We start from the raw sequence: 58,499 nt of genomic DNA on the forward strand, positions 1-58,499 counted from the left end.
CAGCAACTCACAAGACATCATGTGTAATGCCAAGTGTCAGTTAGAGGGGTATAAGCCCCCAGCACTGGGCTGGGAAGCAGTGGAACTGCGTTTTCTGGAGTGATGGAGCTCCATCCAGTACCTATAGGTTGAGTTGGAGGGATCCAGAACTGATCATCCAACATCAGCACCTGACCTCTCTAATGCTTTTGTGGCTGAATACAAGCAAATCCTCACAGCAATGTTCCAACACCTTTTGTGAGGCCTTCCCAAAACAGTAGAGCAGTAAAGGGGGATAAACTTCCTGTTAAAGGGCCCACATCATGAAAAACAGACTTTTCCTTGCTTTTTTAAAATAAGACTTTGATGTAGTAATGTAAACACTGATAAAGTATCAAAACATACCATTCATTTCTTAGTCCATATATATACGAATACTAAGCGGCAAAAATGGCCTGTTTTGAATTCATTGTTTTTGTGATGGCACAAAAATGAACACATTTACATACTTCCGCCTTTTTGGACTACAGCAGTTTAGCTCCACCCATTCATGCAGAAGTTACAACAAATGTTTCAGCTCAGACTGCTTTTTTTAAGAGGCACAATACAGGGCAGCCAATCAGAACAGAGCCCATTTACATACATGAGCCTTAAAAGCTCAATAACAAAAAAAAAGTCTGTTTAATTTTAACAGAGAGGCTGGAAAATAATGTAAAAATGAATTCTGACTGAACACAAACTTATATAAGTGGACTTCAGAGGAAAATGTAAAAACCAGATATGGGCCCTTTAATACTCTTGATTTCACCATAACTTTAGATGAGTAGGTGTCTACAAACTTTTGGACATATACTGTACACAGAATGTGCAAAAGGCAACAGCTGTTGAAAACGAATTGCCTTCTTTTGTTTTCTTTTTTTAAATCACGCTCAGCATTAATACTTAAATATTCAGTTTCCCAGTGCATTCTGTGGCTCGCCTCAGGTTCTGCCAGGTATTTAGCATTTTGATCCATCAGCCTTGTCTGAATCCTTCGCTTTCTTCAGCTCTTCTCTGCCCTTTTCAGTCTGGTAATAGTCTGACTCAATCCACCCGGGAACTTCAGACAGCGTCACAAAGATGTTCCCATCCACCTCAGTCACCTTGTGCACTCGCTGCTTTATGCCTTTGGAAAACCAGCGAGGCTGCTGGTTTTTTTTCTTTAGGATTACAGGCCTTGTACAGCCCCTCCCCCTCCTCCAGACTGATCTTGTACTTGTGCTTTGGACACACAGATACACAGCTTGCTGTTAAATTCCTGCAAAAAATAAAAATCAAAGAAAAGGGTGTAAACAAAGATATTTTGTAAGTGCTCAGTTCAGCTGTGGTATTATGCATCAATCAATATCACTGCTTTTTGCAAAGTGCCTTCTTGGGTTATTAGAACCCAGGATGGTTTTAAGGCTCAGCTAGAATGATTCATCTTTATATTCCATTTGGCTGACTGATGCTAAACATCATACTTGGAAAGTCACAAAATGAAATCATGTTGTTCTTGTGTTAAAGGGGTGGGCAATAAGACGATATGCTATTGTTACTGTGATCTTTTCAGAATATATTATCGGTATCATCAGTAGTTCTAGATCACCTTAAAGTGCTCATATCTTATCACTCTGAATTTTCCCCACATTTTTAAAACTAAAGATGTAGCACACAGCATGTAAACAATATTAAAGTTTCAGAATGTTGCATCCATTCAGCAGCCCATACAGCCCATTTATGGAAACTAAGCTAAAAAAAAAATGTCACAAAAACCAGCACAGTTATCCACCTATACCAGTTCAGTCTCAGCTGCTCAGGCTGAAGTTATAAGGAGTGTTTCAGTCTGGGACACTTTTTGAATAAAAAGTAATACAGGTCAGCCAATCAGACTATTCTCACTCCATTCGTTTTGGCATTTAAAGGCAATAAATGGTGCTCACCTCAATATCGCCATTTAACAATGATCCACCTGCATCTGTTGAAAATAGACTTGTATTAGTACATGAGTGCCATTTTTGTTCTTCAGGCTCATTTTTGATTGCTGACATGCCTGATGCACTAGTCTCACACAGCAAGACACTCTGCATCTCCTCCAGAGCCTCCCAGCATCTGACATTCTTTACCTAAAAGCTGCACATCTTGCACAGAGTCACACAGCTTTACTCAAATATGCAAATCCAGGGGCTTTGGATGAATCCTGTTTCCCACCTAGTTCTGAGACCTGAGCCTCACAGTGTGATCCACAAGTTCAACCATTAGTCAGTATAATGAAAAAATGACACACTGGCCATCTGAATAGCTGGACTTATCATTTATTTAGATTCCTGAGCTTGATGGGCTTTCACTGAAAGAGAGTCCTTGAGAGGGACGCTGCTGATACACCAGCTTACAAACATCTCAGCTCAAGCAAAATCATATGGAAGACTAGAGCTTTGTCTCCATCTGTTGGTGAAACTGAATTACAGGATAAAAGTAGAGAAAATGAGAGCAATCCAATTCATCACTTAATCCAAAATATAAACCCCAAAACTTCACAGGTTACTCACGATAGCAGTGCTGGTCCATTGCGTAAAAGGTCCCCTGGTGATGAATGACGATAAGGTCCCTATCCCCCGCAGTGATGTTGGTACGTTTGGCCTCAATGAGGTCCGTCTTCTTCCCCACAAGGAAAGACCTGTCGGATACTCCGTTTTCTTCTGTGGCCATGGTGAGTCTGTCACAGCACATGTTAGGAACATTTAGCTCAGTTTATCATGAAATGACATGCTAAGGTACATTTGGCTTAATTAATAAATGCAGTTGGCCACTGCTCTCACTGAATCATCCTCAGAAATGCAATTCATTCTTTTTTTTGGCTCCTTTCTGGATTCCATTTCATTTTTTTCATTTGCATTAACGGTTGTCAGGTTATACTTACCTATATATATATATATATATATATATATATATATATATACAGTGGGGTGCGAAAGTTTGGGCAGCCTTGTTAATTTTCCTGATTTACCTTTATAAATCATTGATTGTTTGGATAAAAAAATTCTGTGAAATATATCATATAGGGGACAAACACAGTGATATTTGAGAAGTGAAATGAAGTTTATATGATTTACAGAAAGTGTGCAATAATTGGTCAAACAAAAGTAGGCAGGTGCATAAATTTGGGCACTGTTGTCATTTTATTGATTTCAAAACCTTTAGAACTAATTATTGGAACTCAAATTTGGTTTGGTAAGTTCAGTGACCCTTGACCTCCATACACAGGTGACTCCAATTATGAGAAAGGGTATTTAAGGGGGGCAATTGTAAGTTTTTCTCCTCTTTGCATCTTCTCTGAAGAGTCGCAGCATGGGAGTCTCAAAACAACTTTCAAATGACCTGAAAACAAAGATTGTTCACCGTCATAGTTTAGGGGAAGGATACAGAAAGCTATCTCAGAGATTTCAGCTTTCAGTCTGCACTGTGAGAAACATTGTGAGAAAATGGAAGACCACAGGCACAGTTCAAGTCAAGGCTCGAAGTGGCAGACCAAGAAAAATCTCGAATAAACAGAAGCGAAGGATGTTGAGAACAGTCAGAGTCAACCCACAGACCAGCACCAAAGACCTACAACATGATCTTGCTGCTGATGGAGTCACTGTGCATCGTTCAACTATTCGGCGCACTTTACACAAGGAGATGCTGTATGGAAGAGTGATGCAGAGGCCTTTTCTCCGCCCACATCACAAACAGAGCCGCTTGAGGTATGCTAAAGCACATTTGGACAAGCCAGCTTCATTTTGGAATAAGGTGCTGTGGACTGATGAAACTAAAATAGAGTTATTTGGGCATAATAAGGGTCGTTATGCATGGAGGAAAAAGAACACAGCACTCCAAGAAAAACACCTGCTACCTACAGTAAAATTTGGTGGTGGTTCCATCATGCTGTGGGGCTGTGTGGCCAGTACAGGGACTGGGAATCTTGTTAAAGTTAAGGGGGGGAAGGATTCCAATCAATATCAGCAGATTCTGGAGATCAATGTCCAGGAATCAGTGACAAAGCTGAAGCTGCGCCGGGGCTGGATCTTCCAACAAGACAACGACCCTAAACACTGCTCAAAATCTACTAAGGTATTCATGCAGAGGAACAAGTACAACGTTCTGGAATGGCCATCTCAGTCCCCAGACCTGAATATTATTGAAAATCTGTGGTGTCACTTAAAGAGAGCTGTCCATGCTCGGAAACCATCAAACCTGAATGAACTAGAGATGTTTTGTGAAGAAGAATGGTCTAAAATACCTTCAGCCACAATCCAGACTCTCATTAGAAGCTATAGGAAGCGTTTAGAGGCTGTTATTTCTGCGAAAGGAGGATCTACTAAATATTGAGTTAAGGTTTTTTTTTGGTGCCCAAATTTATGCACCTGCCTAATTTTGTTTAGACAATTATTGCACACTTTCTGTAATTCATATAAACTTCATTTCACTTCTCAAGTATCACTGTGTTTGTCCCCTATATGATATATTTAACGGAATTTTTTTATCCAAACAATCAATGATTTATAAAGGTAAATCAGGAAAATTAACAAGGCTGCCCAAACTTTCGCACCCCACTGTATATATATATATATATATATATATATATATATATATATATATATATATATATATATATATATATATATATATGTATAAGCCTTACAGTGAACGGGTTCAAAGTGTGATTTAACAGAGAAATAGCAGAGCGTAATTGTACTTAATTTTAAATTTAAATGAAACACCAATTAAAAGCTCAAGAAAGTTGAAGCTCATTACAAGTTGAAAGCAGTTACTTATTTATCAGAATATTTTACAGGTAATTAGGGGTTATAAATGGATAATGACATCAGTGAGTCAGTATTAGGTGATGACATCAGTGATGACATCACGATGACATCAGTGAGTTATCATAATGACATCAGTATTAGGCTGCACGTCAGTTATTAAAAATCAGAAGGTACTACTGTAACTGTTCATTACTGCATACAGTATCCAAATAGTGGACATTTTACACAATAAAATTCATCCACTGTAGCATTTGAAAAAAAGAACGTTTAAGATTAGCCACACTTCTTCCCAGTATTAATCTTACCAGAGTAGTTTTAGGTCTTAGGCTTTTATTTGAGAACAAAGCATGGAGAAATAGACTATTTATTCTTTCAAAAATCCATTTTAACCCATTCACGACCTGAAGGTAAATTTAGTATGATGATGAAGAAAATGCTACAGAACTTATTCTGGTTGATCTAAAGGGTCAATATTTGGATGGAAATCTAACATTAGCCATTTGAATTTGAATTTACAGTCAAAATTTGATTTTCTATTGTTTTGTTAAAACATCAGTAGTCCCATGTGATCAAAAGACTAAACTTCTTATGATAAATTAAGCAATCAAAACTTTGATTGAAAAAATTTTTAGCCATATAATTTGACATTTTTCTTCAGATATATGAGCCAAGAGAAATTATACACTTCATAAATGGACACTGATGGGTTAATTAGACAAAAGTAATACAGTTTCTTGTTATCTTTGAATAGGCAGCAGTCTGTCCTCAGCTTGTTACCAGAGCCTGATCAGTTTAAGTGGATCCTCTGTGAGTGGCCTTTTATGTGAGTCTACTATAACAGAGGTGCATTAAATATATTTAAAAACAAATCATCTTAACATTCCTGTCCAACAAATTACGTTTAATATGACCAGAAAAAATGCTACAGAACTTGTTCAGATCAATCAAAAGTGACACATTTGGTTTATCTAATAAAATAATTGGATTATCTAATCTCCTATCTAATGATACGGTATGTAAATTTGAATTTGAATTCACAATCAGAGTTGGATTTTCTATAGTTTAGTCAGTAGCCCTACGTGACCAAAAGACTAAACTTAAAGGGGAATTCCACCACTTTGTCAAAATTTCAGAGTATGTCAGTCCTTGAGATGTAAACAGAATCATTAAGAGCGGTTTGATGTAAAGTGGCGCACTGTAGATAAACTTACAAACTCAGATTTCGTTATACTGCTGGTGATAGGAACCAAGGGTCATGATGTCTACAACACAAATATAGCCATTTATTTACTATTCAAAACCACCAGGGAACCTACACTTCTTGTGTAGGTTTTCTGAGTTTTCTTCTGAGTTTATATACGTAATATTGATCATGGTAAATAGTCATAAATCTTAAAAAAATAAGTTTTCGTTGGCTTACCACATCCTGCATGTACCCCTCCACCATTAGTAGATTAAAATAAATGGATTAAAATACATTTTAGGCCAAAGAGTCATCGTAAAACAATGTGTTAGACATCAGGCAGCATATATCTAACCATTTTATGTGAAAGCTTTCTGTGAGGGAGCTTCTAGAGCTGTTCAACTCTTCAGACGTCTGGTTCCCATCACCACCACTGTGAACAGTTCTGACTGTAATTTTCCCTAGAATGGAGCATTTCACACCAAACCACTCTGAATGACTGTCAACCATTTAATCATTTAGACTTGTGGAAAACTTGGTGGAGATCCCCTTTATGTCATCGGTTATGCGATAAAGACAACATATGACTCCAATAAAAAAAAAAACGTAGCATTTCAGATATGGGCATCAAAGTATTAACTAGACGAGGTTAACATAGGTTTTTACCTCTGAATAGGCAGCAGTCCGTCCTCAGCCTGTTGCTCTAGGGCCTGGTGAGTGAAAGTGGGCCCTCAGGAGGTTCAGTGGTCTTTTATCTGCGCTGCAGGCTGCAGAGCGGTTGCTCCTATCAGCCCTGCGGATCGGGCTCTGACGTTATCTCACCTCAACACTCAGAAACAACTAATTCAGCAACTTCAGACAACCTAACCGCCGCTTCCCCATCTCTCCACGTACTTATCGCACATCAGTAAACCCAGTTTCCTCCTAGTTTTTCTATTTCTCTTCTGCCGCTGAATTTAATTTCATTCAATTCACCGATTTGTTAAAAAAAATGCATTTCAATGCAGCGGCGCTGACGTCACGACCCCCGTCAACCAACCGGAACGCGGCTCTCCAGGCGCTCTCGCTGCGGCTGCGCAGTGCGCGTTTCAGAAGCCGGAACTCTTGGGCGGAGGTAAACGTGCAAAATCTAGCCGAGATATTTTTCATCTTTTCCAAAAACAAATACATTAGTCGGCAGTTACTTGTTCAATTTTGACGTAAGTAGATCATTTTCTTTGCAAACCAGCCGGGAAACTGCATGATAAAAAGGATTAAACTCGTTTTGCTACCAAAATAGTAACTGATAGACCCTGCGATGCGTCCCGAATAGGAGTCGTGCAGAAATATCGGCGCTGATTTTCCCAGCAGACATTTTAAGGATATTTGCGGATAATCGATGAGAAGCGCCCTTTAAAACAGCGCCTCTGTGCGCTGTACTGAAAGTTGCCAGGTGTTTATGAGGGGCCAGATCACTCAGCCCGCAGCCAGCCTGTCAGTAGGGCTTGACTTTCGAGTGGTTCGTTAGGATTTAAAGGGGAACTCCATCGATTTTTCAAAAGTTCCACATAATTAAATGGTTGAGATGTAAACAGAGTCATGCAGAGTGGTTTGGTGTGAAATGCTCCGCCCTAGAGAAACTTGCAGAGTCAGAATTGTTCACAGTGGTGGTGATAGGAACCAGACGTCTTAAGAGTTTAATGACTCTGAAAGCTCCCTTACAGAAAACTATTAGATGAATTGGTTAGAAATATGCAGCCTGATGTCTGACACATAGTTTTATGATGACGTTTTGGCTTAAAATGTCTTTTAGTCCTTTTAACCCATTCATGCCGGAGGGGCACATGCAGGGCGTTGTAAGGCAAAATAGTCCCGAAGGAAAACTTTTCAGATTTTAAGACTATTTTACCATCATCAACATTGAATATAAAACTCAGAAGGCATGTGTAGGTTTACTGGTGGCTTTGGATATTGAGTAAAATTGCTATGTTTGTGTTGTAAACATTGGACCTCATTCACCAACCGTTCTTAAAAAGAAATTTCTTCTTAAAACCCACTGACACAGTTTTCATGAAGATTCTGACATTCACCAATGTTTTCTTATTTGGGATTTGTTCTTAGGGAAGAACAGAATCTACACACACTCAAGAGCACAGGTACAGGAAATTCTGCTGTTTAAGAACACGTCATGAAATCTGACGTGGACTTTTTCGTAGGACCTTCCTCAAGAACAAATTTAAGAAAAAACTTAGGAAGATACTGGTGAATGAGGCCCAATGTGACCCCTCGTTCCTATCGCCACCACTGTAAAAAATCTCTAGTCTAGTCTCTATGATGAACCATTTCACATGAAATCACTCAATGTTTACATCCCAAGGCCTGAATAGACATTTTAAAAAATTGGTGGAATTCCCCTTTAACCCTTTAAAATGTTTATTAAAATGTATTAGTATACCTTTGTAAAATGTATTAGTAGATGTCAAATGTAGATCCCCAGTGACTGTACCGATATAAATATGTGCACTTTGTTTGCCCAAACCAGACTGCACTATAAAATGGAGACACAGTCATACTTTGCCATATTTGTTTATATGGCTTAAGAAGGACAGATGTGCTGATATCCCACCCAAATATATGTAAACATATTGTTCTTATGTTTTTAGTGATGTATCTCATAAGAGAATGAATTATTAATCTCAGGTTTGTGCTCAGGCAGGTGGACTTAAAAGGGGACCCTTTAAGCCTAATCCAGACTTTATCTTTCCTGTCCTTTAGTTTTACTTATTAAATAAATCACATGATAAAAATAAATTAAGCACAGAAACCATTAAGTCTGGACTAAGCTTAAAAGAGCCAGTGTAAGCCCAGCAGCCTGTGTTCCTAATAAGACCAGCTGCTGTTTTATTTCAGAGAAATGGTTATTTTTAAGAACTTACAACAGAACATGTCTGTAAAGTTTTGCCACTTTGTAGGTTTAGTACTTTTTAAGCCTACTATCTAAATAATTTCTAATATAAACACAGAAAGAATAGTTTATATGATGTTTAAATAAACATAGAACTATAATGCTTTTTAATGCTGTTTTATGACGAGTATTTCAGTGTTTCTTTTTATTTATTGCCCAAAATATCCAGTCTGCTTTTGGCTGTGTGACCTCTAACTTTAGCCACTAGCTCAGAAAACATACCTTTTCAAATGGGAAGTAAGATCTAAGTCTTAAGCAACATTTAAGTAACAAATTTACTGATTACTTAATTACTTTATAGGATCTCAAAGTAAATACATGATTGTTTTGGCTCAAAAATCACAGTATCAGACGCAAGTGTGTTTATTGGATGAGGCCTGTGGTATTTTTTGAGGACTCCATATTTTAAAAATATTCCACAATAAAAGTGCAAATAGGCCTATAGTGTATGTAGGCTTATTAGTGTTATGATTTGTTCTCAAGTTGAAAGATTTTGTGTTGTAAAACATGCAGTTTTCATACTCAAAAGAACTTATATATTATATATTACACCTGTATTAACAGGGACTGACAGTACAGTGATGATAAATAAATGTATGACAATGTGATGAGTGTAATGCTGCATTGTTTTCTCCAGATAATGGCATTGCGAGCATGTGGATTTATAATATTCCGGCGTCTGGCACAGCGTTCTCTTCCTGGCGGCATTGAATATCTTCTCTTGCAAACCTCCTATGGAGAACATCATTGGACTCCTCCCAAAGGTGCAGCTCAACCCCTGCTCTCTGTTGTCTGTGTCATGTTAACTAGTCTTTGTGCCAAGCCAACTGCATGGCTGTCTTACTGTTCTCTGTCTGCCCTTTAGGTCATGTTGACCCTGGTGAGGATGACCTGACCACAGCATGGAGGGAGACGCAGGAGGAGGCTGGTTTGGGTAAAGAGCACCTGCGTTTAGTTGATGGGTTTCTGCAGAGACTGCATTATGAAGTGCGGGGTAGGGAGAAGGAGGTCCTCTACTGGCTGGCTGAGCTGCGTGATCCCAGTACAAACGTCACCCTGTCAGATGAGCATCAAGACTACCGCTGGGCCAAACTTGAGGAAGCATGCAGGCTTGCAAAGTACAAAGATCTACAGGACACTCTTAAAGGTGTACAGCACTTTCTGGAGAAAGGAGAAGGGAAACAGTGAAGCTGGGTCCACATTTTACTGTATTAAAATATGATATATAATGATAGGCAATCTAGCTGTGGGAAATTTTACACACTGGACTGTCTTTGCCCTCCATTAGGGTAATGGGGAAAAGAAGAAACTCCCATACCACATGAATTTTGTCACTATTTTATTGTTATGAGCCATCATGACGATTTTAGAGTAGTTTGGGAAAATGGCCAACTGTCATTTGGGACATTCTCAATCTGTCATTTGCATGTTGATATAGAAGTGTGGAACTAAACAGGTGGTGTAATGTGGTCATATGGTGTAATGTTAACGGGACCTTAATGGGAATTCCACTGATTTTTCAATATTTCAGCATAATTAAATCATTCAGATGTAAACAACATAATTTAGAGAGGTTTAATCTGTAATGTTACATGGTAGAGATGCACACTGACCAATTTTTTACAGTGGTAGCTAAAGGAACTCAAGAGCCACAGTTCTACAGCACAAATGTAGGCGTTTTATTTACTATCCAAAACGACCAATGAGCTACACCATTTGGAACGTTAATAAGAGTTTTCTTTGGGGACTAATTTGCCTTGTAATAGTATTATAGTACAACAGTCCCCCATGAATAGTCAGTCATGAATGTATTTTAAAAATACATTTTAGACCAAAAGCTTATCTCAGAAGTATTGTCGAACAATTGCTTCCTTGAGGTAGCCTATCATCACCACTTTAAACAAATTTCGGTTTCTCTGTTTATATTTTAACAACTTAATTCTGCAGAAATGTTGGCAGAATTCCCTTTTAAGACCATACGGGTGATTCTTCTATGGGCACAACACTACTATATATATATATATATATATATACACTGTATTTTTTGGATTATGTTGGTGGTATTGTGGCAGAAAGAGTGTATATATCAAAGGGCATGTAACAGTCATTAACATCTCACTTTCATCTACTTAGCACCGACAAATCAAAGTGGAGGCAGCCAGTAATAATCTCTCCTAAAGTGGTTTCCTGGAGCTTTCCTGTACTGAATAATATACTGTTAATAAACGCAACGCATATCTATTCATGACTTACACACTGAACTGTGAAATTCACACAGGGTCTCAAATTTACAAATTTAGAAAAACACAATGCACAAAACTGTATAAATTGAGCTGTTAGCTTATGGTGTTCTAAAGGCATCGCAGCAGTTTGTAATGTTAAGTGTTTTTCGTGGATTCTCAGCCTAATTTTTTGCTAGTCTCAACTGAGATAGTTGTTGACAGATTTAAAAGAAGAAAAAAGCAAAGTTACCACTTTACAATAAGATTATCCTTATAAAGCATTTATGAATAGTTTAAATTGAGTTTATTAATGTTATTAATTTGGTCATAAACTCATAAAATCATTAATAAGCAATTATAACAAATAATAACCAAGGGCAAACATGATCCGTAATACCTGATGAATAGGAATATCTGATGACGCTGACAGGTCTAATGCTGACTGCTGGAGAAGACCAAGATAAGTACCCACCAGTTTCTGAGCTTGAACAGTATAGATACATATTTTGCAAGCAACAGGTCACTGTTGCCCTTTTATTTGTGTGTTGTAAGTGCTTATTAAGATGTTTACGACCTAACTAATAACCATTAATAAACTAATTTAAACCATTCTTAAATGCTTTATAAGGGTAGTCTTATTGTAAAGTGGCACCCAAATGAATAATGGAAGCCATAATGAAAATGAGTAGCCTAATGATTTAATTGCAGAGGAGGATATGCTATCACTCACACAGAAATGTACTGTAGTGTGATCAAACAAGCACTGTCTTAAATGACCATGCTGGGCAGTCTTCACATTAAAATGCACTCCTATAATAATATAGATCCTTTTCGCAGTGATTTTTCTTGCTTAAGTGAATATTTTTAATGTGATTCTGTCTGTTACAACACTACAAGAGAAATGAAAGGAAATTAAAGCAAACAATGACCGAATCATTTAGCATCCACCTTAAAACCATAAGGCATGGTAAAGAATCGCAAGTTCGTGTCCCTATTGTGTGGCATAAGAGATCCTTAAAACGGTGATGAAAATTTCCAAAACACCCAGGACACACAAATAGTAATATCCTCCGAGACAATCCACGGCTGGTCAGAGTCACGAGAGTTTTCGGGAGGTATCAGAAGTCTTTTCCATGATTTGCTGCGTACAGGGATGTATTTCATTGTCTGGGAAAGGAAGGATCATAAGAAATGCAGAGGATTACTGAGTTTTTTTGTTTTTAAGTGCTGTCCATACGCAGTGTCTCCAGTCACTTCCCAGTGTTTGAACATCCCATTGCGAATGTGAGAGTCCTTTTATACCTTTTCTTTCCAAGAGCATCTGTTCAGAATTGAAATGTTGTTCATTAGCTCCAACTTGCATTAGCAGAGTGCTGTGCGTTGTCCTTCGTGCACATCTCTTTTTTTCAGGGTTTTTATGAACAGGAACGTATGTCAGCATCCTTGGCTGATTTTGCTGGGATACAGTAAGGGTATACCTGAGACCCCATGTGCATCAAAGACCACATCCCACCCCTGTTAGTGAGGGCACAGCTCTGTGCCTCAACTCAATAAATGACACATCATATAAAACACATTTAAAACAAACACACGTGCATGCTCTTGAAAGCTGCAGGCTTTGCTGGGGCCTGTGGACAGAGCAAAATTTAAGGTAGGGGATGAGCCAAACGTCCTCAGCAGTCTGTAATCTTAAACCCCATACCTCAACAGCTCATAAAATCAAGTTCATAGCCAAACTACTGGAACAAAGTCAGCTGTGTTACAAAATCAAAAGGAGGAGAAAACAAGACAGTGATGGTTAGGTTCAGCCACTCCACGGTGCAACAAACAGCTTGTACCAGATACCTACACCATGTGCACACTTGAAAGTGAAGCACACTTACATTACCATCAGCCATAATCACAGAATCTAAAATCAGGGGCAAAAGTGGGGTATAGTCATCGCGTCTAAACTTAGCAAGTCTCTCTTAGCAAGTCTGTTCACCATAGTTTCTAAGTCAGCGATACATAGCAACTTAAAGGCTTTATGTTACATTTGTAGCTGAGTGTAGTTCTGACATTGGTGTCCATGTTGATGCTGCAATTGTTTTGAGTGTATACTGCAGTAGCACCTGAAAGCACCTTCATTGCCATGTAGTCTGATGTTACAATTTGATGGCTCAAAAACTCATCAAAGGTGTTTGGGGTCTAAAAGGTAAGAGCTGCGTGTGACAGCTCACATGCATTGAGTTTTGACTGTTATGACATTTTTTTTCTTTACATATTCCCAAAGCCTCTTTTTATCTCAAATACTTACCTGGCAAACTACACAACAGTAGAGAAATCAGTCATAAACAGGTGGTGGGGGAAAAAAACAAAGCACTTAAAAGCCCTAGCTTGTTAAGAGGTGGAGGCAAAAGAGGTGTGCAAGATAAAAAACAGAGGAAAGCATTCACTCACTGGACAGACAGTGCCATCTGTTACCACTAAAGGACATGTGAGCTGTGTGGGTGGTTAAAAGGTACAAAGACACAGAAGGAAAGGGAAGTAAACAGAAAAGAAGGTGAGGCATTGGAGGAGACGATGCTAGAGAATTTCGATGAACTGACAAAGACAGAAAGAAAAGAAAAAAGGAAAAACGATTCCCTGCTGAAAAAAATGTGTTATGTATTCTAAAATGAATTCCATCGTAGCCAAGAGCACACTTTGAAATCATTGAGTTGTTAAGGGTGGATTTAGAGCCGTGAGTATCCAAAAGCCCTGAGGTCTCGAGGCAGGCAGGGGAGGATGAATGCCAGAGTGACAAGGACAGGTCTATGGTTACTATTATGACCGAGTCTTATCTTAAAGCCCCAATCAGGAATCAATGAAACACCATCACTGCATCACTAGAACTGTCCAGTTTACATACAAACAGAGCGGTAAATGTATGGTGTAACAGCATTGCTGTTGCTTAAAAGCCTTTATTGTTGCAGTGATTCCTTCTTGGGGCTCTAAAAACTCAGAGCATGGTAATGGCTTACACAGAGGACTCTATTACAAGGAGATGCAGTAGGGAAAGAACTCAAGGTCAGAGGTTTTAGGACAGATAGTGAAACATCAGCAGCCTAAACAGAAACTCAAGGACACACAGTGGGGCAGACAGACAGAAACATGAGTATCGGTGAGAGAGTATGGTGGAGGGGGAGGGGTCAACGTCACGGTAAAAGTGGAGATAGGTCAAGACTCCTCATTGCCGGAGTCGTCCTCATCACCAAAGCAGTCTCCGCTCATTTCACCTGCCGGGCCGCCAGCATCAACTTCATCGTCATCGTCGTCCTCTTCTTCAATGTTGTCATCGTACAGGTCATCGTAGAGCAGGTCAGAACTGCTGTCGTGAGAAGGCACTTTGGTTTGGATGCAGTACTCAGCCAGTGTGGTGGGCACCTTCACCCCGTCCCGCTCTGCGTCCGCCTTTGTGGACAACACCTGCTTCCTGTACACAAAACAACCCAAAGACTGATCATGTCACATATCACTGTCAGTACTGCATATGAGGTCTCCAAATGCCTGAGAGAGGTGGATGTCGCTAGCTCATCTGCGTCCCGTCTGTTTTGCACTGAGCATGCGCAACGCTGTCACGCATTGAAACGCTGCCTAATCTGTATCCCACATGTCTATCTATCTTTTTACAATGCAGTGTTAGCGGGTTAGCTTGGGGATACATTTCATCAGATTTATTTCATTATCAGCAAATCATGAAAATGCACCAGCCAGTGTTTTAATGCAGAATCCATGAAATAAGTAGCCATTTTTGGACGCGAGGAGGTGCAGTAATGTTGACATACTAGTGAAAATGCTATCATATTCTGTGGAAAAGAAGTTTCTTAAGTATTCAAGCACTCAAAGAAGCATTTACTTGTGTTTCTCTGTGGCTAAAACCAAGCTGATATGTAACTTTACTGTCTCACCTCACACGTACAACTCAGAATATGTAAAAATGAAAAAAAAGTTTGATTTCATACTTTATACAGATTTTATTTGCTATGAATTCCCAGGCTAATGGCGATGCTAATGAAACAGTGCATTCACTTTAGCAGGGCTGCTGGAACCAAGAGGCAAGCAGGGATTTGACTCACCACTTTTCACAGTACTGGGGCGGAGTTGAGTTCAGGATGCTTACATCATAAAGAAATTAAAACTACGCAGAACGCTGACCAATACACATAAACAGAGAGTGAGTCAAACTCACTGGCACAACCAACTAAAATCTTTATTTCAGCCGGGAGACGGGACATTTCCCAAACATTAAAGGCTTCATGAGTTGGTGATCAGTGAGAGGAGCTGCAACTCACTAATTAGGTAAAAATGTTTTTGCCTGCAACACATTAAGTAATGCACTGGGCCACCATTTGAATTTACTAAATGTCAGTTTGGATATTTCTTACTGCTACCTAGCCATACTAAGGTGACTGTCATACCTATTTTGTTTGGTGTGGACCAAATGTTTTTTTAGTTCTGTCCATTTTCATGTGTCAACACTCCACCCATTTTCAGGTTGGCGCCAAACGGCAGCTAAAGTGGACCGGTGACCCCTGCTTGAGCATTTTTACGACGGACCACATCAAGCGAGAGAATTCAACACCATAGGCTACTTTTCTCAGTGCACATCAGCATTGTACTGTCCACAAAATCTGTCCATTTTAACATTTTACTCTTTTCAGACTGTTATATACGTCTTGCATCACGAGATGCTGTTAGTAACAGCAGACAAGCAGTAAAATAACAGCAAAGTTACACTTTTAATTTTGGCACCTGGATCACAGAATGTATTTTTGGTCAAGTATCAGCAACCTGACCTAAAAACTGGTAAACCAATCATAAAGAAGCAGCTGTTATCGCTTTGTTTTGTAATACGGATAGACGTCAAGCATCTCTATTTACTATTAATATTTTTATATTCTCATGGTGGTAAACACCCCATGTGCAATTTGGTCCACTGTAGCTGAAGTCTGAAAACAACTGAACCAAATTAAAAAGATATGTCACAAAAACTCTAATGAAAAGGTTTATAAAGACTTCTTACTAGCAAGACATGAAAGGTAGTTTTAGTTAGTCAGTCAGTGGCCTGGTAGCATTTTGTCACTCTGTTTTGCCCCACCATTTTTGGAAGTGTGGTGCCAGCCCTGCACTTATGACAGCAAGACAGATAGTAAGGGTAAACAGCTAAATTAAATGTTTTAACATATTTTCTTTTCTCTGTTTTCATAAATCGAGTAGCCCCACCCATCTCTGTAATACCGAGATTTATTTTCCTGTGTGAATAAACATTACAGACATCCTGTGGCAAACTGCCATTACCCCACCTCTCCACAGAAAACTAAGCCAGTCCAAAACCAGCTTTATTCCCTTTCCTAGTTTACTACCACTTGGTGTTAATTTTCAACTTCTCTACGGGCAAAAACATTCAGGTTAGAGCACACGGAGGCGAGAGATATGGAAAAAACCTGCTGTTACCATCAGTTTGATTTCACATGAGAGCAAATCAATGGCTGATTCTCAAATCGCTCCTTACTCTTTACATAGTGCACCACATAAATCATGCAACTTTGATTTCTATGTCCAAATGGTTCACTAAATGTTAGACAGGATGTTCTGCAGCTTCGACTGAGTACATACGGCTTTCATTTAGACATATAATACATTGTTGATGTTTATGTGTGTGCACTGCATAGGGAATAGGAAGCCATTTGAGACTGAGCCTATATTTTGCCGAGCATTGTTGATGCTATTGTTACTGTAGCATCCATACAAGCTAAGAATGCTATCTTACTCAAAGCCAAACCACTCAGGTAGATAATCACAACTTAAAGCTCTGTGTTTTCACTGATAAACAAGTAGAACAGCATGACAGTCAAGCAGGGAAGAGTGAGAAATACACGTTATTACTACTGGGGAATATAACTGTATTGTTATGGCTCAATTACTGCCGTAAAATGTTTACATACGCGTCATCCAAATGAGGTGATGTCGGTAAAAGTAATGTCCTCTGCACATGTGTGACAGTGAACAGTCTACCAAGGCTGCACTGTCATCGGAAAGGAGTTGTTGCATAAATTTGATTGAGAAAACACTGACGTGAATAATGCAATTTAGAGGTCTGTGGGACCCACCATGATATCTTGCAGGACAGACCTAATTTTCAGCGTCATGTGTAAGAGCTGGCGGTTAACCAAACCAGTGAGGGCGAGAGCAAGACAACACATACGTGTGGGGAAATCCCACAAATCAATGAATAGCCTAAATAAGCCAAAATGTTTAAACTGCGGGCGGAAGTGGCACATATGGTGCAGCTTTTCTCTGGGTGCGGTATGAAATCTTGTGGGAGTAGGACCGTGCAGACCTCAAATGCAACATGTTTGTTTGTAATTTATTGCTATTCTGCAAGTTAAAAACTGTTTAACTCACTGAGAGCAGGTGCATTTAATACTGCATTCAATTTACACCCTCTTAAAAAGATACAAATCAAATGAACTACAGCATACTTATTGCATACAGTAGTTTTACAGCGTAAATTACTATACTATACTATATATAGTATTCTGTATACTATTTTCCTTACTATACAATTACTAGAACAATTACTAGAAAAGGATTACGGCCAACCGAAAACCGTGAAGGATGCTTTGGTAGCATCCTTGAAATGGTCAGAATGTGGAGCCCGTTCTGATTTAAACAACCTTCAATGATGTGGCAGTCAAGAAAACCCATCTAGACTGCCGCCTAGTTTTTGTGCCTGATACTGTCTATGCTACTGCTAGGTTGTGGTCACTGCTGTGCTGTGAATGATCTTGGTCAGCTGTGGTCTGATTGTGGCCCCTTTTCATTGACAGACAGCGTTGAGGCAGGTTAAGAAATTGTGCAGTACAACTATATGGCAAGCTTATCTGAATGGCCACCAAAAGCAGGTACAAAGAAAGTTTACCTATAAACTGGCAATACAGTGGATTGAAAAGACAATCAATAAATAAATAAATAAATAAGCAAACAAACAAACAAACATCTTCAGTTATAAACCTGTAAAAATTAAATGGTATTATAACACTACTAATCGAATCTGAAATTAGTTTGACCTGCCATTGTTAATGTGTAAATGTGAACCTGTGTACATCTGTGCAGTTTGTTTGTTTGTTTGCATGAACACTATATTTGTTTAACAAAACTGTTTTTACCGGATGATTTCAGCATACTCCTTGTCCTTTCCTTTGCTGTCTCTCCATTTGCGGAACATGACTGAAGCGTCCACGTTAGCCGGGGAAAAGGTGTTGGGCTCATTCAGCAGAGAGATTACACTCAGCAAGATAGTTCTATAGAAAAAAGAAAGCTATTTGTTTGGTTCTAATCAAATTAGATCATCTATATACATTCATATGCAAAATGTTTACATCCCTGGTCAAATGACATGTTTTGAGTTTAACATACTGAAAAAAATAAAACACAAAACACAAAATATCCAAACAAACAGTAATTGTGCATTAAAATGTGCAAAAGTGTCCCCTGTGAGGGTGCGTTTGCACACGGCTGTATGTTTAACGTTGCTGTTTTTAATATAACCATTAACATTCTATTTCAAAAACACATTTGTTATCAACTTCCTGTGTGTGTCATAACAAAACTTTGCAACCTTATAGGAAGAGGTTTAATATATACATTCATAAACAACTAATTTTAAGTCATTTCTATTGGATCAGTTATCATGAAATATTCACACAATGTAAATGGCAATCAACATTTTCAAATGGTGTAAAGAAATGAAAACAGAGGTAAGAGATTTTGAAATGACAATGACGGTATGCAATATGCATCATGAAGTACTGCGTCACCTGACATTCTGCGTAGGGTTCCACCTCTCTGAGGGTAACTCTCCACTCTGGGGGTCATCCACAGGAGGGTGCAGGATGGAAATGCACACATCACCATTCTGGGATTTAGACGAAAATATTACTATCATCACACATGCAGTTTGCAGTAAGCCTGCCTCATGACTGATAATGAGATGAGCAGTGATCAGTAAAGATGTTTTAATTCAAGAACTACTAAATCTAATTAGATTAAATATGTCATATTATTTTGTTTACCTCATAAATGTTTGGATGCCACATCTTGGTTAGGAAACGGAAAGTTGGTGGTGAGTAAGGGTAGTCAACAGGAAACTTTATATGGGCCTAAAAGACAGGAACATCAGAAACAGTAAGTGTGTGTTTATTACTGGTTCCACATGAGAATCTATTGTGTGCAAAAGTGTATATTCAACTGTAAAATACACAAGAACAAGACTATATTAAATAAAGATGCAAGGAAATTACACTCAAAAATAATCAGACATGTTAAACCAAGTGCAAAAACCAACTCCATTAGATCAGATCAACCCTTAAAATCCCAGGCTCATTACATACTAATTCTTATTATTCAGTAACTACAGGGACTTCAATGCAAACTGGTTGAGCTATTCTTAGGTTATAGAAGAGCGTAATAAAACTGGCAATTTAAGGGATTAATAAAGCAGCCTGAAGTAAGTCCAGTTTAACTACTCTGCTGGACTTAGTGTGATGTGTTCTCAGAGCAGGAATGTTTTACTCAACATTTTTCCCCAGCAATGCTGAGAGCTGACTGTGTGTCAGACAAGAGGAGGAGCTGGCACTCTGTTGCTCATCCCTGACACTACAGAGTGTGTTTAATAGCGTGTGAACAAGAAGCAATTTAAGGACATGGGGTGCTCGGAAAAACAGACAGCAAAATCAAGTCTAATCTGCTTAGTCTCGTCTATTTTTGATTGTATTTCTCTAAAATAACTAAAATATTTTCAAAAGAATACAAAAATGTTTACATGAGCAACGCTAATGCACAAAGCCCTGTGTCAGATAACAGGATGACGCTGTTCTTCTTACATGGACATTTACAATGGGAGGAGCTCAGGTCTGTTACTACACAGATACCACTATCAACATCCAAGCATTCAGCAATGCCTACGTCACAAAACTTTCCCACACTCTGGCCTCACTGGGGCTGTATTATAGCTGTACAGTATTACTTGAAGGCCCAGTTTTCTTTAATTCTAAGGACTATTACATCACTGTTATGCAATTCTGCATTGACTTCACTCTTATCACAGTCTTATAAATGACATCACTTTGAAATAAAGTGTTTATTTCATTCATTATAGTGCTGGATGGTATTGATAAAACTTAATATGATGATTATTTTGTGAATATATCACAGTATTATTTGCATTAATGAAATTAATGAACTCACGTTTCCTGAGTACTGCTACTCTACGCTAAAAGGATTTCAGTAAAGGCTACCTCAACAGAGACTTCATAACACATGCTTAAGCACTGAATAAACCTATATTTTATTCTTTATGAATAGCTTATAGCATTAATTGCAAGATGAAAGAATATGTTTTTGAAGTCTCTGCACCCAGACAGGTTTGCTTAATAGAAATTGTACTTTATCTGAAGCACAAAATATATATATATATATACAGAAGGGAACAATATATAAAGGGAACAAATAACCACCACTTTAATTTAAGGCCCCTTATAATGTCTTTTACCTCATAAAACATCTGCCATCTGTCATTTTGTATTTACTGGCATAAATATTCAAATACAGCTTTATAAATATGTTATATAATGCACATGTAAGGAAACTTACTAATTTGTTTTCATGTACTTTATACTGTTATTTTAACAGCGCCCAACAAATGACATACATTGCACTTAATAAAGTTTTTGTTATCCTATTAAATACCGCTAAAACTAAAAATCAATACTGCTGTGTGACACTTACACCAGTAAAGACAATTTATCACCCAGCACTAATTCTTTACAAACACTGACCGGGGGGAAACTTGGGAAAGACTCAATATGTCCTTCTCTTTTTCAGCTCTCCTATGGAGATGCCATTTATATCTGTCAGACCTATAAATAGTGCCATAAGAATTGCATCACTTGGGATACGAGAACGAGAGGGAATGAGAGATGGAGCAAAGGAGAAGATGTACGAGGTGCGGGGTTAGTGCCAAGACACATTAAGCAACATGACAGAGCAGAAACAACATCTCTATGACAAAGAACACACTGAATCACCCGTGTGATTATTCCCCTGACAGTAGGCACCACTAAGCAACTGAATAAAGCTTTTTGAGATGATCAAACTGATACTGCCCCCTTGTGTCAATATGACATCCAGTAGTCAGCTGATCCACCGCTTTAGGGCCAATCTACCCAAGTGTCAAAGCACAAAGTTCATCCTGAGATTGTGCAACTAGTCCTCAGTGGCTGCTCCTGCCAGAGGTGAATCTGCATGATTATTACACAATTGCCTGATTGCAATTATTTTGAGCTGACCACAATTACTTTACACAAATACGTGTAATAAAAAAAGCAGAGAACACACTTATTGAGACACGTCATGGGTCAACAGATGTTCTAACTTCTGGCTCGTGCTATAAACACATTTAGAAGGCAGCAGTTAGTAATGTTTGTTTATCTGGGCTCAAGCCGATCTGTCATCAGTTGAGGGCTACTAAGTGTCAACAGCTTGTACTTTAATAGTTGCATATATTAAACCAAATAAGGATCATGACGGGCCAAGTGCATGATTTTACAGTTTCTCATCCTCAGCTTTAAATTTGTATTCATTACATTTTTTTATTAAAAGCCCTGGTGTTTAATTAAGTGCAATATATCTACACCAGCCTCTGCTTTTTAAATATAAAAAGCAGGCCACTTTATTAGTTCACCACCAGTGTGAAACTGAAACCAATGTAAAACCAAGTAGATTCAGTTATAAGCTGGATACTCATCCCTAGCTTTTATCAATTACAAAGAAATTCTGCTTTTATATAATACATCGACATTCGTTACTATTTCTGTTGCCATATCTTGGCATTCAGTTAAAAATAGTATATCCACAAGAAAGACCATTTGAAAAAAAAACAAAATTAGTTGACCACAAGTACATTGAAAAAAAGGTTGCTTAAAGGTTACTTTACATTGACATGATTCAATTGTGTGCACTGGCTTCACATGAAGGAAACATGTTACACCAACAAAATTACCAATGTACCACTTTATTAACTTACCTAATTGATTACTTAGTAGATGTAACATGTTTCATTTGTGTGGGACCGATGTACATATCTGAAACATGTAATTTTTTTTTTTCAATATAGTAATGAAATTTCAATCCTCACATCTCTACATTTTATTCACCATTTGATTGTGCAAATGTTTTGATGGGACTGACCTTAAAGTAGCCCCCTTCGTAGAGAGTATTTGGGGGTCCAAAGATAGCCACCTCCCAGTTGTACAGGTCAGACTCCTCCACTAGAGTTATGCGGAAGCCTTCCACTGGCTCCTCCTGTAGGGACTTCAGCTCCAGCATCAAGGCCTTCTGCGAGCTGGGCATCTGCTGATGTGCCATGACCGCCGTGCTTCTGCAACCTCACCTGTAAGAGTAAAAGTTTAATCTTTAATGATGGTCATTTTTGCACTGTTATCACAAATTACATCTTCTGTTTTAAGAGTTTTACCCTACATTTCCAAATGTTTGAAGGCACCTTTAGTGAATTCAGCTACTTTAATGAGCGCCCATTGTTGACACGGGCATTGAAAAGCATAAGCACTACTTCTTTAATCTCCACAGAAAAGCATTGCCACTAAAATGGGACATTTTGGAGCAGTCGCACATGAGCCACATGTCACCATGCCCAATGCCACACATCAGCTAAAGGGCTATAAAGCCCCTCAGCCTTGGGCTGTGAAGCATTGGCTCTGCATTCTCTGGAGTGATGGAGCTCCATCTCATACCTTTGGGATGAGCTGGAGTGGAGTTTGTGGTCTAGAACTTATCATTAAAAACATCAGCGCCTGAGCTCACTGAAGCTTTTGCGATCTTCTGAATGCAATCAAATAATCACAGCAATATTCTAACATCTAATGTTAAAACTTTCCCAGAAGAGCAGAAGCTGTACAAAAAAAGGGGAAAAACTCTCTATTAATACACTTGATTTCATAAAAAAAACATTGGAAGAGCTGGAGCCTTTAAACTTCTGTGTATATATTTAGTGCATGTCTCACTGTCATGCTATATACTACCTATCATTTGCCCACTAATTAAAAGAAATATCTTCAGAACATATGAACGCTTACTCACACTAAGACAGTGAATTACAGGTTGCTGCTATAGTCAGAGAATCTACTAGTTAAAATATCTTTAAAAGTTAAAAAAATGAACCAACTGGATTGCTGGGCTTACGAACTGAAAATATGCTGACATTAAACAAATGACTTGTATTGTTTTTAAGAAACTGTTTTATGGAAAATGGACAAAAGTTTACTAAGTGCGTTCTAATGAATTAAAACTGTTTATTTTGATCCAAAGCGAATTCTGTTCCAATGAAACTCAAGTCAGTCAGTGTATACTTCAAACTCTATTTGTTTGAAGGGAAATGCGTGGCATAATTGAGTTAAGATTATTTAACGATTTCATTTTTTGAGTCTATTTGTAAACCAAGGCAAAATCCTAATTCTCGCTGAGTAACTTCACATATTACATGTGACGACAACAACAGAATCGAGATAAAATACACTTGAAAACACAACCGTCCCCGGAGCAGTTTGTGCTTTAACGTTACCTTTATACTTTACACGGTTCCCAGCAAACAGGACGTATGAGTGTGTCAAACTTCCTTCCTCATGTACTTAAACGTTTGAATGAAGTTTGAAGAAAACGAGGGTTTTGCCAGTCTAATTCTTCGCGAAGGGCAGTTTGTAATGAGCTAGTTTTTGGGGCTGCTGGGCAGGAATGCAGGTTGATAATTTGCTAGCCTGTAGCTACAGTGGAAAACAGAGCCGAGCCAGCGAGCGACCTCTCTCTCTCCCTCTCTGCTGCAGGGAGGCGTCCTCAACTGAGTCCGTAGTGAGCCAAAGCTCCAGCTAATGTAGCTACGTCTGTACGAAACGACAGCAACAAATATCAGTCTTCTAATGCAGATTATGCTTATGAGTTGATATTATCCGCTGTCATCTCCGGTTCGGCCTCGTCTGTCTGCGTCCGTGAGCTCCGCTTGTTTACATCCGTTCAGCTCCGCTAGCGCTGCTGCTGCTGCTGCTGCACGAAGCCTTCGAAAAACACAACAAAACAACAGTTCGCTGAAGATAAGCACCACAGCAGCCGCCACCAAAACTGCTGCCGCGAAAGCTCCTCTCCGCGCTGGACTCCTCTGGCTGGAAGAGTCGTACTGTCCCGTACTGAGCGGACCGAACCGAGCTGACCGACCGCTGCTAACTACATCCTCACCACAACCGTCACCCTGCCGACGCTTCCGCCTGGCGTCCGAGCGCCGTGACGTCACGACGTCCACACTGAGCCAGATCGTTCTGTTTTCTTTCTTTCTCTTTTTTTTTGTACGACTACATGGTTTGTTTTTGTTTGTTTGTTTTGAACCATTAAACCACTGTTTTAAACTATAGACTACATTAAAGCCCAACATTCACGCATCAAACAGAATTTTTTGTGAAACATCAACAGAGAAAAAGAGAAAATAAATGAAAATAAATAAACTGGAAAACTTTTTACTCAGCAATCAAATAGACCTACAAAATGTCTTGTTTTGCTGCAGGCGAAAATTCACTGATGTACATATGTAATTGCGTAGATCTGTGTACAAAGGTCATATGTGAAGGTGTTTTTCTGACAAATATCGTCTATAAAATTTAGCCATTAACATGATCAAGTTTATTATAAAGTGCTCATTGGGGTTAAATAAAGCGTGTGGCTTTTAAGGGTACCAATCTTTCTTTTTCAGTCTAAAAAGAGATCAACCCAAAAAGATTGTTCTGTTTTCATCAGAGGCTGCACAATACCACTGATTTCATTTTCTATCCAATACAAAATAACGTCAAGGATGATGCCAATGCAGATACCAAAACTTTTAAAAGTCTTCTTGCACAACAAAACTGGACAAAAATGTTCAAAACTGCACACTGAACTTTAAAGCAATATTGCAGATACACCTCTCAGCTCTTCTGAGCATATCTCATTTGTTGTCTTTCATGAAAACCACTGCCAGTGATCAAAATAAATAAACTTTGTATTTTTCTGAACTGTGTAGTACAGCAGTTCTCAAACTTGTTTAGTCTAAGACCCTCTTTGTGTGTAGTAAGTGCCACTGTGACCCTCTTGTGCCTTGTCCATTTTGCTAGCTAACTCCACAGCTATTGCTAACCTGCACCTGGGAGCAGTGGGGCTGGGAATTGTGATTGGTTGGCAAGTGTTGCATTTTAATAATGTTTTATAAAATCTGCCATTTTTAAACAAAAGCCATTTTTTTAGGTATGGCTGAAGTAGACTAACAAACTAACACAATTAAAACTACACACTTCAAAATAATGGTTCTTCAAGGGTTCTTTAGTAAAGAAATGGTTCTATAGAACCATGAACATTCAAAGAACCCTTGCATAATTAAAGGATACTTTGGATTGTTAAGTGTTCTTCAAATTGATGGAGAATGTGCTACAGATGGTTCTATATTGAACCTTTTTGAAAGGGTTCTATATAGCACCAAAGAGGGTTCTGCTATTGTTACGGGGTCAGGCTTGTTGCAATAGAAGTATATATTATATGTATACACATGCATTTCATTACATGAATTTGCTTATCTACAGAACGAAAGTGAGTGACTTGATCAGAATTTTGTTTTTATAATAATAATAATCATAATAATAATAATAATAATAATAATAGTGATTATTTAAATTATTTATGTATACATGTCAATACATTTAATATTTATACATATTAACTGTTGACTACTAACTTACTACATGTCCTTTGCAATACTGTCAAATGACTGAAGTGAGTGTTGATATATTATTAAAAACTCCAGCAGCACTGCTGTGTCTGATCCACTCAGACCAGCACAACACACACTAACATACCACCACCACGTCAGTGTTACTGCAGTGCTGAGAATGATCCACCACCCAAATAGTACCTGCTCTGTGAGGGTCCATGGGGGTCCTGACCACTGAAGAATAGGGTAAAAGGGGGCTAAGAAAGCATGCAGAGAAACAGATGGACTACAGTCTGTAATTGTAGACCTACAAAGTGCACCTATATAGTAAGTGGAGCTGATAAAATGGACAATGAGCGTAGAAACAAGGATGTGGTCATAATGTTATGCCTGATCGGTGTATGTATGAAGAAACGAAACTCCTTTTAACACAGTTCTATTTTAGTCGTTAACAGTTAGTTACTAATCGCTGTGCGTGTGCATGTGTGTGTGTGTGTGTGTGTGTGTGTGTTTGTCTAATTCCCCTGTATTATGTTGATGGCAGAATCTGTAGTACTGTTGAGCTTTTTTATTTCAGGCCATGTGTGCATCAGTATATAAAAATAGTCCCTATTTCACTAAAGCAGCGCTTTAGTTTAGTTTGGGTTCGCTCTACAAAGCTCTGACTTACATTCTGAGATATTATATGTTGTATTTTGACAACCTGGATCTTCGGATGGACCCATGTGCAGGGTTACGCCTCCTCTCCGACGCTGTAAACTCTCGTGTTGTGATTGGTCGGGCCGACGTCCGTCAGCGGTGGGCGTGTCCGTCACCCAGGAACCAGAGGAGGGTAGGCTGCTCCGACCAAGATGGCGACCCGCGATGAAGCAGGAAACACATTTGGTTTTCAGTAATATTCCTCAGTCGAGAGTCTCGGTCGGACGGTGTATGTTGGAAGAAGGGTGAGAAGAGTTTTTGGAGACCCAGGACAGAGCAGATGCTGGTAAAAGCGCGAATGATACACGGAGATTTTAGAGCCGGGGCGGTGGCTTTCAGTCTGTACGGCCTGTATTTGAGAGTTAGCGTAGCGTAGCATAGCTTAGCTTAGCTTAGCTGCTGATTTTGGACTTTGATTCGCGTCAAAAGTCACTCAGTCAGCTGTCAGTTTGAGCAGCTGATACAGTTTTAAGAGTACCTTCACAACTAGTACTTACTTCCACCCCGTTTTACCAATGTTGTGGTGACGTTAAGGGTTGTTGTGTCCATATAAAATGGTACCGTTACACCAAATAGAAGTGAACAAGTCGAACCAGCTTGCCTAGCTGAGCTGTGATGATCTGGCCTTCTGTGTTGTACAGTCAGGGTAGTGAGTCACATTAGCTCTTGTTGTCATATTCACTATTTTGTCGTTAAAGTTTCACCTGACTTTCAGTTGTCAGGGCTCGTAGGAACTTAAGAAAAGGGCCATTGCCTCAACTTCTTGTTTCGCAGCAGCGCTGGCTTTAGCTAACGTTACCTAAAGGAGAATTCCACCGATTTTTTCAAAATTTCTACATAAATCAGCGGTTGAGACGTGAACAAAGACATTCAGAGTGGTTTGACAAATGGTGGTTTGGGAAACTTTCTGATACCTTTACAGTGGTGGTGATCTGAACCAGTGGTCGTCATGTCTACTACACATATACAGTCGTTTCATTTACTATCCAAAACCACCAGTGAACTCTTCTGAGTTTTTATATGTAATCTTGATGATGTTAAAATAGTGGTAAAACTGAAAAACGTTTTCTTTGGGGGCTGTTTTGTCTTACATCATCCTGCATGCACTCTTCTGCCGTGAATACCTTTAAAAATATATATTTAGGCTAAAGTTTTACTATAGTAAAGTTACCATAAAACATTGTCTCAGCCATCAGGCAGCATAGTCTTAATCATTTTATCTAATAAGTTTGTTTGAGGTAGGCTTAACAGGTATTAAACTCTTCAGACGTCTGGTTCCTATCACCACCACTGTGAACAATTCTGACTCTGTAGTTAAGTTTCTCAAGAATGGAGCATTTCACACGAAACCACCCTGAGTGACTGTTTTTAGATCTTATCTATTTAAGTACGCAGACATTTTGAGAAATCGTGGAATTCCCCTTTAAGACCTGTTGTGTGTGGGTTTTTTTGTGCAGCTATAATTTATTCTTAAATCAATTTGGGATTTGCCAGTGCGATAAAGCGGATGCAGTAGATGGTAGTGGATCAGGTGGTGTATTGTGAATATCTGCAAACAGACCATCAGATGCTTGATTAGTGTTTAGTTCCTCTTGAAGGTTGTAATAGAAACCTATTTTGTTATCATCCACTGAAGTGACGTATTACAAATAGTTCACATGTTTGAGATTGTTTGTCCCTCACATGTTCATGTGATAAGGATAGGAGAATGCTGTGTAACAGACTGGATGGTACAGTTTTGTAAAAGCACATCCCCTTTGTCTGTGACATTTTGGGGTTTTGCTCTAAGGTCAAACAGGTGCGTTGTGCTGACATTAGTGAGGTTTGGCCATTCCAGTTCAGGAAGTAAAAAGCAGTGACGCTGTATGTGTTCAGTGGAAGACATAATGCAAATCTGCACACTCTTAGGTTTGAAACGCTGAAATGTTGTCTTTCTGTTCTTTTAGATACTCTAAATGGCTGCGAGGAAGTCTGGATCAGATATCCACAACAATGGTGAGTCACATAGTCATTTTATCTGGTTTTCTCACCCTGAAATTTTGGCTATGAATTTATTTTCTCCTCTTTCCGTTCTTTTAATCCTTATATCTAGGACCCATCAGCTACCTTGATGATGTTCCTTTCAAGCTCAACGACAAATTTCGCTGCCCTGCAAAAGTGGGTCTGCCCATTGGCTTCTGTTTGCCCGACTGTCATTCTTTGCTGTCAGACATGCAGGTCAGTCTGAGTGCTTAATATTATTTAAGTTACAGTAAAAGAATCTCAGTTAAGAGCTCAGTCTGGTGAAAGAATAAACATTGAAATAAATCACTTGATTACACATTGCTAATTTCTAAAATCATTTAATCGAATTTCTCTTGGTATTAACTGCACATTATCTTTGTCTCAGTATGACTTCTCATTGGAGAAACGGAGTGTGTGCTGGGGGGAGGGCCTGGCCAAGGTGCGAGCTGACGAGGCTCAAGCAGCTGAGTTAAGGCGGGTGGAATCCGAGAAAGACAGACAGGCTGCTTCACAGGACAGTGATGCTGGATTGGCTGGTGGAAAGAAAGCCCATCCTACTGATGAACAGGACCTCCTCCCACCTGCGCTGAATCCTGTCCTGGCAGGCCTCCGGCACAATGCCATCCTGACCCCACTTCCTGCCCCAAGTTTTGGACCAGCACAACCAGCACCCAACAACCCAGCCCCTCAGAGCCTCAACCTGGCTGACTTTGAGCGAGAGGAGGACCCTTTTGACAAGCTGGAGCTCAAAACGCTGGATGATAAAGAGGAGCTGCGCAGCATCCTCCAGAGCCAGCCTCATTCATCTATCTCAGCCCCTGAGCCCCCTCCTCCAGAACCTCGCCCCGCCTCACAGAGCAACACCCCACCTCTACAGGCCAAATCGGCCCTCTTCCATAAACCCAATGGGCTGATAGGGCTGTTGGACTTGGAGCGGCCAGGTGGCGGGGGCGTGGTGGCCACCAGAGGACAAATTGATGCTGAACGTCCCTGCAACATTCGCTCTCTGACTTTTCCCAAGCTGTCGGACCCAGGGGATTCACCCTCAGAGCCACCCCTCAACTTGTACCCAGCAGCTCCACCACGCAGCCTACCTAATGGTACGCCACCATCACTGCTGAGATCAATACCACATACAAATTCTTCGATGCCTGGAGAACTGTCAGGCCATGCTCCGAATGGAACACCAAAGCAGGTACTGGACTATACAGGTTGCTGATTTCACTGCTTCAACACAAATAAAACCTGGTAATAAACTGATTGTTATTAACTAATTATGCATTTCTGCATACATCAGTTGGTGAGACATACGCAGTCATTAAGAATGATTTCATGTGAAATGCATTGTAGAAAGTCAAATTTTTTTTACAATGGTGGTGATGGAAACCAGAGGTCACATTTGCTATCCAAAATGACCAGTGAGCCTGTTTTTATATGTAATGTTTAATTGTAGAGAAACTCACAGACTTGCATTCTTTATAGTGGTGGTGATATGAGGAGTCACAATGTCTGCAATGCAAATATGTGACATTTAGTATCCAAAACAAGTTGTATATGTAGTATTGATAATGGTAAACTAGTGAAAATATTTCTGAAAAAAATGTTTTCTTCCAGGATTGTTTCACATTAAAATGCAAGTTATGCAAGAAAAATGCAAGAAAATTAAAAATATTCAAAAAAGGTAAAACAGCATTGTTGTATTGACATCTGGTTCCTATCAATACTGTTATGAACAATTATCATTCGGTAAGTTTCTTTAGATTGGAGCATTTTATATCAAACCACTCAATGATTTTGTATATCTAATCGAAATTATGGTAAGTGGCAAAAAACAGTGGAATTCCCCTTTAACTGTGCTGAATGTTTAATTCATTACTCATTTCCTAAACACTGGTGTGCTTTCACTATCACTATGTTATGATACTCAAGCTAGTGCTTAATGTCCCATGGCTTAAGTTGATTATTGTTTTTCTGTCCTATAGTCCAGTCCTGTCCCTGCAGCTGGCCCTCCCTCACACCCAACACCTGCTAGTGAAGCACTGCTCAGTCTTTCTCCTAGTGAGCGGCAATGTGTGGAGACCATAGTGGGCATGGGCTACTCTTACGAGGGGGTTCTCAAAGCCATGCAGAGGCAAGGGCAAAATGTTGAACAGGTTTGTTATTATTTATTTTTGAAAGTTCTGGTGCAGTCAGGGACAAGTTTATGAATGGGATGCCATTTTGCTGCAGAAATAATAGGAGTTGGTACCAGAAAGTAGAACAAAGGCCTTTTATTCTGCTATTGTTGCAATTTATTGTCTAAAGGTTTTGTCCTATGTCCTCACCTACAGGTTCTGGAGTACCTTTTTGTCCACAGTCGACTGTGTGAGCGAGGCTTTGACGCCACTACTGTGGAAGAGTGTTTGGAGATGTACCAGTGCTCTGAGGAAAAGGTTTGTCTGCTGGAAGACTGTAACATGAATGTTTTATTATAGAACAGCTCTCTCTGGTTCTCAGTGTAGATGGATATTTCAATATATTTTGTATATATTTGCAAATACTTTTTTAAGTTTACTTTCTATATGTAAAGTGTAATTGATACAACAGCACAACTTTAGGCCTTTGATATTGTGTTGTTCTTGGTGTGGTGGGATACTGGTTTGGTAGGTTTTACTATAGGTTTATTAACAGCTATGTTTACAGCCTATGAATCACTTCTTGTTGAAACAATAGAACATGCCTTCCAAGCCTTAACATGGAAAGTAGCCTAAAGGCTGCTGTTAGAATTGCTACGTGTTGTCGTTTTTGTTATCACAACATGAAAATCCTTTAAGCTCCTATTAAGTTCATGTCTCGTGAGGAAAGCCACTTTATGCATGGAAGGCTTCTGCACAGCTTTATCAGTTTAAGAAGTATGACTTTGGGGGTAAATAGATCCATCTTGAGATGGAACAGAATGTAATAAAAACAGACAACATATCCGGGCTGATTCGGGACATGTACTAATGTTTCATTTGTTAAAAGAAAACAGATTGCGAGAAAAATATAATTACTTTTATGTGTCTTAAAGCCATAGATGAGGTGTTTTCAGATATTTAAATCATCCGACTCAATTGACAAGCAGAATAGATGAAACTATGGGCAATTGATGGCCCAAGCATCAGTCAGCTCAAGCTTAAATGGTATTGCAGAAATATCACATTTAGGTGAAAAGTACCATAATCACTATTTAATATGTTTATTTCTCTCCTCTTTCAGGCTCTGCAGTTTCTGCAGCTGATGTCCCAGTTTGGTGAGATGGGCTTTGAAAGAGATGCCATTAAAGAGGTTCTGTTAGTGCATAATAATGATCAGGACAAAGCTCTGGAGGACTTGATGGCTCGTGCTGCTGCAAGCTGAACCAGAGCAGTGTCTCCTCCTAGAGTCACCCCTTCCTTGCCCCTCAACACTGCGACCACAGAGAGAATGAGAGTGAGAGAGTGCTTGTGGGTGAGAGCATGTGAAGGAAACGGAGGTAGGGGTGTAGGCTGAGGGTGCCTCAGACAGGATAAGTAAATATGTACCCCTTAAAAAACATAAGCCCTTTGAGGTAGGGTTTGAATTGGACCATGCAGCGTCACCTTCATCCCGCCTCAGCTATAACCCTGTTAAGTGATCTTAGAGTGGTTGTGGGTGGGAGGAGACTGAGCCCTCGTCAGTGGAGCAGCATTGGCTTGTTTCTCCATCACCGCGCAGGCGTAACTGGCGAACATTGGGGTGGTGCTGAAGAGATGGAATTGAGAGGATTCCAGTGGGAGCTCAGTTCCAAAGGACATGGACTCACTCCCAGCTACAACGCTGCCATCTCTCGCTGCTGAACGCAGGCTTTCAGAACTGATGGGAACTTAATACATACATACACTCATGCACACCACGTCTGAACAGAGAACTCAAAGAAGTGCCCTCTCTGTTCCTGCTACTGACTGGCTTTCTTTTTCTCTGATCTGTCTCTGCTGTTTTTTTTTGTTGTTGTTTGTGCATATGTTCATTTGTTGAGCTGTTTAACAGACGAAATCATTTTGTTTTATTTTTGTCCTTTTTTCGAGATTCTGTTTCTTTGCCCTCTGGTATAGGAACTTGATTAACCGGACTAATTACCGCAGTGTATGTTGGGGACAACAAATAAGAAAAAGATGCCTAGATGGCTTTTGCACTGGAATGGACAGCACATTTAAGTTGAAAGGAAAGAGCCGAAGTGTTTCTGGAAATGCAATATTTAAAACGTCATTTTTCTCCAAGCATTTTCCTCCAAATGTCATGCAAGTCTGGATACTGCACAGACACACCGAATCACAGATATTAATATAAACTTATTTAAATTTGTTCAAGGATACACTGACACTTTCAATCTATAATAAAGATTTAGAAAATCTTTACCATTAGCCAGTGGATGTTACAAGTATATGGAAATTCATGTCAACATGGTTAATTCAAGAAAACGTCTCGCGATTTTGCGGTAGACAGATCAAGGGTTGGGGCTGTAAAGTCTTGCCATGTGCTTGGTGGGTAATTAGAGTCCCATTAGAAGCTGATCACTATATGCATCCATGCTTGCATTTCTTGACTGGGGTGTGTTAAGAATGTTGATGACTAAGCTGAAATGACTGCAAAACTACTGTAACCAGTTTCACTCCGGTAGCTTATTCGTATGTATTTTGTGCTTCAATTGTGTAACACGCTAATCACTTTTCTTATGGCTCAATAATTTGGACTGTTGACCTCTGGGCAGCAAAAGCTGTGTCGATGTGCCATGCATTCATAGTGGCTGTTGAGCTGGGCCAATACTTGTTATGCCATTTTGGGACTTTTTGTTTGAGGCTTATATTTTAATCCCTCATAGTTAAGCAGCCAGACACTTTCATGTGGTTTTATTTTTATTTTAAATGGGGCTATGTTATCTTAAATGGAGTGAAAGAAAGTGGGCATCTGCACACAATTCTACTCCTTCAGTAAAAAAGAGGCAGTTATCTGATGTAATATTGGCTTAAAAGCTTACTGGAAAAACTCTACAAGCAAACTTTGGTACAGCTGAAACGGCATTAAGCACTTTTCATCACTGTGAAGTTCATATTAATCACAAAGACGTGACATGATGAGTTAAATGAGTTGCTGACTGACAGCAAATGGATGGTTTCCTTCTTTGAGGTGGGACTGCTGGCCTGTTATATTAAATGGTGCTTCACTAAACGATTGCAGGTGTTCCAGAGTCCAGTTTCCCAAAAGGTAGTGTTAGTGTTAAGGTTATCTAAACTGGAGTGAGAGAGCCAGCATCGCACTGAACACTATCTCACTCCAGTTAAGCTGACCTCAACATTAATATGCTTTTGGGAAACTAAACATTCGCAGGTGTCCAGAGTCCAGTTTCCCTAAAAGCATGTAAGTGTAAAGGTCATCTTAACTGGAGTGAGAGAGTGTTCAGAGTGATGCTTGCTGGACCATTTAAGAATCAAATTTGTACTAAGATGCTTTTGGAAAACCCAGCCCAGATCAGTTTCTCCTGACAGTCATAGGTTTTAGGTTCGCAGACAACTTCAGTTTCGGGTTTTATGTTTGAGATGACATCATCACGTTTCATGTTTCAGTTTTAATGCGCTGGTACTTCCTGTTCCTTAGATTTCTAGACAGGTGTTACAAGGTGTTAACAGGGTAATTCCTCTACTGCTTTTGTAATTTACCATTGGCATTTCAAACCATTGTAGGTGGTGAGGTACAAAAAACTAGAGACAAAAAGAGTTAGATTAGCGAGATAAGAAAGGTGTTGGAGGTGACCACATCCTAATGTGGTAGTGAAAACGCATAAAAATCGCCAGTACAGTTCCTGACAGGAGATTGTTTCTTTTGGACAGAGCAAAGCTTAAACTTTTCTTTCATCGTTGATGTTTCCCTTTGGACGTCCTTTACCAGGGACCGGGCAACAAGCACCTTTAGGAGGTGTGTCAATCTGGAAATGTGACTTTAAATGTTCAGTCTCCTCCTAAATCACCTGGCAGTTCAGTATGATTAAACTTCATCTTTTTAAAGATCAAGACTGTCATAGTTGTTGGTCATAAGTAGAAATATGTTGGGGTGTTTATGACCGTTGTCTGAAATATATCTGCAAATCTGCAGCGACTTACAGTTGCCGGAAGTACATCTTCTGTCCTTTTTTGTGGACAGACTTGTAACGAAAGCAATAAAGACGAAAAAATTTTACCACTTTTCTGGATGACCACCATGGTGAAAAGAGAATAACAGCTTCTGCTTGCTAACTATGGGTTTAGGGGTTCATGTCAAACTTGATGTGAAATGCTCCGCCCTAGAGAAACTTGCAGAGTCAGAATTGTTCACAGTGGTGGTGATAGGAACCAGACATCCAAAGCTTTTAATGCAACTAAAAGCTACCTCACAGAAAATTAATGAGTAATTATGAAAGCAGTCTGATGTCTGAGACATTGCTTTATGGCAGTTTTGCATTTTTGTTTCTAAAATACACTCATGTACATACAGGGCCAGGTAATACCCTACAAAAAACATTTTACTATTTTAGTTAATTAATGTTAAATGTAGGTAGACTGATCGTTTTGGATAGCAAAAAAAAATGGCTACATTATGACCTGTGGTTTCTATCACCACCACTGTAAAACATTCTGAATTTGTACAATGAACCATTTCAAATCAAACCACTCTGAACGACTTTGTTTACATCTCAACAATTTAATTATGTAGAAATTTTGAAAAAATTAAACTATGGCCACGCTGTTTTCTGATTAGAGTGCAGTAGCTAGTGAATGCGTCAACATGCACTCAATAATCTGATAACTGCAGAAAATCAGATTTTGTCAATATCCGGTCAACTCATTTACATGCACATAAGTAATCTGATAATGGGAAAACACGAGTCAGGCAATAATTGGATTTCTGCTTTGCAGCCACCCAATAAGCTCACAGAAGAAGACATAAACGTAACTCAAACTTTGTCCTGCGGCTTTAAAAATAAAAACTCCCCACTTTAACTGAAAATATGAACATACATCATCTAGAAGATGAAGAATATTAAATCCTTTATTTCTTCAAGCATGCAGTTGGTGTCCGCGTCGCTCCAAAAGTGTTTTTCTGCCACCTCTCGACAACGCTGCTTGCTCATTTCTGGTTCTGCTGTCTATTTTCGCACATGATCAGACTGAGAAATCTGAAAGAAATCAGAGTAAGAGTTAACATGCACTGAGAAGTCTGATTACTGAGCTAAAATCCAGCTCTCTTTATCAGATTTCTTAATCATATTCTAGACTTTACTCCGATCTAAGAAATCGGAGTATGCTGGTTTCACATGACCATCTGAATAATCAGATAACTGCAGAAATCTGATTGTGATCTGATTATGAGTACATGTAAACGCATTCAGTGTAACAATATGCAGAATGCAAGCATGCCAGTTGGAACAGCCCACCATCTATCTGTGGAGGGAAGGCTGTGTCCTCAGCAATCAAATAAAAACGATGGGCCTCATTCAATATCCTCCTAATTTTTTTCATTTAATCTGTTCTTGAGGAAGGTCCTAAGAAAAAGTCTGTCAGATTCAAGATGTGCTTTAAAACTGCAGAACTGTTTGCACATTTGTGCTCTTGAGTGTGTGTAGATTCTGTTGTTTCCCAACAACAAATCACAAATAAGAAAACATTAGTGACTATCAGAGTCTTCGAAAAAAAGTGGGTTTTAAGAAGAAATTTGTTCTTAAGACTGATTGGTAAATGAGGCCTGTTATTTTTATCCACCTTCTCAGTAACTAGTATAGTAACACTAAGAACATCTTTATGTATAGAGCTTTTTTCATAGCAGTGGCAGCACAAAGTGCTTTACAGACAGATGATAAAACTTTACAGTAATAGAAATTAGTATGAGTATTAATTAAAATCATACTAGACAATGACGGATCAAATTAAAAAGATAAATAGTGAAGAGTTGTTATAGAATTTAAATGAAATGCTAAGTTAAAGAGGTACATTTTCAAATGTTTCTTAAAAGTCTCAAAGGTCATATATAGATTTATAGCCCTGAAAAACTACTAACAGAATTCTACCCTGAACGATACAGATATCCACTGCAGATCGAGAGTGATATGAGCTCTTTCTTTTGTTTTTGTTGCTGAAAAGCTACTTCAGTGATTTTAGTGACGTACGGGATAAAACAGCATGCAGAGCCTAAGGTTACGCCCAGGTTTCGTCTTTCAGGTTTGGTATACGAAGCAAAAGAGCCAAGCTTCTCTAAAATAGAAGGATTTTGTGCATCAGCGCTGAGCTTGAGGTCACTGATAACGCGAACCAGTGCTTTCTCAGTACTATGGTTAGAATGAAATCCTGATTAAACCTTTTCATATAACTTGTTTCTAAGACTTTGCTCACAAAAGGAAGGTTAGAAATTGGTCTAAGTTTACTGAGTATGGAAGGATCCATGCTACTTTTTTAGTAGAGGCTTCACTAGAACAGTTTTAAAAAGCATCTGGAAAAAAATCTGTTGACAGAGAACAGTTAACAATAGTTAAAACTTCATTTTGAGCACAATCAAAAACTCTTGAGTGAAGTAAGAACAGGGTCAAGGTCACATGTGGACCAACTTAATGTGTTTATAACAGTTGTAAGCTCCTGATACTAGATAACAGAGAAAGATGTCATCACTGATTTAGGTGGCTTATAAAGAAGGTTGTTTCAGTCGGCTGAACTACACCCTGTTTTATCAAGTCTATTTTATTTTGAAAATAAATTCTTATTTAGGAGAAATTCAAATTTTAGAAGAATTTACCATGAGACACACTAGCAGAGGGTTAATTAGTCTGTGGTGGAAAAAAGGACTTCGGTATAATCTTTATCTTTACTAATTACACTACCGAAGTATGACTGTCTGGATTTATTCATAGCATTATTGTAGGTGGAGATCTGCTCTTTGACAATATCATTCATCCACGCATTTTTATGAGTACACAGGTTTTTCTTCCATTTGTCTGATGTGAGAATGTCAAGAGTTTCCTTTAATGCAGCATTTAGATCAGAGACCAGATCATTACATGAAGGAGTCAGAGCTGTATTTGCTGCACTATTGTAAACATTCTTTAACATCTTAAGTGTTTCTGAGTCAGTGTAACATTTTTAAAAATTATTTTCAGGCACTTTCTTCCTTACTTCTTTGACTTGAAAGAAAATACCGAAATCATCTTATATGAAAACATCAGAGATGAGGGACACGGTAGTGTTCAAACCTTTAGTAATTGCCAGATCTAGGATGTGACCTGGCTTGTGGGTAGAGCTGCCCACGTGCTGCGTCAAATCAAATGTCTCTAGAACTACAGGGAGATTCACTTGAAAGAGACCCCGGATATTCTGTAATAGCTCTCTCTAGGATGAAGTAATCTGAACAAAGCAACTTGCAATGTGTTCCTCAGTATATGGAGCTTCGAACAAGCCAGGATGCCCCTGCGTCAGAGCGATGTGGTAGGCCCCGGACAGCCGTCAGGACGTTTAACCTCCGTTTGCAACTTCCAGGTGCATACCCCCGCACTCCTTCATGTGTCTGGCAGAAAACAGAAATCACTTCCAGCATTGCATATAATACAATCGATTACACATACGTCAAGGTATGTAGTATATTTTTTTGGTTCAGATTGCTTCATCCTAATGGGAGTTACAACAGAATATTCGGGGCCTCTTTCGAGTGAATCTCCCTGTAGAAGTCTATTGTATTGCAATTGTATCTATTTGTATATTGCAATTAATAACATTAATTAGTGTCGCTAAAGTTGATTGCAACATACTCAAAAGAGTTAAATTCATCAACGGTGGTATTTTTGCAGTTAAGTCACCATTATAAATACAAGCCTCTCCTCCTCTGCTCTGTCTTACTATATTCATACATCTGCAATTTTCAGGAGCAGCTTCAAGTGCAGTTGCTGTGCCATTTTCATTTAACCATGTTTCCGTTAGAAACATAAAATCAAGCTTATGCTCTTTAACCCTTTGGGGTCGACGAATGCACAAGTCAAATGAGATGTTTCTCTGTGTTTAATTAATATCTTTGTGTTAATGCTGCCAGAAATACAGTTCAAGCAGTTCCTGAATTTGTAGCGTGGGCTGACACGTATGCTAAGAAACATGAAATTTCTACTTTATATCTTTCTTCTGCTATGCAAATTATTTAAGCAGCCTTTATTAACAACATTACTGAAATGCAATTTGAAAAAAAAAAACAAAAACAAATCTGTAAACTGAATCGAATGCCGATTCAAAAGAATCTCTCTGTGTTCGGAATGGCACACTTTTGAACTCATTCACTACTCACTGTGCAGTGTTTTCTATGGTAAATCTAACAACACAGCGGCATGGCTGACACACTGCATAGTGCACTGTTTTAAATCAAATCAGATCATGCTTAATTGGTCACACACAGCCATAGACAGTATAACGTGCAGTGAAATGCTTATATGACTGTCCATTGCCATGAAAAACAGAAAATACAATACAAGAATATAAATAAAATATATATTTTTTATTTATATTTATATTTATATTTATAATAATACATAAATCTAAAAATGTAGAGATACAATAAAACATAAGGATATGTGTAATGTAAAGTGCAGATGTGTGCATATGTGTGGAAATGAGCAAGAGCAGAGCTGAAATGGGTCAATAAATATTATAAATACTTTTATGTATATGTATTTATATGTATAGTGTGTGTTGTGTATGTAAGGAGTATAGGGGTTGTGCAGTAGTCCAGTTATGTGTGAGTGCATGTATGTATAAATAGCCTCAGTCCTATTTGGACTAAAGTGTTGGTTCGCTAAACTGAATCAATGTTCAGTCCCAAAAGAATCAGTTGGGTGAAGTGAATCGAACTTCCCCTTACTGTGGAGTTTTTCATAGTGATGCATGATCCCGGGTTTTCTACAGTCGACTCCAACTCTTGACTCCTGCCACTGGAATGGATCAAGTCAACTAATCCGCTCCACAGGCCAGAGCTGGTACTAAAGAGATAACAGCAGAGATTAAACCATCCTAAACATTTTGAGTAGCTACAGATTGTAGGGATATGATGAAAATGAAGCTTATATCACATAATAAGGGTTGATGGGGAAACTTGGAGTTGAATGTTATTGTTGTGGCAAAATAGGCAGCTCAAAAATTTAAAATTAAAATACAACTCAAAACACCAGGATAGGCAGGAAAAGGCACAATTTCTTCTATTAAGATTAAGGCGTTAATCTGAGTTGGCCCAGGCAACAACAGACCAACCCACAAAACCTAATGATTTATTCTCTTTACTGGACAAAGAGGGGTCATCGCCTGACTCTCCCAAATATTTTATATATATTTAGATTTTTACACTATTATTTCCAAACCTTACATTGTTTCTTTCATTATCTTTCACGTCATTATACATCATTATTATCGTCATCATTAACATCATCATATTTTCTTATCAAGAATTCTATCTTTATTTCTAATCCAAGAAGTAACATATTTTAAAAAAATAAGCACAGGCCAAGGTCACAGTCAGCCTAGGCCTTTAAACCTTATTTACTTCATGTATTACTTTAATTCAATATGGTTACAATTGAGTCTCTCTAAGGACGTGCTTTTCTCATATAAAGACATTTTAATACTTATTTGGAACAAACAGGTTCTTCTCTGTCCCCCTCCTAGATGAGGCCTACTTGGCACACACCACTGCAGTTTGCAACATACTCAGGGTCACCTACAGACACACACACACACACACACACAGGGAGAAGGCTGCACATGCACATAGAGAGCCGTGCAGTATATGATTATATTATATATGTAATATAACAGGATTATAATTATATTAACTTCTAATTAGCCTAAAGAATTTTTCATATTATCTAAAATGTTTCCACATTATCTTGTTCCTCTTTTCACGAGGCTGAAGTTTTCTTCTTAGTCGACTTTTCTGGTCCACCTTAAGGGTTGCAGCAGTTACATTAATGGTGCGCCCGCGCCAGGACGTAACCTCAGCGCCATTTAAGGTGGATCGGAACTTTGATCCTCTTTTCCACAACGTTCAGTGAAAAAATATTATTCATTTTTGGTTTTCGTTTTCGTTCCGTGTACCGTATGAGGTCATTGTTTATTGAAACCTTCAGCACGAATAAAATGAAGAGTTTGGGAATGTTTTTTGTGAGCAGAGTTTGTGCTTACAGCGGTGCTGGCGGAGTTTAAAACTGGTGTTTAAACAAACTCACACTACTCAAACTCAGACTCTTTCCTTCATTACACACTCCTCCGTCAAAATATCCCAGGAGCCAATTACAATAAAACACAGAGTCGAAGAGTCGACTCCGAGTATTTCGACTCGTAGAGTCATTGGCCAAGAGTCGACCCCATCTCCCAGACGTGTTGGAGTCGGAGAATCGATTCTTTTGGAATCGGCCCCCATCACTAGTTCTTCGTTGCTGTTTGTGTTGAGCGCGGCTTATTAAAGGCGGAGGGTATTTCTAGAGTGATATATCCCGCTTTGTCCCTGTATGTTGACGGCAAAACTTGTACAGCTGTAGACTTAATGATATTTAAGTTTATTAGACCTTATACAGACGGGGGTTTAAACATGGATTTCCACATTGTTAATCACATTTTTTAGGATAATTAAATTAAACATTGTTTGGGTGATACCAGTTCGTTTTGGTTTTATATATCCGATTTAATTCTTGAAAAAATCTGGGGGGGTTGATTTTTTTTTTATTTGCATGTGTTTTTAAGCATAATAAACTTTCTGTAAGGTTAGCAAACGTCTACAAGCGGCCACTAGAAGCACGGAAAATTACCTTTAAACAAGAATTTACCCTTTATTCCCCTTTATACTTTAATTCTATGGAATAATCAGCTCATTTTACATAAAAATGAGTCTGTATTTTAAAAAGACCGGTATGGTTGGTTTCCATAACTGATTTGCTGAATGTAAATGGTGAACCGCATCAATACAAACAGCTCATAAGTATCACGGGGTGAAACTGGTCATGGAAGGATTATAAAACTGTTTGTAAAAGGCAGTTATTGTTGGAGTCGAAGAATCGATTCTTTTGGAATCGGCTCCGCATCACTAGTTTTCGTCGTTGTTGTTGTTGTTTGAGTTGAGTGCGGCTGCGCTCGCCGTTGATGACGCGTTCGCCCGAGAAAAGAGGGGCACGGATAGAGGAGGAAGGTGAAAAACACCAGCAGCCCGACCACACAGGGAGGGGAGGAGTACTACAGCCGCCTGCTCCTCCACACAAACAGTTTCTCCAGGCCACCAGAGCGGCTTATCTGACGAGGGGAGGCTTCAGTTCTCGCCGACAAGCACCCGCTCCATCCGACTGACCGAGCGCTAACTTAGCTTCAGATTAGCCGGCTAAACCCACCCAGCGCAGCGCCATTATATGATCCACTTCCCAGCGACACTGCTAGCGTTACTGCCCTCCATGTGGGTGAGGGACCTCTGTGTCTCGGATTATGGCGAGAAAAACAGTTAGCAGGAAAAGGAAGGCAGGGGAGCTCAAGGAACAACAGGTAGGTCCTGAGCCGATTTGCTGTTCGGTTGGTTAGCGACGGCGACAGTTAGCTAGCTCTGCTAACCTAGCTAAGCTAAACCTAGCTGTCGTGCTAACGACCTTACAGCTACTGTGAACCCATTAGCTAATTAATGTTACCGTCTCGCCGATGATACCAGCTCGCATTTAGCTAGGTTAAGTTGGCGGTGTTGTGGTTCGGATTTGTTGGCTGAGCTGTCTGGTTTAGCTCAGCAAGGTTACAGCCCGGTGGTGTGTGTAACACGAAGCTGAAGTCAGCCTCTCATTCTCCAGCTGCTTGTGCGAATTTTCCCGTTCCACCTTAAATGGTTCATCGATTAATTCTGGGAAAATTCGAGTGAGAAGCTGACTTCAGCTTTGTGCAACGTTATAACTTAGCTGTTTAGCTAACGAGCTATTTATAGTGTTACAACATTAAGGTTAAGTGTTGTTAAATAGGCCGCAGTTTGAGCTGTGTAGATACTCTAGCTTGCTGTCACAAGGAAAGTATAAACGTAAATGTCTATCATTATTTTTCTGTAAATTTTAACGTGCATTTTTAATGTGGTTAGCGCCAAACGAAACATGTCTAAGTAGCTAACCTACGTTAGATGGTGTAACACAGGGGTGCACCAGACCTGTGAGCTGCAGTTAACAGCTCGATAACTAATACATACCTACAACTGGCTCAGAGGGTTCTGGATATTTGGTAAACTTAACCCATTAAAGGGAACCCCACTGATTTTTGCACAAATGCATGGTGAACAAGTCATTCGAAGTGGTTCGATATTAAATGCTCAGAAAATTACCAAATCAAAATTGTCAACAGTGGTGGTGACGACAGGAAACAGACGTCCATCTCTATACCCCCTCTATACCCCACTATCTTTGGGGTCAGTTTGACCCAATTAATTGTTTACTGTCTCTAAATAAATGACTGACACATTGATACCTGACACACAGACTTGGGTAATAGTGTTAATTATTATCATTTTCAAATTGTTCCCAAGTATAAAGATATTAGTACATTTGAAGAAAACAGCAGGGTAAAGGCTCCCTCACAGAAAGTCTGTGCACAAATCGCTTACAAATACATTACAATATGAATTAGACATTGTTTTAAGATGTTAGTTAAGATTTTAGGCTGTTTTTTTATTTTAATAAATCCAGAGAGATAGATGGAGGATATTGTGAGACAAAATAGTCCCCAAAGAGAATTATTTTTTTTTTTAGATTTATCACTGTTTTACCATCAACATTACATATAAAGCTCAGAAGGCGTGTAGGTTCACTGGTGGTTTTGGATGGTAAATCCAACGGCTATAATTGTGTTGTGGACATCATGACCCCGGGTTTTTATGACCACCGCTGTAAAGAAATCTGAGCCGGTCAGTTTCTCAATTTCACATTAAACCACTGAATGATTTTTTGTTTACATATCAACCACCGAGTTATGCAGACATTTAGAAAAATCGGTTCCACTTTAAGTTAACTTTAATTCTCTCTCTCTTTTCTCAAGATGAACATTTCCTCCACTAACAGGGATCCAACTTAATGCCTATGATGGCTAAGAGAAAATGAGCTCAATGAACTCAATTTTAGAGGAAAAAAAGACTTTATTACACAAAACAATGAATGTTTTTTAACCTTTTTTAAGTTCTGTTACTTAATAGTAGTACTGTTAGTAGGAATATTACATAACATGCATTCAGGCAAAATCTCTTACTTGAACAAGAAATTGAATATTTTATAAAATTATAAAGACCTCATTTGCAGGGTGCGCTAATACAAAATCAGAATTACATAAAATAGAAAGAAGGTGGAGAAAAAAAATAATGATAAATAAAAGATGAAGTAGTTGAAATGATTAAGGCAGTTAATAAAAAATAATTAGTTTATCAATTAAAAGTATTGTAAATATATGCGTATGTAAGAGAGAGACAAATAGTATACATTTCTAACATTCACAATTATCTGAAAACATTAAATCAGTTATACCTTTAAAAGTATTTAATGGGAAGGTGTGTTTAAAAACAACAGCTTTTCCCCAATTCTGGTTTAACGCCTGTCTCCAGTTTTTAATCTAATTAAACTAATAAATCAGGTCTTAAAACAGCCTGAACCATCTTTTGTATATTCTCAAATAAAAACATGATCTGTTTCTATACAAATAATTAAGCTTGGCTTAGCTTGATTATCTCTTGAACATGTTGACTGAATTACCATTTATTATCCAGCTGTATTCCAAGGTATTTTTGTTCTGAAACACATTCAGTTTCCCATAGGGAATGTTGACTGGTGTTGAAAGCTCTTTGTAGACTTATTACAGCTACGTTTACAGAGGAAGCATTAATAGAACTGTGCCATCAGCATATAGATGTTGTCTTACTAAATGGTTTCCAATATTGTTTATGTATAAATAATAAAGAAACCTAAAATAGAAGCCTGTGGTACTCTTTTAGTAATTTCTAAAAACTGAGACCTGAAATCATCCACAGCAACACACTGAGTTCTATTCGAAAGACTATGAAACTATTTATATGCTTTTTTCTTCCAGATTGATACTGGGCAGTTTCTTCAATGCAATTAATGATCTGCAGTATCAAGTGCTTTAGAAAGATCAATAAATAAAGCAGCAGAGCTAAGTCTACAGTCCAAAGAAGACAGAATGTCATTCATAACTAGTGAAACTGCGGACCAGGCTGATATGGTTTCATCTAGGGATGCATCAGTACCGATACTGGTATCGAGTAACGGGCCAATACTGTGCTCATTTAATCATACTTACAAACATTCTGATAACAGCGGTGACGTAAACCGAGTGTACACTGCTGCGCTAATGAACAAACACAGAGAAGGAGGCACTGCTCACACAGAGAAGTGTTAATAACTCTGTCTCAGTCAGACACAAAGCCATCAGTCCCCTTATACATTCTGCCTTAGCGGATACCCACCAGGTCACTGTGTGATTTTAGACTGTTTTAAACACACAGTCGCAGCCGTTTCCCCAGTACGGATGGAGACATGAAGCTGAACAGCTGAACAGAAGTGGAAAAAGGCAATATCTCCTACCAAAGTCTGTTTATGCCGACTTTACTCTGTTTGACTGAATAGTGTGGTATAAATGTTAATACAGTGATTTTTGAACAGGTTTTAGGGAGACTGTATTGCCCTACTGTGTGAATTACTGTCTGCTTTAGCTTCAGTGCCCGGTGTTAGCAGCGCTGCTCAGTTTCTTTATGCTCAGTACTCTGAAAACAGCTCTATTTGAAGTTGTTCATAGACAAAGCTGTCTGTAAGGGCTGCGTTTCATGTAGAATTGACTGAGCATTTTCATACAGTGTGAGTATATAAATCGTAGGCTTTGTCTGTATATGACGGTCTATTCAAACATACAGTATGAGTTAAAGAACAAGATCTCTCAAATCACAGTGTATGTCTGGCTTTAGATGGGCATTTAGCTACAGCTTAACTAGCCAAGCAAAATATTTCAGACATAACTCCACAAGTGAGCTCCTCGGATTAGGCTTGGATGTGATTGGATGCTGTCACTGTGCTACAGAGATGGTTGTTTAAAGAGACAGATCGGGTTTCATTCCTATGAAACATGCTTCACTTGAAGCTGTACAAAAGTGATTTTCTGACGAGGAATAAAACTCTCTTCTCCACTGCAGCGCTACTCACTCCAAGGTAAATGTAGCCTAGCTAGCTAATTCTTGTCATTTAAAATCAGCTAGATGTTAATGACTTAACTGTTACAGTACATTACACTTACATTAGTAACTGCTTTATTCTAAGTAGGTTACTCAGTATGGTATCAGACTCAGTATAGGCGAGTACTTAAAAAACGTATACTTCTACTTGGCCTGAAAAAAACTGTGTTATGGCTTCCCCAGTTTTAACACACAGTTGAGAGATACAAAGGAGCTTAGTTGGTCATTTATAAGTGATTGTAAAATTTTAGCTAAGCATGAAAGCTTTGAAATTGGTAGAATTTTTAAATCACTAGTGTACCCATCCTTATGGAGTTTCCCAAACTTCAGGGATTTGTCCTAAGTGTAAGATTATGTTAAAACAGTGTGTCAAAGGTTTAGCTAAAACAGTCACAGCCATCCGCAAAAGACAGGCGTCTAAACCAACTGCACAAACGGACTCTGGTATCAATATGAGTCAAGGTTTTTTTAAGACAGCCAAAGAATTAAAATGCTGAAGTGAGAATATATTAGGCATGATAATGCTGGTCTGAGGCTGAGGGGTTCTGTCCATCTCAAAAGGAGCCTTTTTTAGTACTTTGCCCAGTTATCAAAAAGGTGACCTGTTACAGCAGAATGGCTATTAAGTGTCGTAGCTTGAGTTTTGTATCTTTTTAAAATTTTAGGAAAAGGGGAAGAACCAGAGCCATTTAAAGATTTTACCACGTTTCCAGAATTTAGTAGGTGATGATGCACTGTTTTTAAGACTGTCCAAATAGTAGGCTTGACCATGTAGTAGCACCTATTCCTAATCTACCTGAGCCTGATCCAGTCTGAGGTTAATTTGGAAGCACAAGCTTTAGACCAAGCAACATTACTTTCCTTTCAGATAGCTGTAGAGAACCGAGGTTTGTCTTGGCTTCGACTTGATAGTATTTATAGGGAGCATGTTTGTTAGCAGTTAAATGGAATAGGGACCTAAGATAAGTTAAGCCAAATCTGGTTTCTGCTTTCTTTGTCACTCTGTTATAAATCTTGAAAGAAGGCCTGTTCATTGAAGTATTTTAAATTTCTTTCGAACACTCTTTTAGATTCGACTTCTGTATGAACTGTATGGACTGGGGAATGAATGTTTTCATACTACATCAAATTCCTTTATTTCCAAAAAGCAAGGACAATGTGGTTTTCCATCGTAGGGGCTCTTTAAATGTGCTGGCCAGGAATACAAACTGTGTTTAGACAATGACAGTTATCAGTAAATGGCAGTGTGTGTTACAGCAAAGCGATGTCAGCCAGTTCATTTACCAGACTGAACTAAGTACAGCTGTAAGGGACGTTGAGTAATGCAGTGTCACTCTTGCTTTTTCAGATCCTAACCTGTGACCATAATTTATTGTGATTGTTTAATCTGCTTTGTTCATATCTAGTGAACGTTTTTATCTCAACATCTATGATAAAGTTCAGTGAATTGATAGAGTTGTTTCTTCGAAGTAGAAAATCAGTATCTCTAGTTAAGTTTAAGACTGTTCAGATGATATGCTGATTTCAGCTTTTGGACCATGTATGAGCATTTATTCCTAATACTTAAATGCCATTTCAAATTAAGTCTAAATTTGCAATGATACAGCGGATATAAAACAATCTTCAAATGAACTCTAGCCCTTATTGATGTGTCTCTGTGTAGACTAGCTCAGTAGCAGGTGACTTTAGTCTAATTCATGCCACTGCTTTGTACAAGTGACCCTGTATTATTAAATGTTTAATTTAGTGTACATTTGATCGATCACAAAAAAATCAAATGACACCCATACATATCCAAAAATCTGATGATATAAATTTAGTTTAATACATATTATTAGGGCATGCCATTTGACACACACATTTTTAAGGAATCGCAGACGCTCTGTAAACAGTATTGCCAGACTTTTAGTAAGGGGGGGGGTATTTAAACAGTATTTAAAGCTAGAGTTCAATAAATGATTAAAAGATTGGACTCCTGATAGCCGTGCAAGACCTGGTGGACCACCAAAACTGTCACCTTCAGATAAGCATTAAGTACTGTTTGAGAGTACCTCTGAGAAAGAGGAGATAATCAAGCTCCACTCTTGCTTCAGATCTGAAAAAATCCACAGGTGTTTCAGTCCATCCTTCCACTGTGAGAAGATAAGTCAGTGCAGTGGGTCTGAAAGGATGTGTAGCTGTCAAGAAGTTGTTACTGAGAAAAGGAAATGGCCAATAAAACCCTAGAGTCCAGACCTTAGCATCACTGCGTGTGTTTGATATAATTTGGATTGTGAGAAGCAGAAAATGCAACCGACTTCTAAGATTGAATCTTGGAAGTGTGTACACAAATATCCCTCTATTAAAAGACTGGGAGCTATAATAAAGGCAAAATGTGGACACACTAAATACCGAAGACTGTTTATATTAATTTAGTTGTTAAGGTTTAATGTTTATTTTTTAAAAATGGAGGGTGTTATCTGACTTTTGCACAGTTCTGTTTGTGCTGTCTGGATTACTAGAAATCCTCACCTTTTCTCTGCTTTAATTCAAGCACATTCCCTGCTTTCCCAGATGTGAACCGCAGGGGGCTTCAGGCTGGTACTGAAGGTTTACATTGTTCTCAACAATGACGCACACTTTTTTTTTATTTGAAGAAGAATCTCTCTGTGGTATAATCACAAGTACTTTTTTCTTCGTTTGCTTTGATGTGGAAATCTCACAAAAACACACATTGCTTGTTTTGTTTTATGAACTGTGAAAAGTCATTCAGTAGTGAACTGAACAGACTGATTCAGTTCAGCTCAGGCTCCCCACTTCATCACAACACTGTGTGTAGATAATTGGTGGTTTCTGAGATGTTTACCTGTGTACATTTTGAAATGTAAGAGTAGTTTACAATAAATATATTGACAAATCGATTATATTAGAAAAAAAAGCTTTGGGTTTTGTTTTCATTGTATTTCACTTCTATGTAAAAAGCTCCTCCAGTCACATTTGTGTATGTAGCGCACTTTTAAAAAGTGACTTGGAGTTATTCTGAAATTTGAAACTTTATGGTGCATTTGTTTCTTAAATAATTGTAATCATGTTGAATTGTCAGATATTCACCCCTGGTTGTAATATGCCCCTTGGCTGCACACTTCAGACTGTTCTGAAGGGTTTACATTCATTTCTTAAACCGATTGTTGGTCTAGAGCCTACTTTTTGTTTCTGAATCTAATTTTCTGTGTGAATATTAACAGTCTAATGATTTCAACAGAGTGTCAACAAAGCGTTTGAAACAGTTTATTGAAATTAAAAATTGTTTTGGCAGTTTTCCTCCTGGGCTCTTTTGGTGGTGATTTGCCTTTTTTGGAATGACTGTCGATGATAAGTTGCATTGTTTTATAGGATCACTATTTTGCACCAGGAGATTCTACTTTACATCTTTTTTTAGATATAAATGAGTATAGTATATAAACCATGAATAGATATTTGTTTGCTGAGACAGTTGTGCTTGTGGCTGAGCCCTCAGATTGAAGGTGTGTATAGGCTAAGATCCTTCCCTGACCTAGTTGACTGTGAGGATCTAGGTCAGTAATGTAGGGCCAATGTCCACTGACTTGGGGGTTGGGGGATAGACCCATAAAACAAGTGAATATCTTTTGGTTTAGAAGTTTTGCAAGATTATGCAATTTCAGCAACACATCCTGCCTTTCTTATTTTAGAAATATGAAAGATTAGGGCTGAAATTATGGCCTAAATTATCAACCCTAAATTTTAAATTTAGGAAATTTGTTCTAATAACAGAGCTTGTAAACAACCTGTGAACCAATCAGAACCAACCAAACACTCATGTGCTGTGACATCACAACCACAATTAACTGGCAGTTATTTGTCAACTGCAAAAATAATTATTGCCATTACTAATACTACCACTGTTATTTCTAGTACTATTATTATTAGTATTATTCTTAGTAGTATTATTGCAGCAACTAAAAAGTATTTTTGAGTAAATACTACCACACACTCTAGTAGCTTCTTTCTCTTTGAGTTTATAAGCATTATTTAAGCTGTTAATGCTCATGTTTAGTTTGTTTGGTGGGCAGCACTTTTTGTGGTTGACTGTGTTTGGGCTTATCACAGTATCCAAGGTACAGCAAAATTCATATCATTAGAGAACGTCATACTGATACTCACATTCATACCGGTATGCTGCCCACCACTTACTAACTACAAATAAGAAAGGCAGGCCGCATAGTTCACTATCACTAGCATAATAATGTTATATTTATCTACATTGCGAAATGGTGACCTCACTTGTGATTTTTTTCTTTTTTTCTGGATTTTCTTATAAAAATTGTTACCTTTGGGTGCTAATGTTAAATATTACAGTGATGGCAGTGAATAATGAGACAGGGCTGAATGTTTTTTAGGAGTAAAAATGTTTAGGTGGAAATGGAAACTGAAACTGGGGATAGGCTCTGATAAACAGCAGGGGGCACTCTTACAATATTCGTAACTTCGTTTATCTCACTTTAGTTTTTCTGACGTTTTTTACATCGATAATGGTAACTGTCTGCCTAACTAACTTGTATTTTAAAGATTATTTTGATCACATGTCTACATTTCAGCTGTGCGAGTATGGTTGCTAAGTAACAGACTTGACAGTTGATTGTCGACTTCGATCAAGTAGGTTAAGATTTGCTAACTGGAGATAAAATAAAATTTCTGAATTAAGATAGGTATTGTCTTTTCTAAGTGTCTAAGTGAACAGTCTGGTTTATAAGATGTCTTAGCCCTTAGACTAGTTTAAGAAGCTATAAAACTAGACCCTGTTATATTTAATTTACCAGTTTGTGTAGGTCAGTTGTGAGAACTTTGAAACACTCTTATTTTGAAAGACTCTGGGGGGGGCATAAGGTAGCCCAACTCACTAGCAGGAAAACAGTAGAACCTGAGCTAGCCTGTGTGCTGTTTGTTGTCCCCTTTGCTACTCTGTTTTGAGTTAAATTTACATTAAAGCTGAGTTATATGCGATATTTTAATGTCTCAGAGTGTGTGTTTTGTAGTTGTAGCTGTCATTGCCACTCTAATGATGTGTTTATTTCAGAACCTCATATCGCAAAACAATAAACGTGAAATTTATTGTGCAGCCTTAGTTTTAACATTCCCTACAACATAAAGAACGCACAGACTATTTTATTCACATGGTCAAAGTTCTGCTCAAGTGCACTATGGCCCAATAAAGAGAGATTTCACTAGAAAAAAGTTCTGTAGTTCATAAAACTAGAGAGGGTTACAAAAAAAATCTAAAGACATGTATCTCCATCAGTCCACAGTCAGGCAAATGCAAGAAGTTCAGCATCCTTGGTATTGTCCTTAAGAGAGCCCATCCTACAATGGTCAGTGCAAGGGCACACCATAGAATCCTGAAATGATGAACATTACACCCTAGGGTGGCATCCAGGAAATGTAACAATAAGAAACTGATTGTAAGTGTTCGAGGGATGTAAGAATACAGGGGAAAATGATTGTGTATGATTATGCAAAAGCTTAACATTTTGGCAAATTTTGGGGATGTGCCAATCCAGTTTTCTTCACCTCCTGCTCTGATCAGAGTGCATCAGAGTGCAATCTGAGGTGGATTGGGTTTAACGATATGTGATCCATTAACAACAAGCCTAGATTGGCTTCAGTAGTTATGGATCAGATTGGGACATCTGTAGTACAATGCATTCTAAGAAATTCTATCAGCAGTCTGAGATCTCATACTCAGAAGTGTTGTCAGACAGCGTGACAGTAGTCCAGAGCACAGGAGTAACCCAAGAATAGAGTGGCTCAAACAGAAGAAATTTGGATCAGCAGTTACAGAAAGTGTTTGAGGGTATTACCAATAAAATGTGCATTAGATGCTAAATACAAGGGTTTGCATGTTTTTGCCATCAATGACATTGTTTAAACCAATTTTTAAGGAAAGATGTGTGTGTACTGATTTAAAACTATTTCTTATTAAGAAAACAATTATTATCTGAGCTTGTATGTTCTCTTCTGACAGCTTGATTGGTGCCAGTCTGTATATAAGCGTGCCCGTATATCGTCTTTGTCGCGGCATGCCCAGCAGTGGTGGCAGGGTCGTCAGTCAGTGGTTTGCGCTATCCGGGGACGGGAATTCCGCCCACAGCAGCAGCATGAGTGGAGGTTCCAGAGCAGCCTGCGTGGCTTTGCAGCCGGCCGCATCCCTGGAATCCTCCGAGAGCGAGAGTTCTCCCTGGGCTGCCTCAACAAAGTGTTTGCCTCTCAGTGGCTTAATCATCGTCAAGTGGTGTGTGGGACCAAGTGCAATACGGTGAGATTTTAAAGATCTGTAAACATTTGATTTGTTTTGTTCTTGTTTTTATCATATTCTATTATATATGCTGCAACAGACTAATGAGGAAAGGTCTTTTTTGTTATTTCTGCATGCACAGCTGTTCGTGGTGGACGTCCTAACAGGACAGATTACCCGGATTCCCATGCTGAAGGACAGAGAAGGAAGGGGAGGGGGCTCCCTGGGCCCACTTTTTCATGCTCCAGGCTCAGCTGCTGGACTGGATGCCCAGCAGGGCTGTGGCATCCATGCCATTGAGCTCAACCCTTCACGCACCTTGCTGGCTACTGGAGGAGATAACCCGAACAGCCTGGCTGTCTACCGACTGCCCACTCTAGACCCTGTCTGTGTGGGGGATGTGAGTATATCTGTAATTTATCATCTTAGTTTTTTTTTGTCAACTTTATGTTAACTTTAGTGCTCTTTTAACAAATCATATTCTTTGTTTTTGTGACATGCAAACTGGTCTTTTTACTTATGGCAGGATGGACACAATGACTGGATCTTCTCCATTGCCTGGATCAGTGACACTATGGCTGTGTCTGGTAAGAGGCCTTCATTTTGATTTTGTGCAACGTTATTGTTTTTGTTCAGTGAGCTTTATTAAACTATTTAGTCAATCCTGAAAGCCACCGTCTAAGGTGATGTCATCCTATGGCAGTATGCTACCTGCTTCTGCATTTGTTTTCATTTTATTGTTTTGCACACTTTATTCATGAATCATCGCCTGCTCTAGTGCACAATGGCCAAATATTGTTAGCTATTAGCCCTGTTTTTCAGTGTAGTCCAAAACCACAAGACATTCTCTGACTATTCTAGATCTGTTGAATAACAGCAAACATCAGGAACCTCACCGAAATAGTGAGGCATATTGACGTCCTGGTCAGACTGAGCTGCCATCTTGCTTGATCTCCCTTTGCCAGTATCCTGCTGACTAATGTTCAGTCTGTTGGAGATGAACTGGATGAACTTAATTGCTTCATTAGTACATGTAGGTGTCGCAGGAATACTGTGTGTCCCATTTCACAGAGACTACACTGAAACCTAATACACTAGATGGTATTTAACTTACCTACACTGAACTGACTGTAACATAGCAACGTTTATGTGTGTATATGTTGTGCAATGATGATGAAATATACAGTCCTACACATTAGTGCTGTACAGACAGGTGGCAGTTGTTTAATCTTCGTAGAGAATTCTCTTCAGTTCTGTTAACCATATTTACATTCTGCCGAATGTCAGTGCTGCATGGGATGAGCTGTCTTCTGAAATTTGTAAACAAGTTAAGTGACACCTGGAAGATGATCTTGGACAGTGAGAACTGGATCTAATGTATACATGAAAGGATAATATCAGAACATTAGCAATGTTTTAAACTCCATTTTAATTGTGGTTCAGGATTTATTTTTCAGTCCTGACTCAAGTTAATCATCAGGTAACATCTTTTAATTGAGTTTTTTTTTTTTATAATTGCAGTCTAGTTCACATCTCCTTTAAAAGAACTAAGTGCAGTACTTTGTCGCCTCCACACAATGGTGTTAGAAACGTGATCAATCCCCAAATCGCAGGGCACATGGTAGTGAGCCATATTTCAGAAGGCAGGGAAACAGCAACAACCATGTACAGGTTAATGGTGTCATTTTTAAAAAGCTGTGTTTTCCATGTCCACAGAGAAATGCTGAAAAGAGTTTTAAAATATCCCCACCCTGGAGAGTGTTTTCAAAAAGATTTTGACCTAAAACCCAGTTTTTGTATGGACCAGAGGCCAAAATACAGAGTAAAAACTTTGTTTTCAAAAGAATCCAGATGGACGTGGATGTGATTCTAAAAATCTTGCCGATCTGTACTGCACGTCCATTTATTTGGAAAATCTGACCGTTCTTCTGCTCTTCTGCATCCTGCCTACAAGCAGAATATCAAGCACTCTTAAACAAATGGAGAAGAAAACTCTGTGCTGATTGCTGGATAAAAACACACACACACATAAAGTCGGTAGGCCAACTTTGCAATTACAGTTTTCAAATGTTTTAATGTCCCGCAGCATCTTTATATCATGTTAAACACTATTCCTAACAGCAGTGCAGTTATAACCCTACCTATTCCAACGCTTCTGCCCTGATGCAAAACAATAGTGATCAACCAGAAAGCTGCATTGACTTAAACACAAACACTGCAGCACGCTTCACTATAAAGCATGCATCTGACACTCCTGCCAGAGAAGATGACAAAACTGAGTTAAAATCAGGCAGCTGAGAAGACAGAGTTAAACCTACAAAGTTAAAGATGTAGAAACTTCAAACCTAAACCTAATTGTCATCATTGAAGCCAGAAACATCTTGCTGCTACAGCAGGCAGACCCAGTGAAGATATTGTGAAAACATGACAGTTAAAATCAGACAGCTGAGATGTGCAGAGACGAGCATGACGGGGCACACCTCCCACTTCGTAGACAGCTGTTTACCACAGGCTGTCAGAATTCTGAACAACTAATGGTGACCCCTGTCTTTTATGTGCTGGACTGTATTCTCTCTCATCCAGTATACCTCCCAATGTTGTGCACTGCACAGTACTGTATTCTGTTCAATAGTGTTTTTGCGCTTAAGGTTCGAGATGTTATCAGCATATCTTTTACTTGTAGCCCTCAAATAGTATTTTATCAGGATACACAGTCACATTTGCCATAAATGTCCCATTCCATATGATGTAAGATGTCAATACAAATGGCCAGTGGCTCCTTCATTACTTTTATTTTTAGACATTTCTCCTGTTCTTCATTGATTTTTGGCTTTTCTCTCCTTTTGTCAGTTCAGTCTGCTATTGTTTTATTACTTGCCAACTCAGTGTTTTGTAGTAGGGCTGGATATCGTCACCAACTTGGTACACATGACAGTACGAGCGTTACAGCAATATAACACACCAAATGTACAACAGACATTTTTGGTCAATTTTCACTTTAAACTTTGTTGAAAACTGCTGCAGTAATAATGAGTCATTACATATGGTTGGGGAGAATGATGTAATGTTTAAGTCAGTCAATCAAAATTATAGGTGTGGTTTCCTCTGGGGTGCTGGTTACATAGATATAAATAAATGGATGCCGCGTTGTCTGTTCTCAAGCGATGCATTTGCATGTCCGCCATGTAGTGATAAGGATCTGCTTGTAAACAAATACATGTGTATTGAAACATGAGTTTTCATGATTAAATTGGCCATAACTTCCTTATCACTCAGTTGATTTTCACCAAATTTTTGTTATGAATCTCATATTTCTGTATGCTGTTGACTATTAAATGTATGATTTACTTGGCACTACCATTGGTGGTATATAATGCGCCTCGGTATCCAGCTTAATTTAACTGGTACAGCCATAAGAAGTGTCTGAGTGAATTAATATTTAGATTTATGTTTATCTTGTGCTTGTAGGCAGTAATGGGATCTCTCTTGAGCAAAGAGACAGCAGATTAAACACACCACAGTCAACACGTTTATGATCTAGATTTAAAAAATGAACATTAATGTTAAACTAGCTGTCAGTTCATACCAGATGTAAATATAAGTTACACCTGTGTACATAGAGTGCTAAAAAGAAAATAATAAAACACAGATATTTACGTTGAATGAACTTGCTGGTTAGCTGTCCAGAGCAGCAGGATAAGTGTTTAGTCTACACCTGATGCTAACCTTATTGGTTTTTTTAACGTTCTGGTAGAAGCACAATGGTTTGTTAACTAATTTTTGCCACTGATTACATGCAGACCAAATACATCTGCTTAGTTTTTAACAGTGCTACAACACAAAGCAGCTCTATTAACATGTAACCAAAACACTAACGACTAGGTGCTGTCACAGCAGCTACAAATGAATAACTCGCAACAACTGCAAACTAAACTGTAAAAGTAAAACCAACTTGAATACACAACCAACAATGATCATATGTGTCTTCAACAGTTTGTAAAAGATCCTCACTTCATTAATGCCAACCAGCACACAATACACATTGTCACGTTTATCCACAATGTATTGCTGTATCAATATTTTGAATACATCCTACATTGTAGGCAAATTCTGTAATTAAAACACCATCTTTCCTAGTAATGTGTAGACCTAGCTTGATTTGAAACTAGGTCTCATGCAGGTTGATTACTGCATCAAGGCTTTTGCCACTTTTGGTCAAATTTCCCAGTGTTGTGTGAAAGTACATGTTTGAAAGGGGCTGTATTGTTTTGTATAGCACATATTGTATTGCGTTGTATTGTACTGTATGCTGACATGCACTTGCGTCATATTTATTGAAAACAGTGTGCTTGAATCTTTTATTCTTGTCATTCTCACATCATACAGCTCGGGTCAAATATCTTTTGTCTTATTTGCTGCTTGTTGTAACTGCAGTTTACCTTTCCCCATCTCTTTTTGTTCTCTACTTTTTGTTATTGTTCCCTTCTTTTCCTTTCCTCCTCCATTTATGTATTTGTTTAGTGATTTATTGTTAAGACCATTAAACGCTTAATGTTTTGTCATTTTTAACCAGGAGAGTGTGTGTGTGTGTGTGTGTATGCATGTGCATTTATATGTGTATTCTTTTCTACTTCTTCTTCATTTTTTTTTCTTGTCTTAGGTTCTCGGGATGGCTCCATGGGTCTCTGGGAGGTGTCTGAGGAGGTGCTGAACCTGGCTGAGAAACAGCAGGCTGAGGAGGTAGTCCCCTGCTATGCCCACATCTCTCATCGTGCCCTTAAAGACATCCCTAAGGAGTACACCCATCCATACAACTGCAAAGTGCGCGCCCTAGCCTTCAATAACAGCCATAAGGTCTGCTTCTGTCCTCCCCTTGGGTACTTGGTATAAATGCATGTAGATCAGATGATGTTTTACACTTTTATATTCCTGATGCATATCTCTCTTCGCTGTTTGATCAGGAGTTGGGTGCAGTGTCTCTAGATGGATATTTTCATTTATGGAAGGCAGAAGACAACCTGTGTAAGGTAAAGTGGCAAGAAACCAGTGTACGTTTCTGCCATGTACTTGTGTCTTTCTTTGGTTCATTTTTATAAATATTTTTCTTTTTCTTGCGTTGTTCTTGATTTTCAGGAGCTGTCTACTAAGCTTCCTTACTGCAAGGAGAATGTGTGCCTGGCATATGGACTGGACTGGTCTGTGTATGCTGTCGGATCCCAGGCTCACGTGTCCTTCCTTGATCCTCGGCAATCTTCCCAGAACATCAAGTCTGTGAGCTCCAGGGAGCGTGGCAGTGGTGTGTTCCACAAATATACTCTGTTCCTCATTGTAATTTACTGCTTTATTGCATCACATCTTCTGTATTGTCACTTCATTTTGTATGTGTAATGTTTTGAACAGGGATCCGCTCTGTCAGCTTCTATGAACACATAGTGACAGTGGGCACAGGCCAAGGCTCCCTGCTGTTCTACGACATCAGGGCCCAGCGTTTCCTTGACGGTGCATCCAATGTTCCCGGCGGGTACCGGAAGTCCAGTGCAGAGGGAATCCTTAAACTCGCCACAGGGAGAGGCTGGCTGGTAGAGCTCTTTTTCAGATTGTAGTATTGTATTGATCCTGTTTGTCCCTTTTTAGTGATTTTGAAAAAGTGGTAAAATTCTCAGTGAAAAGATGCCATTTGTTCTTCCAGGCCTCAGATGGGTTGGGTTCTATAAGACTACAAATAGCTAAGAGACCAGATAAAATGTCTGTATGATACATTGACACTGCAAGATACGTTTCCACTCTCTATTTTATTTTATTTATTTATTTATTTTTTTCACATAATGGGATGTAGTTGGGGGAATAATTTTAACTTTTTGGTTGACACTCTACTTTGAGTTATCAGGTTTGTAAGTGCAATGGCAAATACAGGGCACCAAACATTGCCATACCATGCCTATGTGGTTTTTTACAAAGAATGTCACATACTTTTCTTTTTGCGGTATCAGTTGGATACTATATTAATGTGCCAGGTTGCTAAAAACCATTATGCTGTGAATGGACAGTTAGGTTGCTTGCATTAACCACAGGGTGTATTGATAGATGAAGCAAGAGCCTGGTTTTGTTTAAACAGAGGAGCTGACAACTTATTTACTTAACTATAAGCTAAAATATAGCTTATAGTTAAGTAAACAGATTGCTAACAGGCTATTCATTATGAAACTCCAGTATAAAAGTAAAGAATATGTTAATTTAATGTCTTGCATGCTTCAGATGTCAGTTTTTGGTATA

The 58,499-nt window shown here is 38.8% G+C and overlaps 5 protein-coding genes across 8 annotated transcripts in view; 3 read left to right on the forward strand and 2 right to left on the reverse strand.

The window, feature by feature from the left end:
• Nucleotides 1–516: 516 nt before the first annotated feature.
• Nucleotides 517–6,970, reverse strand: rfesd (Rieske (Fe-S) domain containing). The gene is given in 6 exon segments (XM_036589090.1): nt 517–1,160; nt 1,162–1,251; nt 1,253–1,276; nt 1,941–1,975; nt 2,547–2,713; nt 6,652–6,970. Coding segments are annotated over 5 exon segments (492 nt in total). The 5' UTR covers nt 2,707–2,713; nt 6,652–6,970; the 3' UTR covers nt 517–977.
• Nucleotides 6,971–7,070: 100 nt separating this feature from the next.
• Nucleotides 7,071–11,170, forward strand: nudt2 (nudix (nucleoside diphosphate linked moiety X)-type motif 2). 3 transcript variants are annotated; one of them, XM_036587592.1, is made up of 3 exons: nt 7,071–7,099; nt 9,567–9,693; nt 9,795–11,170. In XM_036587592.1, exons 2-3 carry the CDS (start codon nt 9,570–9,572, stop codon nt 10,115–10,117), a joined length of 447 nt encoding a protein of 148 aa, XP_036443485.1. In that variant the 5' UTR covers nt 7,071–7,099; nt 9,567–9,569; the 3' UTR covers nt 10,118–11,170. The 3 variants fall into 3 exon arrangements, with proteins under 3 accessions (XP_036443485.1, XP_036443484.1, XP_036443487.1); XM_036587591.1 differs by having other exon boundaries at nt 7,080–7,184; XM_036587594.1 differs by lacking the exon at nt 7,071–7,099 and adding an exon at nt 8,086–8,120.
• An 831-nt stretch (nt 11,171–12,001) lies between these two features.
• Nucleotides 12,002–24,489, reverse strand: ube2r2 (ubiquitin-conjugating enzyme E2R 2). The gene is made up of 6 exons (XM_036587590.1): nt 23,813–24,489; nt 22,423–22,624; nt 19,248–19,334; nt 18,993–19,090; nt 18,342–18,476; nt 12,002–14,605 (listed from the first exon to the last, which is right to left on the reverse strand). The coding sequence occupies exons 2-6, from the start codon at nt 22,597–22,599 to the stop codon at nt 14,350–14,352; spliced, it is 753 nt and encodes a 250-aa protein (XP_036443483.1). The 5' UTR covers nt 22,600–22,624; nt 23,813–24,489; the 3' UTR covers nt 12,002–14,349.
• A 2,282-nt stretch (nt 24,490–26,771) lies between these two features.
• Nucleotides 26,772–34,885, forward strand: ubap1 (ubiquitin associated protein 1). Of its 2 annotated transcripts, none has more exons than XM_036588189.1 (7): nt 26,772–26,916; nt 28,618–28,666; nt 28,764–28,888; nt 29,061–29,870; nt 30,658–30,828; nt 31,006–31,107; nt 31,913–34,885. In XM_036588189.1, the coding sequence occupies exons 2-7, from the start codon at nt 28,627–28,629 to the stop codon at nt 32,051–32,053; spliced, it is 1,389 nt and encodes a 462-aa protein (XP_036444082.1). In that variant the 5' UTR covers nt 26,772–26,916; nt 28,618–28,626; the 3' UTR covers nt 32,054–34,885. The 2 variants fall into 2 exon arrangements, with proteins under 2 accessions (XP_036444082.1, XP_036444081.1); XM_036588188.1 differs by having other exon boundaries at nt 26,777–26,957.
• A 6,921-nt stretch (nt 34,886–41,806) lies between these two features.
• Nucleotides 41,807–58,499, forward strand: part of dcaf12 (DDB1 and CUL4 associated factor 12) — a 17,990-nt gene continuing 1,297 nt past the window's right edge. Inside the window, exons 1-8 of the mRNA XM_036587942.1 lie at nt 41,807–42,225; nt 51,957–52,247; nt 52,369–52,626; nt 52,753–52,813; nt 56,887–57,080; nt 57,188–57,253; nt 57,360–57,522; nt 57,627–57,805. Of these exons, the coding sequence (XP_036443835.1) occupies nt 42,169–42,225; nt 51,957–52,247; nt 52,369–52,626; nt 52,753–52,813; nt 56,887–57,080; nt 57,188–57,253; nt 57,360–57,522; nt 57,627–57,805 (1,269 nt within the window). The 5' untranslated portion in view covers nt 41,807–42,168. The remainder of the gene's footprint in view (nt 42,226–51,956; nt 52,248–52,368; nt 52,627–52,752; nt 52,814–56,886; nt 57,081–57,187; nt 57,254–57,359; nt 57,523–57,626; nt 57,806–58,499) is intronic.

Source organism: Colossoma macropomum, unplaced genomic scaffold (genome assembly GCF_904425465.1).
Source record: "Colossoma macropomum unplaced genomic scaffold, Colossoma_macropomum, whole genome shotgun sequence".
Taxonomy (NCBI): Eukaryota; Metazoa; Chordata; class Actinopteri; order Characiformes; family Serrasalmidae; genus Colossoma; species Colossoma macropomum.

Coding starts and splice junctions, on each gene's coding strand:
- nudt2 (XM_036587592.1), top strand. CDS start 9,570: ATGGCATTGCGAGCATGTGGATTTATAATATTCCGGCGTCTGGCACAG. Junction 9,694..9,794: donor TCATTGGACTCCTCCCAAAG/GTGCAGCTCAAC, acceptor TCTGCCCTTTAG/GTCATGTTGACCCTGGTGAG.
- ube2r2 (XM_036587590.1), bottom strand. CDS start 22,599: ATGGCACATCAGCAGATGCCCAGCTCGCAGAAGGCCTTGATGCTGGAG. Junction 19,091..19,247: donor GGCATCCAAACATTTATGAG/GTAAACAAAATA, acceptor TCTAAATCCCAG/AATGGTGATGTGTGCATTTC. Junction 14,606..18,341: donor GAGTATGCTGAAATCATCCG/GTAAAAACAGTT, acceptor TTTTGTGTACAG/GAAGCAGGTGTTGTCCACAA.
- ubap1 (XM_036588189.1), top strand. CDS start 28,627: ATGGCTGCGAGGAAGTCTGGATCAGATATCCACAACAATG. Junction 28,667..28,763: donor ATCAGATATCCACAACAATG/GTGAGTCACATA, acceptor CCTTATATCTAG/GACCCATCAGCTACCTTGAT. Junction 29,871..30,657: donor CGAATGGAACACCAAAGCAG/GTACTGGACTAT, acceptor TCTGTCCTATAG/TCCAGTCCTGTCCCTGCAGC.